We start from the raw sequence: 72,089 nt of genomic DNA on the forward strand, positions 1-72,089 counted from the left end.
CGTGACCTTGGCATAGGGTTAATTGTAAGATTTGTGTGGATTATGATGTGATTGTAGTTCCTCACACTAATGACCAGGGATGACACGACTCTTGGGTAAGTGATACTACAAGGACGGCGTGACCTTGGCATAGTGTGGGATGAGTGAGGCAATTAACCCGTATCACTTATGTCAGATGTGTCGTGGCCTTGGCATAGTGTTATTTATAAGATTTGTGTGGATTATGAATGTGAAAATGATAGTGTTAATTGCAAGATTTGTGATGGATTGGTGTGATTGTGAAATTGTGATGTGAAGTTGATGCATGATTGATAAAATTATGATATGTAGAAATGATTGTAAATATTTCATTATGTAATGAGTTATGAAGAGATTACATTGTGGTGTGTTTGTATGTGCTTTACATATAGATGTTTTCTTTTCTCACTGTATAATTTGTGGATGTTTTAGGTGAGGAAGATCTAGCTCTGAGTGGCATCTAGAATGCCAACAATTGAATTATGGGTGTGCTCTGGTATTGTGACATCGGGGCAGAGAATTCTAGGATATAAATTTTTATATTTATTTGGAGTTGTGCCTTTTCTTTTGAAAACAATTTGTAAACTCTTAAGTTTAACTTTCCAAGTTTATTTTCAATTATTTTGGATATTGAAGAACAATTATGAAGGTTTTATGTGAACCCTTTTACCGACGTTTAAAAATTTATTCTTTAGTTTATTTACATTGTTGCAATATATGTGTGTTGGGGTAGTAAGGGTGTCACAAAATACTTATTATAACAAACTATCATAAAGAATACATATTTCTCTAATAAATATTATACAAAATAATTTTCATAAATTAAAATATTCATAATTATTAAAATTTTCTATAATATTTTAAAAAACTTATTAATTAATTAAAATAATTATAAAACACTACAAAAAAAGCCAATTTAGCCACCAAATTTAGCGACCGATTTTTTTCTGTCGCTGATAGCGACATAATTAGCCACTGAATCTGATTTGGTTGCAATTTTTATTTAGGAACCAAATTAGCGACCAAATATTTTCAGTGGCAATTTAGCGGTTGCTAAGTTCGTCACTATTCAGTTTGTAAATTGCAAATTTTTTAGCAATCGAATAACCAACATTCGCGACCGAATTTGTTTTTACTGGCTAAATTAGAGACGAAACAAATTTGGTCGCTAAAAATAAGAAAAATATTATTATTTATAATAATGATAGTGACCAAATTAAATACAGTCGCTAAATATAAAATTTTTAAAAATTTGAGAATATTTTTTAAAAGAAAACAAATATAAAATATATATAATATTATTTTTATAATGGTAAGAAATAAAAATTGTGATCTTCCGAATAAAATTATTTTATTTTGTAAAATAATACAAATTTTATAATTTTAAATAGATAATATATCATGAAAAATTTATTTCTTTTTTATCATACTTAATATTTTATTTTATTAGATAACATGAAAATACATAATTTATTGTACTTTCCAATTTTTTTAAGGTAAATAAACTTCTTTTTGTAGATCTTATTTTATTCAAATTATTATTTTAAAAATTAGACTTAAATATTTAATTCAATTGATATAAACGTGTTAGTTCCATCAAATTAAAAATAATTGGCTTATATAATGATTAATAAGAATTTATCAAACAAATCTAAAATCGGTAAAAATATTAGATTTTTTTAAAAACAGTTATTGTATTAACTTAATAATAACCATCATAAAATTTTCAAATATATTTTAATTTATTTATTCATAAGAAAATACTTTTAAATTAAACATTCACCAAAAAAGATACTTTTAATTAAAATATATTTTTAAAATTTTATTAATTCATTGTCATTCTCTCAATTGATTAAAATATTATAAAATATAATTATTGTTCAAATAGTTTAATAAATAAAAATTATAAAATAAATTATATATATAAATATACACACCAATAATATGTGAGATCAATTACTTAAAATATGCTATTATCTATCTTCGATTATGCTTGTACTACTTTTAAGTAGATATTGTTCCTTTAAGGAGACATGATTCTACTATTATATATGAATATAATCCCACCAGAAACTGATTTAACAATAATCATATATTTTGAAATATTTTTATTTTGTTTAATGATAATTTTTTATTATAAAAATATTTATTTAAAATATATATAATATACTTATTTATTTTGAAATATTTTTATTTTGTTTAATGATAAATTTTTATTATAAAATTTTTTATTTAAAATATATCTAATATACATATTTATTTTAAAATTATATTAATTAAACATGTATATAATAGTTTATCTTAAAAATCAATTCATTTAGATATTATAAAATATTTTATTTTAAACATCAATTAAATAATATCACACTACTTATAATTTATTTAAATATTTATATAAAATATCATTAACTCCATTTAAGGCTGGGACCCCCTCTATAAGTCGAATAATTCTTCTCATCTCAAGAGTCTCTATTTATTGACCTTACATCACAATCTTAAAAGAGAAAACAAATCTCTAAAATAAATAAAATATATTTCCATTTTAAACAATATCCTAAAACAATCAATATCTTTTAAAATCTAAATACTATCTTAGAGATTTAAATTTGAAAATTTGAATTATTTTCTCAATATTAATATATCCTTCTCACGATCGACATCCGCATCAAACTTGACCATAAAGAAGCCATGGCCAATATCCAGGAGATCAAAATCTCCCACGGTTTCCAAAGGATTCGCAACCGCTCCTTCATTGAAACAAAGCCAAGCGTCTTTCCTAACAACTTTACGATGATCACGTCTTGCCATGGGGCTCTTAGTGATTGAACAACAGACTCCTTGGCTCATATATGATCATTACCTGTCAGTACGAGAGTGGACGCCAGATTTTGTAGCGTCGAAGGTTCAGATCGACAAGACTCTCGTCTGGATAAGATTTCCTTCTCTTGGTGTAGAGTATTACGATGAGAACGTGTTGCTTGCACTAGCCTCAGCTATTGGGAGACCCATCAAGGTGGACCTAACCACGCTTAACGTCACCCAAGGACGGTTTGCGCGGGTCTGTATTGAAATACCGTTGGATGAACCGGTAGTAGGGCGGCTTTGGTTCAGGAATGTTTGGTTTAAAATCGAGTACGAGGGGCTACACCTACTATGCTCAAAGTGTGGAAGGTATGGTCACTTAGCACACCAGTGCTCTAACCAACCAATGAATAAGGATGGTCTTCCCGGATCTAGCTAAGGGGGTGGTTCGGTTCCGGTGGCAGCAACGGAGAAGGAACCTCAGGTTGCATGCAACCCAAATCTGGTGGTTACTAAAAATCCCGAAGATCATGGCAATGAATTTTTGCATGGTGATTGGATGATAGTGCGAAAACAGAAACGGAATGGCAAGATGAGGGACCCAAATATTGTGCATGAGAAAGATTCTAAGGGTGGCGAAAAATTTGGAACAAATCGTAACAGTTTTGCTATGTTTAACGAGAGTTTAAATGACCAAAATCCTCTTAATTCAGTGAGGGCAGAAGTTAGAGTGAAGACTTATGAGCCGAAGTCGAATTCGAATTTGAACTCGAATCTTAAAAATTATGGTCATGCAAACATGTCAGCTACTAGTAGGGACAAATCCAACAAACATCCATGTCACGCCCCTTTACAATCTCCACGTGACATTGTGGCAGCGGCCATGGGTTTGGATATCCCTCCCGCCAATACTTTAAAAACATCCCTACCAATCCAAGCCATGGGTGGACCTCGCCTATTATATTTTGATGAATCCCAACCGCCTGATGTGGGCAAAGGGTCTCTCAACTCTCCTCAAGGTCAGGCTGACATGGACCTAATAGTGGATGAAGAAGAGAATGATATGGTGGAAGAGACTCTTGTCTGTGACAAGGCACCTGATGGTTGTTGAGAGCATAACATAGGGATACTATGTTCTGGTCCTTATAATATTTATTTTATGGGATCTACTGATATCAAAATTTTAGCATGGAATGTTCGCGGGGCAGCTGGTAAACGAAACCTTGCTCAACTCAAGGATACTTTGCGCAAACACAAGCCCGAGCTCGTCTTTCTTTTCGAGGTACATACCCAATTCTCTTTGGTGAAGAACTTTTGGGAGAGTATGAGCTATTCAGAAATAGAGATTCAAGAAGCACGAGGACACGCTAGAGGAATATGGGCACTTTGGAACAACACTTCGGGAGTCAGGTTTATGCTTATTGACTCACAACCTCAAATCATCTCTTTAAAAGTTTGTAGAGGCTCGCGTAGTTGGATTTGCTCTGGGATCTATGCTATTCCCATTCCCACGATTAGGACTCAGTGCTGGGAGGCTTTGCGCGAGCTTCGAACACGTTTTCTGGAACCTTGGTCCATTATTGGAGACTTCAACGAAGGTTTACATGCAACGAATCATAGGGGAGGCATCTTCTATCTTAATAGAGCATCTAAGTTTAGTAATATGTTGGATGAGTGTAATTTATTATCTCTTAACCAGGTGGGAGGGCATTTTACGTGGCACAGAGCAGCTGGGCAGCGTGGCCCCATGCATAAGCAGCTGGATAGGGCGGTGGGTGATGTGGAATGGCGCATGTGTTTCCCGGAGGCTATTGTGGAAGTTCTCCCTCGTCGTCATTCTGATCATAACCCGCTCCTTCTACATTCTAGGGGGTTCCAACAACGTCATGGAGTTCGACCGTTTCGTTTTGAAGCCACATGGTGCACACATGAGGCATACACGGAGGTGGTTCATACAGCATGGCATCGAGGGCATGGTAGTGTGGCTCAAGCTTTAGCTAATGTTCGTGAGGATTCGGTGGTGTTCAACAAGGATATTTTTGGCAACATTTTCACACGCAAAACTATCTTGGACCGTCGTCTTCGAGGGATTGAACATTCGTTAGAGAGGGTTGATTCCCTCCAACTCTTACATCTTTACCACCAATTACTTCGGGAGTACGAACTTACCCTCTTCCAGGAAGAGACTTTGTGGTTCCAGAAATCGAGAGAGAATTGGGCTAGGTTGGGTAACAAAAATACTCGATTTTTTCACATCCAAACAGTGATTCACTGGAAGAAGAGTCACATTTATGGGTTATTTCTAGCTCCGGGCGAATGGTGCACAGATGAAGATCAACTCCAGACAGCCACAGTGGATTTTTTCAAGCAGATCATTGGACAAAGTAATGGTAATATTGACCTTGCTATCACCCCTGGCTTGCCAAAGTTCCCTTCTGAAGCTGTTACCATGATAGGAGGTATCCTTTCTAGTGAAAAAGTGTTTACAGATTTGAAGAGTATGGCCTCCTTTAAAGCACCAGGACCAAATGGCTTCCAAGCAATTTTCTACAAAACATATTGGCACATTATTGGGGAGAAAGTAGTTCAGGTAGTGCAAGAGGTGTTCATGCGTGGTTCTTTTGATCCATCTTTGTCAAATATACTCATCACGCTCATTCCAAAAGTGGAAGACCCCAAAAGGCTTACGGAATTCCGTCCTATTAGCTTATGTAACGTAATTCATAAACTAATATCGCGAGTATTAGTGAATAGACTCAGACCATGGTTACAAGACATTGTGAGCCCTCTCCAGAGTAGTTTTATTCCAGGGCGAAGCACTTCAGATAATGCCATCATTCTCCAAGAGGTTCCTCATTCTATGAAAAAATCGAAAAAGAAGAAAGGGGATGTTATTCTTAAATTAGATATCGCTAAAGCTTATGACACGATTGAATGGGACTTCATTAAACAAGTTCTTGTAGAGTATGGTTTTCCTCAAAACGTTATCCAGCTCATTTTAAATATGTTGTCTTCTCCTTCGATCTTTATTCTTTGGAATGGGAAGCAAACACCGGCTTTTTCTCTAAAGCGGGGCCTTCTGCAAGGTGACCCTATTTCTCCCTATTTATTCGTGCTTTGTATGGAGAAACTAAGGGCAATGATCACTCAGGCAGTCCAACATGGGGAGTGGGGTGCATTTCAAGTCAGACAAGGTGGGATAAACATATCACATCTATTTTTTGCAGATGATGTTTTGTTTTTCATACAAGGAAAACCTGCGGAATTCAGGCATATGATTTCCCTGCTTGACAGGTTCGCCTTAGCATCTGGGTTGTGTGTCAAATCCTGCCAAATCAAGGGCATTTGCATCAAGTGGCATCCCACCTAGTCGTAGACGAAAATTATCACTCATTTCAGGTATAGCCTTTTCAAATGATATTGGGCCTTACTTGGGCTTTCGGTTGTCTGTGGGGAGGATCACAAACAACATGTTCTCACATGTGATTGGCAAGGTGCGAGATCGTCTAGCTTCATGGAAGGGAAGATTCCTGAATAGAGCGGGTCGTGTGACACTTGCTAATTCAGTATTGGCGTCACTACCATCTTACACCATGCAGGTCCAATGGCTCCCCCAACATGTTTGTGATACTTGTGAAAAAATGGTTCGTCAGTTTATTTGGAATGGAAACATGCAACGTGGGCTCCACTTGGCTACTTGGGATGTCATTACGCAACCACACAAATTTGGTGGTTTGGGTGTCTGCATGGCTCGCCTCTAGAATACAGCACTCCTAGGAAAGCTAATTTAGGAGTATTATAATAATGAAGGGAAGTTATGGGTGCAGCTAGTTAAAGCCAAGTATCCAGGTGACTCACTTCAGGAGTGTTTACAAGCAAAAGGATCTTTTTTCTGGTCCTCCTTATCTAAAGCCTTTGGAATTCTTCGGGAAGGTTTCCATCTGCAACTAGGACGAGGTGATGTTTCCTTTTGGTATGATAGATGGCTAGACGCTTCTCCTTTGTGCTTAGTTGTCCCGTATGTCCATTATCAAGATGTAATGTTGAAGGTGAAAGATGTCTTTGTTCAGGGGCAATGGTGCTTACAACAGCTTTACACGCCAATAACACCCACGTTAAGTGATAAGATACTCTCAAGTCACGTATCTCTACACGCCTCTTTACCCGACGTTGTGGTGTGGAAGGACTCACTATCAGGTGTCTATTATGCAAAATTGGGATATAGATGGATGTTGGCTCGTTCTGGTCGCGCCTCAAGGGAGTCTTGGACTTGGCTTTGGAGGTTGCAGGCGTCAGAAATGCTGAAGTTTTTTGCATGGCAACTAGCACATGGAATTATCCCCGCTCAACAGTTGCTATGGGCTAGGCACGTGGGCCCGGATACGGTTTGTTTTAACTGCCACTCTAGTCGTGAAGACTTATATCACCTGTTCTTTGAATGCAATTATGCAATGGCTGTTTGGGCTCGTATGGGTATCACAGTTTCGGTGACGAGAGCCACTTTGGCAGAATCTGGTTGGTTAACAAGTTGGTATAATGTACATGGTGTACTGGGACTGGTGGTATTATGGGAAATTTGGTTGGCAAGGAACTCTCTTCTGTTTAAAAATAACAAGATCCTAACGCATGTGATTGCTTCACGTACTTGGGGTTTATATGGTCTAATCTTGAGGACTTTTCGTCAATTGGCTGTACACCAGGAGGAAAGATGGGTACCTTGTCTCCTTCCTAGTTTGGCCCAGGTTGTGATTCACGTAGATGGGAGTGCATTGGGTTCTCCTGGTCTAGCAGGATACGGGGGATTATGCAGGGATAACTCTGGGAGGTGGCAATGTGGTTTCTATGGTGATGCGGGAATTACGGATAATCTTCATGCAAAATTGAGAGCTATTCAGAAGGGATTAATGATTGATTGGCAAAGAAACTTTAGGAACGTGATATGCGTGTCTGATTCCCTCAATGCTATCAACCTAGTTTTAGGATCAAGGGAGTCTTTTCACAGGTATGCGGTGTTGGTCGCAGAGATAAAAGATTTGTTGGGTCGTGAGTGGAGGACGTCGTTGGTGCACTACTTACGCGATACGCGAAGGTAACCAATACGCTGATTTTCTGTCCAAGTGGGGTCCAAATTGCGAAAACGAGCTAGTAATCATTGACAACATCCCTGTGGGGTTGTAGCCTCTGCTTCAAGCAGATAGTTCGGGTGTTTTGTTTAGGAGAGTTTAGTTTCTTTGTGTCTTTTTTGTTTTTTGCCTTGTATTACCAAAAAAAATATATTAATATATCACAATATGTTTCCTTGTTTTTTTCTCTATCAAACAGAGTATGTGGCCATTTTAACAAAAAAAATTTATTCGTACATTTATTTTAAAGTTTTGTGTTCAAATAAAATCCCAACCCAGATTAACATATTTTATTATCTTTTCATTTTAATTTATTTAAAAATGTTTAGAATATTTAAGTTAACATCATTAAAAAAAATAACCATTATAATATTTTAAAATTTATTTTTTGATTTAATTATTTATAAAAATACTATTAGCCACCGTATTCACCAAAATAATATTTTTAATTAAAATATATCTTAAAAATTTTGTTATTTCATTATCATTCACTCACTTTATTAAAAAGTGATAAAATATAATTAAGGCTTAAATATATTTTTATGTCAAATCTATTTTTCGTCCTACAAATTTAAAATTGTTGTTTTTAGTTCCTCTAATTTCAAAAAATCTTATTTTAGTCCTTATATTTAAATTTTGTTAAAAAGTTTATCAAACATTATTGCATAAAATCTACTTATTAGTATCTCTATTGGTGAAAATATCATATTAAATCTGATTGATATTGTATAATTGTCTTAATTAGTCTCTTTCAAATATTTTATTGGTAATGTAAGGGACTAAAACAAGATTTTGTAAAATTATAAGGAGTAAAAACAACAGTTTTAAAATTTGAGGGATCAAAAATAAATTTATTTTAAATTTGAGGGGCTAAAAACATATTTAAGCCTATAATTAATTTTCAATTAATTTAATAAAATTTTAAATTTTAAATAAATAAAAGATATATACATATATATACACTAATATATATATACCATTATATAATATAAATTTATATATATAGGTATTATATTTTGAAATAATTATTTTTTATTTAATAATAAATTTTTAATCTTCACAACATTCATTATTAAGATATCGTGTTTACCTACACAAAATTTAAAAGTTTTTATTACATTAACATAAAAAGATAACGTTATAAAAAAAATAAAAATTAAAAATAATTAAAAAGATAAACATAAAAACAAAAAAATATATGTTAAATTATAGACTAAAAATATTAATAAAAATGATTAGAGCTAATTATAATGAATGAAAATTTCTATTTTACCCTACATGAAGTGTGAAATTACAAGAATTAAAAAAAAAAAAAAAAAAAAAAAAAAAAAAAAAAAAAGACTTTCTTTTATATAACTGGTAACAAGCTTCTCAGTTAGATTGGGCTAAAATGGCAACCTGTTACGGGCAGCCCAAGAGGAGAAAAGCAAAAAGGAGCGTTGCCTCACATTGTTTCTTGCAATTTCCGGTGACACCATGAGTAGAGAGCGAGGCAGAGACAAATTTGTCAGCCACGGAGGCAGCGCCACCGTGTCCAACGGTGAAGCAACGAGACCAGTTGATGGTAGAATCGCAGGTGTTTCAGATTTACCAACTCTTCGCAACCATTCCTCCGTTTCCTAAAATTAGGGTTTGCGTGTGAAGCTGAACAAGTTTGTGTGGAGCCAGGGGATCTGGAGCGTCCCAAGGAGAATTAGGATGCTAATTAAATTACTTTATTAATTATATAAATTACTTTTTTTTACAATGATCATGAATCTTACCATTCATGATTAAAAAAAATAGGTTTTTTTTATACATGATTTTTATCTCTATTAAACTATTATGGCCTGGAGTGCTTTTATGTCTTGTATATTTCTATATATATTTATTGATCATGAAGCTTACTATTCACGATATGATTTGATTCACGATTCAAAAAAAAGGCTTGTTTACATTCTCCAAAATTACTTATGTAGTTATTATGTAATACACGTTTATAATCTAGTGCTTCTATGCAACTGTCAAACATATGAGGTGCAGGTGAGCTTGGTTATAAGGCTCATGGTGGGTATGTATCATCATACTCCCTCTTATTAAACATGATGTATAAAATTTTATGTTCACTCTAAAAGATGATTTGTAAAACATATTTAAATTTAAATATGCAGTCCAAGGAGTTTCAACCACCAACTGTATGGGAGGTAGTGGAGAGAACAAAAAAAGTTGAAGACTACCACTCTGGATGACCCTAAGCACCATGTTGAAGACGAGTAGGATGATCATGTTGACGATACACCCAAAGATTGTTAATTGTATGTCTATTTTTCTTTTATGATATCATATACTTGTTTTAGGTTTTACTATTAGTTATATGTTATATACTTCATTTTCGATGCTTTTAGTTAGTTGTGATTTTGAAGACTTGTTTTGGTTTTTACTGTTAGTAATATATGTCATGTACTTTTATTTTGGACGTTTTATATTAGTTGTGGTTTAGAATACTTTATTTGATTTTTACTATTAGTTATTAGTTATATGTCATTTTTATTTTGGATTCTTTTTATTAGTTGTGATTTTGAAGATTATATCATATATTATATATGTTAATTACTTTTATTGTGATATTAGGACTATATATGTTTTATCAATTTTACTGTTATTGTTTATGATTGTTCAATAGGTTCAAAATGGAAATTAAAATAAAATCAAATAATTAGTGCTTCAGGTATAAATTTAGCGACCTATTTTTTTGCCTCCAAAATTAAAATAAACTTAGCGACTGAATTTAGCGACCAATTTTTTTGTCTCTAAAAATAAAACAAACTTAGTGATTGAATTTGGGATGGAATAAAACTTAAAGAAACTGAAAAAACGTGTCACTAATAATTTAGTGACACTGTAACACCCCGGATTTTCTACTATTACAATATCACTTATTATCTATTTTTATATATTTATGAAGATTATTTTTATAGTTATTTTAGTTAATTAAAGAGGTTTTTATAGAATATTTTAGAGGCTTGTAACAATTTAAATTATTTGTGAAAGTTTTTATAAAATTCTATTTCTGTTTACGCCGGAACAGGCTGTTCCAAAAGTGGAACGGGCCGTTCCAAAGTAATGTAAAGGCCCATTTTGGTTTTCCTGGAACGGGCCGTTCCCAAAGCGAAACAGGCCGTTCTGAGATTTTGAATTTGCCTTAAAAGTTAAGTTAGAAACTGGGCATTCTACGTATGGTCAATGAGTGTTAAATGGAACCCCAGAACGGGCCGTTCTAGTTTTAAAACGGGCCGTTCTGCTTTTTTGAAACGGGCCGTTCCGATTTTAGAACGGGCCGTTCCAGTTGAAAATTTTGCGTATATTTGAAGGATCCGGAATGGGCCGTTCCGAATTCAGTACGGGCCGTTCCGGGTGCGCCATGATGCCTATAAATAGGGGCAAGGGGGGTGAAAAATTTATACTGAGTGAGAAAGTAAAATCTTAGAGAGAGAAAGAGAAAGAGAAAAGAGAAAGAGAGAGAAAGAGAAAGAAAGAGAGGGGAAGAAAGAGGGAATCCAGAGGAGGAGGTCCTGCCCAAGTTCCAGCTCCTTCTTATCCAGGTAAGGGGGGAGTGAGAGCCTCGCTCGGGGGTGTGGGGATAATTTTTGGATAGTTTGATTGTCGGATTGGCCCTCAATCCCTTGCCTATTGTTCTGTTTTATTTTCTATTTGCTCTACTTTGTTCCTTGTTACTTTGTTCTTTGTTGGAAGTAATAAATGAATAAGGAATTAATGCTAAAAACAAATAAGTTTAAATATGAATAAGTATGCTCTTTGTGAATTCCTATGCAGACCTTATGAGGAGTATTTATGACATGACCATGTGAAATATGGACAAATGACATAAGACCTAAGAATGGACTATTGAGACAAGCTGTGATTATGAGAACATGAAAAATGATGACATGATGTACTTAATGAAATTCTGTAATAAGTCAAATGTTGAGTTAATGAAATAATGAATGTATGACATGCATCATATGCATATATTATTCCAGGTGTGCCACTGAGGCCGCATACCAGTGATGTAACATGCTAACAAGGTGTACCTTAGGGTCACCAGTGATGTAACTTGCTAACAAGGTGTACCTTAGGGTTACCAATGATGTAACATGCTAACAAGGTGTACCTTAGGGTCACCAGTGATGTAACTTGCTAACAAGGTGTACCTTAGGGTCACCAGTGATGTAACCAGGTGTACCTTGGGGTCACCAGTGATGTAACCAGGTGTGCCTTAGGGTCACCAGTGATGATATGTGAAACTTCCTTATGGCGCCACATGCATGCATTTATGAGTCGAATACATGACATCATAGCATGATAAATGAATATATATGTGATATTGATTATTTATGTGTAATTATTATATTAGTATCGTATAATTTCATGATGCAAAATAGAGAAAAAGAGGGTGAGGATTATGTGGGAATTAGTTGAGTTTGATGCAATTACGTGACTCTAGACTGACAAGCATGACCATGGTTAAGGGAACATACCAGTGTACGAAGCACCACGACTTTGCTTAAGTAAGCATGCTTTTTCATGGCCAAACTTGAGGGAACCACATTTTGTCTTAATGAAGCATGCCCATGCATGCTTGATTTTAGTGAAACACACCTATGCTTAATTTGTGCATGCTCGTGCATCCTTTTAAAATGTGAATTAACTTTTGATATCCTCATAAGAAATGTAGCCTTGGATGTTAGCTTTCTAATGACACTAAAATCATCGAAAAGAAGGTATAGAACTTAAGTTATGATCAAATTAGTGACTAAAGGTCAAGCTATCATAATTGGACCTAAATACTACAATTTTGTAATTTTTAAAAATAGTAGATGGAAAAATAAACAGTTGAGGTCAACATAGAAGGTTTAGATAATTATCTTAACATTCTAATAAAATTAAGATCAACTTGATAGCATAGGTACAATTGTAAATATATCAAGTTTAGACTACAAGATATCATAAAAGCTTAAGATTAGAAGAGATAATTTTTTAGTTATACTGATGAGTTGTTTTATTCTTTTATTTCCTATATGTGATATGAGGTGGTTGTACATGATATGACATATAATGTTGATATTTGAATTGAGAATGTTGTGTGTAATATTTGACACATGTTGGTGAATGACAATATGTGAGATGATAATCATTGATGATGATAAGAGTATGAGTAATGGTAATATGCAATGTTATGATGTGAGATGATGTTATGATGATGATGTATAATGATAATGTGATGTATGAAATGATGATGATGGTGATGATATGATGAGATGTGTAAGACTATAGGCTACAAACAACAATGATGAAATCCAAATAGAGCTTTATATGTTGTAGAGAAGTCCAGACTTTTCAGTTTAGTGAAAAAATCTCCAAGTGCTCATTGTATTTGTTGGAATGTGGCATTGTTACGTATGGAGTCCATGCATTCATAACTTTTTGGTAAGGTAGTGTAAATCTATGTACAAGGATCTCTATAGTCACCTACTTAGACCTTGATGGTATTATGGTAATGAGCCTTTAACGGGAGGGGGGTGTGAGGTCACCATGGTCGACTATATTAATGCTTCAATTGGATTGAGGGGTCATCCAATGTGTGCACTATGCCAAATTCATTAATAGATAGTGCTTATTTTGCTAATTGATAACACTTTTTAAGCGCTATCTATGTGAGCGATGTCTATTAAAAGAAAGCGCTTCTCAATAAACACTATCTAATGACATTAAATAGACAGGGCTTATTGAAGCAAGCACTATGTATGTTAGATTCAGTACAAGGCGTTTTTCTCTTCAATTGTTGTGTATGTTGTCTCCAATAAACAAAGTTTTCTATAAAAAAATGTTTTCTATCTACCCTCCTATAGATGGCACATTCTAGAATAAGTGCTTTCTGTATATGTGTCCAATAGATAACACTTTCTTACACAAGCGCTCTATATTGGCAAACTTAATGTAAATCAAAAACAGGAAAAACTAGAACTAAGGACCAATAGCTCCATCAAGCCAAAACCAAAGTTGTTGTACCAAAATAGCTAATGTAACAAAACAAATCATAACTAGAAATAGTGTATAGGTAATGTATATATCAACCTAACATATTCTTAGAATACTCCATGTCTAATTAACCATGTAATAAAAAGAAAATTTACATGTCATCAACTATATACAATATAAAAACAAGTGTAAAGATTAAAATTAACATGAACAATGACAATTAGGCTGGCTCTCCCCTCTCTTCTTTTCAACGGCGACCGTCCCGGCAGCCACCGCCTTGCCGCGCGCCTTACCCTTGCCTTTAGCAGGCGTAGAGGGGGCGGCATCCTTGTTACCAGCCATCAAGAAAATCAAAAGATTTGAAAAGAAGGAGAAAAGATTTCAGAAGAGATCGAAGTACCTGGTACTCCTTTGATAAACAAAAAGACAGAAACGAGAGGAGGAAAACTCGGTTGCCGGAGAGGGCGACGGAGGAAAACGGAGATGGAAGAAGCAGGAAGACAAAGAAAATCGGCATGCTCAAGAAGCCAGAGGGGAAAGAGAATGCAAAGAGTAAAGTGAAAGGAGAAGAGGCGCGAGAGTGAGAAAAGGGGTTCCACAAAATTCAAACGGCCACAACACGTGTCAGCCAAGGGACAAAACTGGCGACGCATTTAATGAGCCCCATTATGACAAGCACGGCCATCATTGCTTAATCGTCACTCCCCATTAACACACCGCCTGCACGTTTTCGAGAACGATGCAACGGTTACGACACATGGCATCTTGACAAACAGGCGTACGCGAAAGGTCACGGCCCCTTGGAGAGCTCGGTCTTAACTCCTCGACCCACGACTTTCGGAGCTCGGGGGGCTAGTGTACTATCCGTACCGCTATGCCGAGCTCGAGCTCGGCATCACAGCGTAGGAAGACCTCGGACACGCGCTGGGAGACCTCGGCCAAGACGAGGTCCGCTATCTAAATAGGTCATAACTGATCTCAGGCCCAAGGCCCAACAAAACCCTAATCCACACAAAGGTACGTGCATTACTTATATGAGGCTCATACACCCACAAACACTAATTTTAGCATCCGAGTCTCTTTTGCAGGTACCACCCCCATCTTGGAGCAACCAGCGTACCCGTGAAAGAGGCTCACCGATCTTACCCAGCAGATCGTCCCCTACGATCGATCTCCGGTAAGAACAATAACCAAAAAGAAAAATATTAGTACACCAAGCATTGCATAAACTTAACAATTATACACTACACCGTCTAGTTGTAAGAAGATCATGAAAACATCAAACACTTTAGAAATTACATAAACTTAGTACACCAAGCATTGCATAAACTTAACAATTGAAACAAAACAAGATCAAATTGAAGAGACGGTGAGAAAATCCTGATATAGGTAGTGGCTCATGCAAAGTTCCAAAACAAATAAATTACATGTTCCAAATATTTGGACTATTTCCATAATCCTTAGCTATAAACCAACACTACGACTCCATTTTTTTGTCTATTTTGTTTTACTCTGCCAACCTTCACCAAATCCTACATGACATAACTAATCAGCAAAACTACAAGCACATGATAATCAATTACAGCAAGTCCCCTTATGGTACAAATCGAACTTCAAAGACAAATAGAAAAAAAAATTCCATAATTTTTTTTTATTTCCTTTCCATACCCGAAGCTGCCAAAGCTAGCATTAGCAACCATCTTCCATAGTATCCACAACCATGTTTTATTTAATAAGACAACAAAAACACAAACACGCCACTTAGTTATGGCATTCAAACTCCAGAATATTCAATAATAACAATTCAATAGAAAGATCAATAAAATAGGAAAAAGTGTAAATGTAGAAGTAAAATATCAAATCACCTGCAACTGTTCACGAATAGTAGGAACATATGAATAGAAATGCAATCTTTGTCCCAGCATGGAGACAAATAGATTTTGTGACCTGGTTATGAAGCAGGGGAAATTGTTTATCAGTGAAGTGAGATTAAAAGAAAAAAAGAAAAGAAATAGTTTGTAGAATGAAGGAGCAAGAAGAAAAAGGGGGAAAATGGTAAATGAGAATAAATAGGGAAAAGCATGAAAAGCGGGTACACCCCTATTCCCATTCCCATTCCGTTTTATTTATTCATCAAGCACCGCCAGAGAGGATGAAGCGTCCAGCGAGCGGTGAAGGTGAGGGTGAGATGAATAAGGCGAAGAGAGGATGAACAAACCTTATGTTCGAGATGCTGAAGCACATGGACGCGCAGACGCTGGGGATGGCGGGTTCGTGAGGCTTTTCGTGAACTAGAAATTGTTTTTTTTTATTTCTTTTAAATTGATTTTATAAGTTTTTTTTAACTTCATAAAAGAATTAAGGCACATATAATTAACTAAATAAAAAATTATTGAACGTTCTGGCGGTTTAAAACTACTAGAAAGTGCCAACATTGTAACGATTACCATTCTTGCGGTTTAAAACTGGCAGAAAGTGTCAATAATTTGTAGCATTTACCATCCTTTCCACAAATGTAATATTTTTTTGCGATTTATGGAAACCGCAAAAAAAAACTGCCAATAATTACTTATTTTTTTTAGTGATAATGAGAAAATAATTCCATTAATTATGCAGGAATCAAACTGATTTTTTTTTATAACTTTTCATTAATTCTCTTTTTCCAAACGAACAAATTACCATTATATAAGGTCAACCAAAAAAGCTTGTCCATCAATACTAGCAAACTACTAGACACTAGTGCAAAAATAAGCTTTTACGTCACCTAATTTACGTCGAAAATACGAAAACTCGACGTTATAAAAGTGCGGTGGCATGTAGCGTAATTTTGTTGAATTATTTACGTTGGCCCTAATTGGGTCCGACGTAAATTTTAATATCTACGTCGGTTAAGCATTGTGTCCGACGTAGATGTTAAAATTTACGTCGGACCCAATTAGGGCCGACGTAAATAACCCCCATATGCTGTTAAAAGGTGAGGCGCACTAGTTAAATTTCAAAATTTTCATGGTTGTTCCTTCTCCCGCGCCTCCTCCTCCTTCTTCTGTTTTTCTTCCTTCTCCCGCGCCTCCTCCTTCATGGCGTTCATCTGCACCTTCTTCTGTTTCTTCTTCGCGTGGTCATGAGCTTCTCCCGCACCTTCTCCTTCATGGCGTTCTATGAGGTAGCATCTTCCATCAAGATTGTGTTTTTTGTGATGTTTTTTTTCGTTATAATACGCATATTTTGTGGGTATAAGTTATTGTGATGTTTTTTTTCTGGGAGGTTCAAGTTTTTGAAGCTGTAGAAGGAGAAGGAAGTGATGAAGTCCAGTTTCGCAGAACGCACTCCTGGGATTATCAAGCAGAACGGGCCGTTCTGTTGCACTTGTTTTCTTTTTTTTTTTTAAATTTTGTATGACTTTTTACGTCGGACCTTGGCATGTTTGACGTAAATTTACGTCGATTTTCGCGCCCTGACGTAAAATTTACGTCTCCCGCTTCTACGTCGGAAGTTTTTCTGACGTAAAAACCCCTAAATAACTAACGTAAAATGCTTATTGTGTACTAGTGAGAGAAAGATATTATATAAAAAAAGCAATTGTAGAGAACATGGCCAAGTGTTTTTCCTCATCATATGTTCTTCACTTCTTCTCCTCATTTTATTCACATTGGGTAATTTTGCAACACATATTCATATTCTAGGATAGTGCTTGTGCTTGTGCTTATGTAGAAGAAGCTTGTTAATTATTATTTACATAATAATATTGTTGATATTATAATTACTTTATAAGTTCTAATCCTTTATGCATATATATTGAATGATGGTTTTTGTGACATAGGAACTGTGATGGCTAGAGAGGTTAGTGATGGCAAAGGAGGTAAAGGATTATGTGAGACAGCATTGCCCTATATAGGATGCGTTCTCAATCGATGCATTGCTGATTGTAAAGCCAAGTATCCACGCAAAAATCCTACTGGATTTTGTGTTGATTTTGGTCAGCCCAATAGTATATGTCACTGTCAGTACCGTTGTTAGACAATCTTTTGAGGATATATATGTATTTATTTGAGGATGATGATTTCAAATATAATAAAACTTGAGTTATTGTTAACTTATATTTATAGTTTCTGTTCTTTTTCTTCCTTTTTTTATCATATTAGTTAGCTTGTTTATTTATTTTTCTTTCTATCTCTTTCTTTCAATTATCCCAAAAATAAGAAAAATATTAAATAATTCTAAAGCACTATAAGATTGTATAACACATTATGTCAAGATTAATTAAAATCGTGGTTATCTTATACTATATAATAATTTATCCATATATATATATATATATATATATATATATATATATATATATATATATATATATATATATATATATATATATATATATATATATATATATATTGTGTGTCTTATGGAAATCATAGAAAGGAAAAAGAGAAAAGAGAAAGTGTATAGAAGACCAGTTGGTGTTAAAGTCTCGCATGTATCATTTTTATTGTAAAAATCTGATAAAGGATAAATAATTCAAACTCGTATTTAATTTTTATAAAATATAATCAATTGTTTTAATGGCTATTAAACTCACGCTGGCGCAAAACTTTTGACTTCTGCCAATGGTTGTTGGAAAAGAAAATTAGGTTGTCATTATTCAAATAATAATCTTACTAATTAATGACAATTAATTGAGTAAAAAAAAATAGAAATAACAATTCTTGGACAAAGAAAGAAATTTTGTACTTAAAAATATCCATTGAATTAACACATAATGATGTGAAGTAACACCTTAATGAATTAAAAATGAAATCCTTCTAGAAAAAACACTAATTCAAGTCGCATAAAATGAAATCTACTTAGCAATTAACCATTCCAAAAATTTTAAAAAAATTATAGCACCACTTTCTTTTTCTTAAGTTATAATTGTACGGCCATTTGTTTTTCTTGAGACTTAAGGTTAGTTTTTTACTAATATTTTATTTTAATATTTTTCCTATAAAAGATAACATACTTGATGATGTTTTCGTATGAATTTTGTATAGCCAAGTCAATCAAAGAAAATGAATTAGTGGTGCATCAATTGAGTGATTTAAAAAAAAAAAAAAAAAAAAAAAAAAAAAAAAAAAAACCTCTTCCTCCCTTCCCTCTTTCGATTCCATTGTTTGTGAGTGAATGATATTGTTATCCTACTATTAACAATTGGCATCGGAGTTTGAAAATCTGTGTTAGTGTGAGTGAAAAGAAAATATTTTGAGTGTGTGAGGAATAAGGTTTTCACTTTGTCAAAAGAAAAACAGAGTTGATTATATTTTTTTAGAGAGATATGGCCATCGGTTAATATTTTATTTGGTCTAGTCCCAAACTAGATGAAAAATTACATATATATAGTCCTTATGCTACCAACCAACGAGTAAATTAATTATTTAATATGGATAAATCTAGCTTAGTCCAATATATACAATAATATTAGACACTTTTAAGTTTTAGCAAGAGTTTTGCCTCATAGTATTATATATATATATATATATATATATATATATATATAGGTATCGATAGGTAATTTTTTTTTCTCTTGTTTACTTAAATATTAAGCATGTGTTATTGTGTTTGGTCAATTTTTTTTAAACTTAATTTCTCATTGAGTCTTCACAAATATTTATATCTTATGATTGAGGATGGGTTTGGGTATCGAACGGATCAAAGATCTTCCTTTGTGTGATATCATTTTGGAATCGGATAGCCTCTCAAGTCACGTATACAAATTTTTTAATGGAAGATAAGATCGTCGTCCTAGATTCTCTCATCAGTGTGTTTTGAATAATGTACATGTCTGAAGGACACACTAGTAATCTTCTCGTACTCTGAAGGTCGAACGAGAGCTCCGATCGAATATTTCGGTGAGAGGGGTGGTACCTGCAAAAGGCACTCCAACGCTCAAGTCAGGACAAGCACAAATATCGATGGTAATTAATGAACAGTGACGTTACCTCATGACGAGCTATTTATACTGACATTTATGGGCCTGATCCCCGTGGGCCTTGCAACATGCTTACCGTATTAGGTAATACGTCCTAATCGGTTTATCGGTGTAATTAACCCTTAATTATTGATTAAGGGTAATATTTGAGTACAGGCCGATCCTGGTGGCCGATTGGGTGTCGGCCACCAGGTTTGGCCATTCGGTGGCTGATAAGATTTCGACTATGCGGTGGCCGAACGCCTTTACCCGTACACTTGCCCCCAGCCTTGGAGAAGGGCGATCCTTCTTCAAGGGTATATGGAGGTTGTTGGCTAAGGGTAAGGCGAACAGTTTTCATAATCTGAACCGTTAGATCTAAAAAATCGGATGGTTACATTTTTTAAAATTTGAAATTTTCCGTGCTTTTCCTTGGCTATATATAGTCATGAGTGGTAGGGCCTTTCACGCGTATTTCTTTCAACCGAGGTGTGGCAGCCAAACCACCGTGAGACCGAATCAAGCGTGCCGAGCGACCTTGTGTAGATCTTTGAAAAATTTGGTAAGTGTTTAATATCATGGCTAACGCTTCTGACAGCTCTTCGGCTAGCAGTTCTCGGTCATCCTCGTCTGAAGGGTCGTCGTCCAGTGATTCCATTCGTCCAAGCACAGTTGAGTCCCTAGTGCATGCCGAAAGGCCTGATGGGAATGCATCGTCTTCGGGGGAGACTTCTACTAGCGGGAGTCCCGAGGTTCAGCCCAAAGCGAGGCGTGTGTCAAATCGACAACGGTATGGGCCGTCTGAGGTACTTGGCTACGAGTGGGTGAATGGGGAGGTGACATCATACTACTCGCGCTATCAAGACACGACCATGATCACCAACCTTCTGGAATATACCAATTGCCTAAACTTTGATGCTAAGGAGGAGCCGTACCCCATCGGTGTTCGGTCATGCCGAAACAACGTCTTTCCGAACCCTGACACAGTCTGCCTCGACCAGCATGGTGCAAAAATGGAGTCATTTTACATATATGATTGCCTCGTTCGGGATCTCATGGTGAAGTTGCCTTTTGACGAGTTCACGATGGGTGTGTTGAGGGTTTTGAATGTTGCCCCGACTCAGTTACATCTGAATAGCTAGGCCCAATTACAAGGTTTCAAGCACCTATGCCGATGCATTTGCATTAAGCCATCACCACTCCTTTTTCTCTACTATATAATAATTTATCCATATATATATATATATATATATATATATATATATATATATATATATATATATATATTGTGTGTCTTATGGAAATCATAAAAAGGAAAAAGAGAAAAGAGAAAGTGTATAGAAGACCAGTTGGTGTTAAAGTCTCGCATGTATCATTTTTATTGTAAAAATCTGATAAAGGATAAATAATTCAAACTCGTATTTAATTTTTATAAAATATAATCAATTGTTTTAATGGCTATTAAACTCACGCAGGCGCAAAACTTTTGACTTCTGCCAATGGTTGTTGGGAAAAGAAAATTAGGTTGTCATTATTCAAATAATAATCTTACTAATTAATGACAATTAATTGAGTAAAAAAAAATAGAAATAAAAATTCTTGGACAAAGAAAGAAATTTTGTACTTAAAAATATCCATTGAATTAACACATAATGATGTGAAGTAACACCTTAATGAATTAAAAATGAAATCCTTCTAGAAAAAACACTTATTCAAGTCGCATAAAATGAAACCTACTTAGCAATTAACCATTCCAAAAATTTTTAAAAAATTATAGCACCACTTTCTTTTTCTTAAGTTATAATTGTACGGCCATTTGTTTTTCTTGAGACTTAAGGTTAGTTTTTTACTAATATTTTATTTGAATATTTTTCCTATAAAAGATAACATACTTGATGATGTTTTCGTATGAATTTTGTATAGCCAAGTCAATCAAAGAAAATGAATTAGTGGTGCATCAATTGAGTGATTTAAAAAAAAAAACCTCTTCCTCCCTTCCCTCTTTCGATTCCATTGTTTGTGAGTGAATGATATTGTTATCCTACTATTAACAATTGGCATCGGAGTTTGAAAATCTGTGGTAGTGTGAGTGAAAAGAAAATATTTTGAGTGTGTGAGGAATAAGGTTTTCACTTTGTCAAAAGAAAAACAGAGTTGATTATATTTTTTTTTAGAGAGATATGGCCATCGGTTAATATTTTATTTGGTCTAGTCCCAAACTAGATGAAAAATTACATATATATATATATATATATATATAGTCCTTATGCTACCAACCAACGAGTAAATTAATTATCTAATATGGATAAATCTACCTTAGTCCAATATATACAATAATATTAGACACTTTTAAGTTTTAGCAAGAGTTTTGCCTCATAGTATTATATATATATATATATATATATATATATATATATATATATATATATATATATATAGGTATCGATACGTAATTTTTTTTTCTCTTGTTTACTTAAATATTAAGCCATCACCACTCCTTTTTCTCTACTTTTACTCGTCCAGGCCTTCCATATTGGCTAAGTGGTTGTCGTTAAGCCAAGTGGGAGATCGGCAGTTACTAGATAGTTTTACTTTCTCGTATTAGAATTTCAAGGCTGGATTTTTCCGAGTGACCATCCGCTTGAACGGGCGACGTTTTTTCTTTGGCGAGGACGATAGGAGCTTGTTTCCTTTGTACTGGACACGTGCCCCTCGGCCCTACGATGTGGTGCCGAAGAAGATTCTTTCGGCCGAAGAGCGGAAGGACTTAAAGTTACTACTCCGTCTGCCTTGGCATTTGCCAACAAGATCTTTGATTAACTTGGTTGAATCTCCCCAGTGGGAGAACGACCTGATAGGTATGCTATCTGTCTTGTTTCGGCTGTACGCAAAATTCCTATTGATGTTTACTTAATCATTTTTGCAAGAATCATGGTTTCCAGTGGTGTCGACGAGTTCAACATCCGAAACCTGTTTGCCGAACGAGTGAAGCAAGTCAAAGAGTCCGGAGGCGTTGGCACTTCAACCGTCGCACGCATCCCCGACCCAACCAAGATGACCGAGTGCCTCCTTCCCCGGAACGCAAGCAGCGAAGGGGAAAAAAGGGAAAGGAGGCCGAGAAAGGGGGTCAGAAAAGAAAAGGCCATGAGGAGTGTCAAGAGAATCCAAAAAAGTCGAAGCACGTGGCCGAGACATCATCACCAAATCGGACGGTGATTGTGGTGCCCCCCACTCTGATGTCCCGTGCCTTTCTGGGGGATGACGTATCGGCCGATACACTGATTCGGCCAGATGCTGTGTCAGCCCATGGGCAGGAGTTCTTGGACCATTTAGATACCGTAACCAAATGGAAGTATTTCTGCAAGGTGCAAGCACGTTCTTTGGCTCTCGCCCATCATCTGGTGATGGAGCCTATCAGCGAGCTGATGCATCTGAGACAAAGAGTTGAAGAAGCCGATAAAGCTACGGCTGAAGCCCTTTTGGCTACTCAAGATATTACTGCTAAGAATCGGGATCTTGCTGCCGAAATAGACACGCTTAGGAGGGAAAATGACACCCTTTGTCTGGACCTTCATAAGGCGGCTAATGAAGAGCGTCGCTGAATGGAGCAGACAGGTACAACTAACATAAATAAATAAAAGTTTTATCAAATTCAAACGGCATGGATAAAATATTTACTAATAATTATTTTATATGTACAGACATTTTTTTTACTAACATTTAATATTTATCATTATTATTATTTTATATCTATGGTACTTATAAGATGAAGATTGTCATCTATTTATATACTCTTTAATTGTCTTATTTTTAGTTGATATGAAACTTGAGTTTTTCCAATACACCGGTTTCAAGTTTAAGTCTATCACTATTGAGTTTGTTATGTGAATAAATGGTGAATGATGTGATATCATCTAAGAATAGTGAGTTATGAGTTAATTCAATCCTATAAAACTAAATTATAACTTATAAGGTAATGATTATCCTCTACTTACATATTCTTTAATTGTCTTATCTTAAGTGGATGTGAGACTTAAATTTTTCCAGTAAAATGAATTAAAAATAACTCTTACACTAGTACAAAAGACCCTTTTTACGTCGGTTATTTAGGAGTTTTTACGTCAGGGAAACGTCCAACGTAGAAGCGGGAGACGTAAAATTTACGTCGGGGGTCAAAAACCGACGTAAATTTACGTCGGACATACCCAGGTTCGACGTAAAAAATCGTAAAAATTTTTAAAAAAAAAAAGAAAAATGAATGCAGCAGAACGGCCCGTTCTGCTTGGAGAACGGCCCGTTCTCCTTGCAGAACGGGGCATTCTGTTTGGAGAACGGCCCATACTGCTTGGAGAACGGGCCGTTCTCCTTGCAGAACGGCCCGTTCTGCTTCCCAGAAATCGCTTTTCTTCTGCGTTTTCCTCCCAGAAATCGCTTTTCTTCCCAGAATCGCTTCTCTTCTCTGTTCTCCTCAGGCTTGGCTTCAGCCACTGGTTGTTCCTACTCAAAATATATAAAGAAACACACATAATAAGTTCAAAATACACATTTAGTCGTATGAACGCAAACTGCTTGTTTTTGTCGTATGAACGGAGACTGAATGATAGAAAAATTATAAGGAATGAAGGACCGAAGGAGTAGGAGGCGGAGGGATTTACACAACGAAGAGGAAGAGGGTTTACAGAGAAAAAAATGAAAAGTGAATGCGCGCGGTGTGCCTCGCGCTCTCTTATTCAAATTTGCGTCTTTTTTACGTCGGACCTGGTAGGGTGCGACGTAAATTGGACTTTTTACGTCGCACCTGGGAAGGTGCGACGTAGATTGGACTTTTTACGTCGGACCTTACCAGGTGCGACGTAAAAAAGTTCGCAAAAATTACAAAAATGCCACCGCATTTTTTTTACGTCGGATTTTCGTATTTCCGACGTAAAAGGGGTGACGTAATATACTTATTTTCTACTAGTGTTACTTTTACACTAGCCATTTTTAATAATTACTCTTATAAATATATTTTTTAGTGACGATTATTTATGAGTCATTAATGTTTTTATTAGATAATACAATATAGACAATTAATTTATTACCATTAAATAATTATAGATAATAGTAAATTTTGGTGTAGTGTAAATATATTTTTAGTGGCTATTATTTATTAGTCATTAATATTTTTATCAGATAATAAAATAGAAGCAATTAATTTATTATCATTAAATGATTATTGCTAATAATAAATTTGGTGTAGTGTTGTTTGTTTTTATGATCTCTAATGGAGATTAGTCACTACTTCTAATGATAAATACTTTATATTAATATCATGAATATGGAAGAGAATGCGTTGAAAGGGGAATATCCATATTATATACTCTCACAATCTCTGATGGTAATTAATTATTATTTCTGGTAGTGAATACTTTGTACTAATACAAAATAGACTATGTTAAAAGAAAAGTACTAACCTTGTATATATTCACGGTCCTTGATTAGTCGTTACTTCTGATGTTTATACTTTATACCAATTTAAAAAAACAAGTTTCTGTATCAATTCTTCTTTAATCGATATATAAATTATATTTTATATCTGTTAAAATAATAATTGATGTAGAAAGATGTTTTTTTTTTTAATTTAAAAAATGTTACTACATTTTTAATAAATTAATTATAATGTTACTACATTTGGAAAATATAAAAATATTCAATAATTTTGCGTAAGAATTAAAAATAGCCTTGTGATTCAAGTCTATGCTTTTTTGTTTTTTTTTTCTTTTGTTTACAAGTGTCACAAAATAAGCCTTACAATTAAATACTCTTGGCAATAGTTCATAAGCATGATCTACATGTTTGGTTGCCTGTGTTGACAATAGTTCTTTGAAAGAGAAATATACTATGTTAATAGTTTGTGAACGATACGCAATATTTCTGAACATTATTCACATGTAATTTTTATATGATGCGTAAAATGATACAGAGAATAATATTTTCATGACTAGGTAATGATATCTTGAGGATCCTCGAATCAAATCCTATCGTTTATTTAGTGATTAGTGAAAATTTAATAATATCAAATTTATATCATAGAAAACAAAAATTTATATTATAGAAAACAAAAATTTGGATCCGATTCTAATCATGTATGTTGAGTTAGGATGGTTGATTGATATGTAATTAAGTACGTAAGATGCGACTAATTCAATATTTGACTAAATACAAATATCCTGATTATTATTCATGTAGTTCACACAAATATGCAAAAAAGCTAATCATATAATTAAAGTTAATGGAGGTTTATCTGGTACTGTTATTATTTTTTAGAATAGCGAGGTCGCTTAAATAATAAAGTGAAACAAATTGAAGAGGAAATCATAAGAGGCCTTATATGAATATATTCACGATGAGTATTTCTCTCTTTTAGTACAAAAAATTAATAAATTAATTAATGACGAAAAATGACTTTACCTCGCTGCTCATGGGATTGCTAAATTTTAGTAACGGATTATTTTAAATTATATATATATATATATATATATATTCTTCACCAACTTTAATTTTTTTAGTAGTAATATTTTCTATTAGTTTATATTTTTAAACAATTTAATCGATATTTAAAAATCATTACGCACAAAATATTATATTATAAATTCATTGGTCTAAGTAATATTAAATTGTCTTTCTAAGTAAGATTAATTATGTTAAAAGTGATCAATTATATTTTCTAACAACTATTAATTATCAATAAAGTCGATAAATATTTTTAATTAATTATAATATTATAAAAAAATTATTATATTAAAAATTAAAGCAATCTCATGTAGAGTTACATTTTTTTTCTCTGATTTTAAAAGTTGTTTTCTATTTGAAAAAATGGTTAAAAAAAACTTTTCATTCCTTTAAAATTAGTCCAATTTAAAAAGGTGAAAAAGTGAAAAATGGAAATTGACGTAATATATACATTTTAAAATATATTAAAATATGAATACTTTGATTACTTTCAAGTTGTTGTTCAATTTTAACTAAATTTGACATATATGATCTAAGAGATATGAACTTTCAATCTAACAGTTGAATTTTCAAAATTCACATTTAATATAAAATTATTAAGCATTGTAACACTTAATAAAAATTACATCGGTGTCGTTTGAACTCTCTTCATATATATATATATATATATATGATTTATCTATTTAGTAGTAGTTGGATAGGGATTGTAGAAATTTATTTTTATAAAAAAAAATTGCATATATAAGTTATGCTACTTAATTAAGTTGAATTGTTGTAGGTGTTATAGTAGTATACATTAGTAAACAAGTTGTATTATCGAATATTTAATTAATCAAATAATTGCGAACTGTGACGTCACCCACGACAATCTAGACTTTGAAACAAATTAAAAAATTAATTAAAAATGCGATTTCAACCTTTAATTGATAGGATCAAACTCTCTTAATTAGTTCATAAGAAGGAGAGTTTGTGTTTTGATGAAACTGAACGACAAAAGCTCTTTGAAAAGTTAATGGCTTCTTTGCATCTTGGGTCTTTCCCTGTATCCTTTTCTGTTCCTGCTGGTAAGCCATGAAACTTGTTCCATTTTTTGTGTAATATTTCTGAAAATTCACTAGTACAAAAGAGGTGTACTACGTCGGATATTTTAGGCTTTTTACGTCAGAAAACGTACCGACGTAGAAGCGGGAGACGTAAATTTTACGTCGGGGCTTCAAATCCGACGTAAATTTACGTCGGAAATTACGAAACCCGACGTAAAAAAGTCGTAAAAAAACAAAAAAAAAAAAACTTAAGAACGCAGGCAGAACGGCCCGTTCTGCTTGGAGAACGGCCCGTTCTGCTTGGAGAACGGCCCGTTCTGCTTGGAGAACGGCCCGTTCTGCTTGGAGAACGGCCCGTTCTGCTTGGAGAACGGCCCGTTCTGCTTGGAGAACAGCCGTTCTGCTTGCAGAACAAGCCATTCTGCTTCGTAGAATAACAACAACAAAAACGTCCACTACCTACACAAATAAAACAACCAAAAAATCGAATAAAATAGATAACCAGAGTAGCAATGCTAAGTAGAAAAGTGCTAACGAAACCTTGTTTCATACCTGAGGAGCAGCAACAATGTGCAAATGAGTAACAAAGAGTTCATCCCTCTGCAAAAAACAAGAAAACGATTCAGTAACAAAGAAGAGGGAGAGGGTTTACAGAGAAAAAAATGAAAAGTGATGAAAAGTGAATGCGCGCGGTGTGCCTCGCGCTCTCTTATTCAAATTTGCGTCTTTTTTACGTCGGACCTGGTAGGGTGCGACGTAAATTGGACTTTTTACGTCAGACCTTCCCAGGTGCGACGTAGATTGGACTTTTTACGTCGGACCTTACCAGGTGCGACGTAAAAAAGTTCGCAAAAATTACAAAAATGCCACCGCATTTTTTTTACGTCGGATTTTCATATTTCCGACGTAAAAGGGGTGACGTAATATGCTTATTTTCTACTAGTGATTTAAGATGTTTGTTCATTTTCTGAAAAGAAATTTGCTGCGACTAACGTGAAGAGACATTATTTGCAGTTGGAAGTTATGGGAGGACTAAAAAATGCGCCAACAGTTACTATACAAGTATGTTTATTTATTTATTTCCATCTCTTTGGACAAAAAATTTATTGCAATGTTTCATTATGTTGATTTTGTTCACCAGTACCTTTAAGAATCCTTCAGTTTTTTTAAGAATGTGAAATAGAAGGGCTCTTGCTCTATCAGTTTTTCTATAAGGAGTAGACAGCCAATGAGCCAAAAAGGAAATTTTACACATGTAATTTGTTTTTGATTTGTTTTTTACTTTTTCACATACATAAGTGGTTATAGATTAGATAATATTACTGATTTAAATTATTTAACTTTTTAATTATCTTCCAATCAATTTAGTTTAAAATTTAAATATGGTCCAATCCAATATAATTTAATGCAATTTGGATTTTATTTTTTTTGGTTCTCTTCAAAATATTAAATAAATTGTAAGATGCACAATAAACATAATAAAAATAATTAAAAATATCACGTATATTATCTACAAGTCATTATATGTATAGATTTTTTTTTTCAAAACTTGTATGATATTTCTATTTAAAGTAATCAGAATTATAAACTCTCCTACTCATAAGCATAACTTTAAATAAGTCAGATAAATTTGTTCAATTTTTTTTTTATGGGGAGGGGGTGATTTTTATAATTTGCTAACTGTTTTTGTTACAACCTTAGCCCCCAAATGTAGTTTTTATAAAATATTAATTATAGTTATACTAAATAAAAATAGTTAAATTTAATTATTATGAAATAAAGGAAACTTTAATAATAATAAAAAAAATATAAATAGGCAAAAACTTTTACAAAAGTTCCCACTTCTAAAACTTAAACAATAATATAAGTATATAACCAGACATATAGATCAAAATAGCTAATCCTATTACAATGTCAGTCTAAAATAAGCTTTAATAATCAGTTATTTTTTTTAAAAAAAATCGCTTGCGAAATCAATTTTAAAATATTCGATGTTGTAGGAGTGACTATTTAAAATTGGGATATAATCAATTTTAAAATGTTAAAAGACAACATAAACCCATCGAAGCAATCTGCGGTGGCGCAATCGAACGCATTTTTTTTTTCACCAAACCTTGCCACACACACCATAATTTAAAAGTCACATAATTTTTTTTTAATGAAATGAAGCAACTCATGATGAAACTCGTCCTTATCATCGTTGCGAAGGCCACCAAAGCATCTCTAACATCCTTAATGTCTGCGATACTTGAAAAAATGGGAGTGAGATGGGGTTGGTGAAGAAACTATGATATCTTGATCCGTGGAGGATGGAAGAGACAAAGAACGTGGAAATCTACCAATTTTAAATCCCCTTCTTAATATATTAGTTCTGATTTAGAAAACAATTTTAAAATTGGGTATTAGTATACCTGATTTATATTAAAATCGGGTTTCCTTTATCAATTTTAATAGTATCTTCTAAATCGGTTATATCACAGCCGATTTAGAAAGTATTTGCTTTAATTTTAATTTTGTCACCGTGTTAGATATAAAATTGAAAATCTAGCTTTCTAGTAACCGATTTTATATTCATGATATTAATCTAATTTTCTACTATTGCAATCTAATCAAAGCAATCTCATAAAATAAAAGTGAAAGTTTAAACTTTTTCTCTATTAGATTTAAACTCATGTACCTAATTTACACCTGAAATGACATTTAGTCCAAATCAAGAACTTACACAAAAAACAGAGGAGTTAGAATGTCTCATACATGTTAAAAGCACATATAGAGAAAGTAAGGTAGATTTAAACACTCACAACCATCATAGCAATACACAAGCAACAACAATTCAAAAATACTTATGTGGACTTGTGCTCTTAACTCTGTATATATGTAGTGTCATTCTCTTCACATAAAACACTTGCAACTATGAGATTGTCCTAAGTACACAAACTAGATCACCACAATGGGTGATGATTTCAATCCACTCTCAACTAGGAAGAAGCAAGGTTAAATGAATCATTTGGTTACTTTCTTCGTTTTTCATGTTGTTTCCTTTTTCTTGTTATATTATTATTTCTCCTAGTTGTTCTTTTTATCTCTAGGTCGTAAACCGAGTCTTCAGCTAGAACCTTAACTCGTATAAACATGAATTATGTAAACTAGAATACACAAATCAGCACAAGATAATAAATACTAAAGAACTATACAAAGACAAAAAGTAAAACTTAATAAGCTATGAACATGAAAATGATAGATATTTGGACACAAGTCCCCAACAACAACACTTGAGACTTGTTGATCCTTTGCCAAATATATCAATATTAATTTATAATCATATCAATATTAATTTATAATTAGTAGTGAGTATGACTCATCTCCACGGGAACTTGGCATAGATTGACCAAATTTTAGATTCAAAACCAATTAAGCATAAATTACTATCCACATTTCTATTGACATATGACACAAATTTTTTTTTATAATTTATAATTCAAACTAAATAAGATGCAACAAGTATTAAAATTGGACTTAATTCAATTTATTTAGACGGTTGAGATAAAACCTTACCAACCAAGATTTAATGTACTCCTTAATCTAAGACACATGCTTTGCTCATATTTATTCCAAAAATTTAATTGATATATATTTCTAATCACCGATTCCTTGATATTTAGTTCTAAGCATCTTCATAGATCATCTATCCCTTGCATGACTAATGAAGAAAAGTTGCATGAATTTCATTAAGTTATATGACTAATGAGTTGAACTATATTCCTAGCAATTCATTAGGTGATTCAATTTAGTTATTGATCTAAAGACCTTCTTCCAATCAATCAAAGATCATAGATTATGATACAGACAATCAAGATGAGACAAGCATTAAGTGCATAAGAGAATCACTAATGAAAACTAAATAAAGGCTAAGCATAAATGTATTGATCAAGAGAAATACATATGAAGGTTGATTACATTTGATCCCAAGAAATAAGAAAGTTTGTTACTCATACTAAAGAGTGCCAACTCAAGGTTACAAAATGATCTCATCACTTGATTTAACTTCCACTCTTCAAGACTAGAAATGATGGGTATCAGTTCCCTCCTAGCACCAAGCTTCAATCCCAGAATGAGAGAGAGAGAGATAGAGAGAGAGAAAGAAAGAGTTAAAGTGTAGAGTGATATGCCTTTGAGGTCTGAATCTTTCTCCTTTTATAGCACAAGTAAGATGTCATACTTTAGGTCAAAAATCGCTTAGTTAAATAAATTCATTGGGTGAATTTGAGGTTTCTTCATCTTAGGGTAACAAATTCCCCAAACAAAAGAAATTTTGCTAACCATTTCATCTAAACAAAGAAAAAGGCTAGAGAATCAATTTAGATGTTTTATTTTAAATAGATAATTCATGTAAATTTGAAATTTGATTTTAATTTTATAAGTTAAGATAATTATCTACAACTTTTATTTTGATCTCAAGTGTTGGATTAACCATCATTTAAGTCTAAATTTGATAACTTAACCTTGGCTCACTAATTTGATTATATCTTGAGTTTTAAACCTCCTTTTTGAGTACTTCCAACTCTATTAGAAAACTCATATTCAAGACTACAATTATTATGAAGACCTCAAAAGCTATTTCAACAATTAAAATTGAGCAAAACCATGGTTAAACTTAGGATGGCTATGTTAAAAATTTTTAGAAACTACACAAGCTTGCTCCATTTAGCATGAGCATACTCCTTTAGCATAACCATGCTTAAATTAAGCATGGTCATGGTCACCCCCAACACAACCTTGGTACCTCCTAAGCATAATTGTGCGATAAAAAATAGAGCTCTAAAAGTGCAAACTCAATTTTGAAAAGACAAATTATTTTCTCCAATTCTTACTCTAACACTATGAATTTCACAAAGTGTACTAGATTAACACTTAAGAACCCTAAGAAGACAAATAATTTAAGTTTATCTCAATCAACAAACCAATTTATGAAATTATACAATTAAGCATGAAGATCTTGTTTTCAAAAAATTTTGGGGTGCTTAGAATCTCTTTAGTCATATAAAAAACCTAAAAAAGCTTAAGGATCACCGTGTACTATCCAAAATTCTTAACATATGCCCATATATGAGATAATTTTCATTCTCCCTCTTACCTTAGATGGTGATGTTTAAATCTATAGGGCGTGATCTTAAGAATCCAAAAGTTGCTCCTCAAGTTCTTTAGGCAAGTTCTCCTCTACAGTTCCTCTCAAGATTAGGAAGCAAAACACATAAGTCCTAAAGTGTAATATTTTGATCCCTCAATTTTAGTCTCTTAAAATACTAAATGTTGATTTAGGCTTTAAAATCCAAACTCAAACTTAACTTTATACTACCACAATCCAACCAACCCAAATATTTTATTATCTTTCTATAAACACTCTTATTTTATTAAAACCATCCTTAGTTTAATTTATAAGCCTATCTAAATATAAACAATCCAACTAATAAAATAAAATATATATTATTTAGTTATATTATTTTATTTTTGAAAAATGGGATGTTATAACTCTCCCTCCTTTATACAAAATTTGTCTATGAATTTTACGTGTAATGAACAACTCTAGGTAAGACTCCTTTATCTTGCTCTTAAGCTCCCATGTAACACTTTTAGTAGTAGGTCCTTCCAAAATAACCTTAAATAAGAGAATTTCCTTTTATATAAGTTGTTTAACCCTTCAATCTTTAACTCTCATTGGTAAGGTTTTAAAGGTTAAGTTCCTTTTTACCTTAAGATCATCCAACTCAATCACATGTGACAAACCATGGACATATTTACAGAGTTGAGTCACATGAAAGACATTATGGAGATTTAAGAGGTTTGGAAGCAAAGCAACTCGATATGCAATTCACCTACTCCTTTTAAGATTTGATTGGGACTAATGAAACAAGGTGTAAGTTTTTTAGATTTTAAGGCTCTACCAACCCAGTTCATGGAGGGACTCTCAAGAATACATGATCTTCTTGGAAGTTTGAGTCTTTTTTCTCTTATAAATATAACTTTTTTGCTTACTTCGAGCAATTTTCATCTTCTCTTAGATTATCTTGACCTATTTTGTAGTCTATTGCACTACATTAGGCCCTAGCTCAAGGTACTCACTAGGTTTACACAAACACAAGGGTGTCCTACACCTCCACCTATAAAGGTCTTGATAGCGTGTCATCCTAATACTATAATGGTAACCATTATTATAGGCAAGCTCTGCCAAAGGCATGGTACTATTCCAACTATTCCCTCAATGTAACACATATGCTCTCAATATGTCTTCTAAGGATTGGGTGATTCTCTTAATTTGGCTATCTATTTGAGCGTGATATGATGAATCAACCTAAGTTTGGTCCCCAGGGCTTAGTACAAACTTGAAGGTATTTGGTATTCCACCTTAGCTTTTTGGCACACAACACTAGTACACATAAACTCATTTATCTCATTTTTCATATTAGGTTACCAAAACATCTTCATAAGGATCATGATACATGTTAATGGTACTAGCTAGTGTGAAAACTAAGCTTACTCCAATGATCTTTCTATTAACTTCCCAAGCTTAGTATTTCTAGGCACACGAATCCTAACTTTAAACCTTAACACTCCATTTTTTCCAAAATTAAAATTACCCATTTCTCCTTACTCTATGGCTTCTAGCATATCTACCAAAAATTGATTAGTCTCCAGACCTTCACTAATCGTCTCATTTAATCACTAGTGGCCTTCAACATTCCAATCTCACATTGTTAGGGTAATTTCACAAGTTAAGCTCATATACCTAAAATCAGTTATCAAATCCATCTCTCTAATCATTAATGATGACACGTGTAAGGATTTTTTACTTAAGGCATCAACTATCACATTGACTATACCCAGGTGATATCTAGGCACAAAGTCATAATCCTTAACAAATTTTAATCACTTTCTCTACTTATGTTCAACTCTTTTTGATCAAACAAATACCTAAGACTCTTGTGATCAATTAAAACCTCAAATCTTAAACCATATAGGTAATGACTCCAAAGTTTCAAAATGAAAATTATAGCAACTAACTCAAAATCATATGTAAGGTAGTTTCTCTCATAGGTTTTCAATCACCCAAAAGTAATAGCTACAACTTTACTCTCTTGCATCAACCACTAGTGCAAAATCAGTCTTTTACGTCACCGTTTTCTCGTCAGTCATAAAAACACCTAACATAAAAAATACGCGGTGACATTTTTGAAATTAATCTAAATTTTTTTACTTCGGACCAAAGGGGGGTTCGACGTAAAAATTAAAATCTACGTTAGATATGAAGTAAAATCCAACGTAGATTTCAATTTTTATGTCTGACCCCTTTTGGTCCGACGTAAAAAAGTTATTTTATTCCCCCAGCACCTTCATCTTTTTCGTGCGTGCAAGTGTTTTTACATGTTTTCCTCTAGCGGTTTCCTCTGACAATTTCTGGCAACGACAACGATAGTGAGCGGTGACGACAATGACGGTGAGCGGTGACGACAACGGTAGCGAAACCCATTTTTGATTCTAAACTTATCTCTCAAATTGGGTTGAAGCATTTAGGCGTTTTCACGAATTGAGGTTAGTGCTTTCATGTGTGTGTTAATCTTTTTGTGTAAAAATGTTGTTTTACTCCTGCACGCGAGTGTTCATGACACTGTTTTCCTCTCCAACGATTTTCGGCAACAGTGGTGATAGACCTTTGGGTGTTTTTCGTTCACGGTGCACGGCGGCAAGACCCATTTTTTATTCTAGACCTATCTCTCTGATTGGATTGAAGCATTTGAGTATTTTTTGGACGTGTTTACGGATTTAGATTTATTTTTTATTTATCTATCAACCATTTTACGTTGAGCATGGAGATGTCTGACATAATTTTACGTCGGCTAAAACACTTGATGTAAATTTACGTCTCCCACATTAACGTCAGACTTTTTTCCAACGTAAAAAATCTAAAATAACAGACATAAAAGGTCTCTTTTGTGCTAATGAACATGTCTCCTAAACCTATTTTAAATGCTATAGGTCAAAGTGAATCAATTTTTGAAACCTTTTTTCCTATTTGAAAGATAATCAATATTGACTTGTTTACTTTTATTTTATTTTACCTTTTGATAGTAGTTTAACACATTAAAACTATAGTTCATTATGATTTATTAATGATAATCTAATTTTAAATGATATTGGTGTAGCATTTTATGATATTTTTATTATTTTTAATTTGGTTAAAACTCTTATTTGGTCCCTTATAATATTTTTGTTTTAATTTAGTCCCACTTTAATTTTTAGTTTCAATTTGGTCCCCAATAATTTAAATTATTGCAATTTGGGACTTCCGTCCAAATGATTTAAATGGAGTTAACTGTTGGCCACGTGGATGCCATGTGGATGCCACGTAGATGCATACGTGGATGCCAAATCTCATGAATACATCTGGAACCAGAACGGTCCGTTCTGAAACCAAAACGGCCCGTTCTGATTGAACAAGTTATGTGTTAATTTTGCAACTGGAACGGGCCGTTCCAAATGCAAATTTAACACACCATGTGTGCATCAGAACGGCCCATTCCAGAACGCCAACTTCATACATGTGTTGATCAAAATGCCGCAATGTGGTTCAAAAATTGAAAATAAAAATTCATAACATATCATAAATTCAAAGACAGAAACATGGTTAAGAAACTGAAAATAAAAATTCAGAACATAACATACACTACAAAAAAACGCGTTAATAATGGCAGTTATAATTATAAATAATGACATTTATGACAGTCAATATATACATGTGTGGCGGTTCCCTGTAGCGCCATAATTTATGCCGCCACAAAGTAAAAAACGATGGTTACAAGCGCACCGTCGCAACAGCCGCCATTTAATACATTGTGTAAAGCGACGGTTTAGAAGTGTAAATAATGACACTCTAAAATGTCGTAAGTTACAAAATAAAAAATAATTATATAGGTTAATAATGACAATTTTGAGCGCCATTATTTCCATAATAATATGGCATGATCAAACTGCCATTATTATAACAATTTGTACATAAAAATATGACGCTTCTAACTGTCGTAATTTTCAAATAAATATTTTTTTTCATCATAATTATTTATAAAAATTAAATTTTTAATTAAATATTTTTAATATTAAAAACACCTGTATATTTAAAATGTCATAATTGTGTGAAATCGAAGTAATCAACAACTCTTAAAACATTCAACCAACCAAGTTCATTCAATATACTTCAACTTGTAATAACAAAATACAAAACATAAAGTTGATTCATTCATTACTTGTACTAGGTAAAACATAAATAGTTATATCAAACAGAGTCAAAGTACTTCATAAGTTTTAAATTCATTACATAAACTAAAGTAGCATTTTCTAATATACTAATGTGCCTAACTAGCCTTCCTTTGGCTACCCTCATTATCAGCATTGCTTCCTCTTGAAGATCCTCTTATGTTGTTTGGTGATGGAGCACCACTTCCAACATCTGATACCTGAAATAATAAAAATAATTTTATATCAATTAATTTCAATCACGTAATATAATAAAACTAAGACAACATATGCACATTTCTTAACTCAATCATTTTCAACTATTTAATTATATACTTGATTAACAGAAGTATGAACTAAGCCACACTACAAAAAAATATGTATTTAACTGGGTTTTTTTAACGAGGGTTATGCTAACCCTCGGGAACATAAGTAATTAACTAGGGTTTCAATAACCCTCGTTAAGTATTATTAAATTACAGGGGTTAAAATTTAAAACCGTTGGTATATTTTAATAATATATTATTTTTTTAAATTTTTTTTATTTTTGTAATGATAATTTTTTTTTTTTCATTTCCCTCTCCCTTATCTTTTGGTTTCCCTCTCTCACCAAACCCTAAGCCCCCTCCTTCATTCCGCTTCGCAATGGCGAACTCCAACCCCCTTCTTCCTCCGCCACATCACCCAAACCCTCCCCTCCTTCTCTCCCTCCGACTCCCTCGCCTTCCTCCACCTCTTTCGTTCATACTCGGCGCAATGCAACTCGCGGAAGGCGAAGGAATCGAACCCGGCGTGCAAAGTGGAGGTGAAGCGCGGAATGGAAGAGCGTCTGCCGCAGATAACGGTGACCTTTGAGCAAGTCTTCGACGCCACCTCCACCCCCGCTCAAAGCATAAGAAGCCTCATTTTGAAAAAGGGTCAATACTTCGAGACCGAGCAGATGTTCCGCGAAGCAGGCGAATCCTGGCCCGTTATCATCCCCAACCAAGAGCTTTCCCAGACCGCACCCCCCACCAAAGTGCGTTTCCAATTTATTTTTTTATGACAAGCATTTACTAAATGGTAGGGGTAAACTGGATCAACATGGTTCCAATATCTTAGATCACAAATAAATTCAAAGTTTTTAATCTTCAAAACGCAGTAATCTTCCAACAATTTATCCTTGAAGGTGTTGTTCTCCGGCGAGTTGGAGGTTGCCACTGACGAAGACGAGCATGCAGGCGTTGACGCCGGAGGGCTGGCAGTCGACGGTGGAGATGGAGTGGTGGCACTGCTGGAAAGGGAGGGAAGTGAGTTTGGTGACGATGTAGGGGGCGCCTTGGATCTTCTGGCCCTCGAAGGTGAGCATGGAACCATCCTGATAGAGACCCACCAAGCCTGCTCTGTTGGTGTTGAAGGTGCTGTAGTAGTGCTCTACAAGGCTTGGAAGCAGGGATTGGAAACGGGGGTTAACGGGGGTTTATAACCCCTGGTAGACTATGTCGTTAACGGGGGTTACAAAATCGTGGTTATGCTATGCGCACTTCCGGGGGTTGTCAAAAACCGCTGGTAAATCGTTTGTCACGGATGCTTTCCCGGCGAAAATCACAACCGCAGGAAATACATTTTCTGGAGGTTTTAACCGCGGGTAATGCAAAAAATAACCCACGTTAACTCTATTTTTTCTTGTAGTGCCAGCAGCCATAGCAGCCAAATCTTCAGGTATGAAAACACATGGTATCACCCATTAAAACCCTGACCATACGAATTAAAACATCGCCCATTTTGGAAAATTGCTTAACTAAGCAATTATTCTTATTCTTTGTTCACAAGTTTAAATACAGGGTTTCTAAAAATATGCAAAAAAGAGTTTTATTAGAGTTTAATTTCCATGCATATAAATATCAACTAATTAGAAATCTGACAACTAAAAATAGTTATAGTAGTAAAAATTAACAAGCTTATTGTACATAGAAACTATAATTGGATGAGAATAGTATTTATAGTTTTATACTGTCCATCTATATACTATTTATTCATTTTTATTATTTGTATAAACCCGTCAAACCTAATGAAATAGGAGTATATAGTTAATAGAGTTTAATGTTAACAGGACCCATAGAGTTAAATGTTACAAGTCTAAGTTCAAATAAGCTTTTTCTTTTTCCGTTAACAAGAAGAGCACCATACAAAATCCGCAAACATTCAATGAATTTTATTAATACATCCATACGAACAATGCCTTCAAAACAAAGCCATTAACTAATTGAGAATTTTATTAATGGCATCTATAATTATTATTATAAGATAGAAGGCATAAACCTTAAGAACAATGACTAGCTTTTTGATATGATAAGCAAATTCTTTCACTTTGGTTAGATGATAGATACCTAAGCCCTTTTAACAAGACTTTACAAAGAATATGCGCTCAAAGATTAGCTAAACAACCAATTAGAATTTGGGGGCAAGGGAGAGATTGTAATTTATCAGTTTAGGCAAGCATATGCCTCTATCTAGAAGAAAAAAAAAATCCAAAGTCTGCATCACGTTTTACAAAAACATTCTCATAATTATTCGTGACATCAACCAAAGTGTCTATAAACCAACAGAATGTATATCCATTATAAATTGAAGAGAACATATTGAAGATCCACAAGAAGCTGAATCAAGAAACAACCACTATGTAAATCAAATCCATAACAAATTAGAGTTAGATTGGTTCCTTTCCCATCACAGGACCATCCTTTTACAGAGAAAGACAAATACCAAGCTCTCCACATTCCTTCTCAGTTCCCTAATTTGAAATCAAAGTTCAACACAACATAAATACCAATATTTTCAACTTAAGCTCCCAATTTCAAACATGAAACAGCAACCCAAGAACACTCGAAAAAACAGAAATAAAGAAAAAATCCAAACCACAAGATTCACAGGAAAAAAAAAAGATCGTGCTAACAGACACATAATAAGAAAAGATAGCGTTTAAAATAACATTCACAACGCACAAACCTTTAATAAATGAAACTCTAATTCTAATTGCAAACCAATACTATAAGCAGCCATGCAACCAAGTTTCAATTCCTTGGGTGATTTTGGCATTGTTGTTCATTCTTAATTGAAGTTTCTTCTCATTTACCTAAGTTGTTCTTGAATGCAGAGGCCCTTAGGGTTAGCAATAGTCTCAATCTTGTGGGCCAGGACCACCGCGATGCGGTCACACCAGAGACGGACGCCCTTCACCTCTGACCGGAAGGAGAGCTCATCGATGCACCGGGACTGGTGGTCGTCCCAGATCATCAACTTGTTCGGATCCGCCGCCCACGAAGGCGAGGATGTTGCATCGGAAGAGCATGTGGACCAGGCCCACGCCACCGTCGGGGCCGAAGTCGCAGCGGAAGATCTCGCGAAAGGGCTCGCAGTTGAAGATGTGGAAGCCGCGGTCGGTGGCGACAGCGAAGCAGCCAGAGTCCTGGTTGAAGGAGAGGTGGAGGAGGGTGGAGGAGTGGTAATCCGGGGTTTGGGTGGCGGTGGCGGTGGCGGTGGGAGGAGCTACCTCGTCTGAATCTAGGGTTTGTAGCGGTGTAGGAGTGGAGGAGGGTTTGGGGATTTGAAGAGAGGGGGAGGGGGTTGTTGATGAGTGAAAAGGCAGCGTGCACCCTGCGCGAAAAAATTAGAGTTTTAATTTTTTAAAATTTCTTAATGAATTTTTTAAATAATTAATAAAATGAATATCTACTTAATAAATAATAAAATATAAAAATGGGAATTCAAATTTCAAAATTCATTAAGTCAAATTTGAGAAAAAATAAAGTTTAGTTTAGAAGCAAATAATAATGACATCTTTAAAAATAGAACAATATCATATTTTACATACATTTTTGTCGTTAAAATAATGACACTTATAAATGCCATATTTTGAATGAAAATAATGGCAGTTTTATAACTATCGTATTATAAAGTAAATAGTGACAGTTTCTTGAAACTGCCATATTAAAACCGCCATATTTAATTAGTTTTTTTGTAGTGATATACTAAAAAAGTTCAAAGAAATTACTAAGAAAGGAAATCATCTGGGTAACGCTGAAGGAAAACCCTAAATCACAAAAATTCAGGTTGTACCTCCTCAAGAACAAGTTGTTATTGTTGGGGTACATCATCAATGACTTCAAGGGAAAACATCGTTTCGTTTCATCCTTGACTGTATAGTGTCAATTTGGTAGTAAGTGGTTCACTCCAGTTTGACTAACAATGAAATAAAACTTGCTACCATTGTCCTTAGTGATACACTGCATCGTCCTTAATAATATACTGTATAGCCCAAATGTTTAGCAATTGAAGTTATCAATCCCCATTGACAATATTGCCAAATCTAGTGATTGAAATGCTTTGTAAATTGGGTTTTTTTTTTCTTGCACGATTAACAGCATGGGTTCTAGAACTAGAACGACCTGTTCTGAAACCAGAACGGCCCGTTCTAGTTACACTATTGGTGTGTAAATTTTGCATCTGGAACGGCCCGTTCCAGGTACAAAATTTACACACCAAAAGTGCAATCAGAATAGGCCGTTCTGGTTCCAGGTGTATTCAAGAAATTTGGCATCCATCTACGTGGCATCCACCTGGCATCCACGTGGCCAACAGTTAACTTCGTTTAAATCATTTGGACGGAAGTACCAAATTGCAATAATTTAAATTATTGGGGATCAAATTGAAACAAAAAATTAAAGCGAGAGTAAATTGAAACAAAAAAATATTATCAAGACTAAATAAAGGTTTTAACCTTTTAATTTTAATGCAAATATTTTTAATCATGTTGTATATATGTAATGTTGTACATATGTAAGTTTGTATTTTTTAAAAATTTCTTTTTACCAATATGGTTATTATTATTTGGTGGGTCAACTTATTAAAACAAAATTTGGTAGATTAACCCACTACCATCAAGGAATGGTTAGGATTTTCAACCCACTTAATCAACTAAGTCAACTTGTCCCGTCTTTTTTGTGTCCACTACAAAAATTAAAAGCATAATTACAATTACTTGGATTGTTAAAATACTGAAGAGGATTTGTGATAAAACTAGTATTTATTTTTTTTACCATCATATTAATGAGAGTATCCTTAGACTTTGTCTGAGTTAGTCTCTATCTAAATTAAGATTATATTTTCAACGTCAATTTTTTTTTAAAGTAAATCAAAGATTTAAATTCCAGACTTTAAGACTTAAAGACTAATCACAAAATTTAGACCAAACTAACATTTTTTACAATGCTATTAGAGTTTGATTAGATAATTTTTTTAAAAAATAATTTGTATAAAAAGAAAATAAGAAAATAAGCAAGAAAAATGAAACTAGTTTTTGCATAAGTTAAAATATATAAGTTAAAAATATGTTTCTGAAAACACTAATATAAAAGAATTTTTAAAGATTAGTTTATCCATAAATTATGGAAAAAATTATTTTATTTTTTCTTCTCTTGTAAATGATTATAAAAATACTTATTGGAAAAATACTCTTAATTAATTGTGTCAATGTATTGCAGACAAGATTTGTATTCATAAAGAAGCAAGTAGTGATTTTGTGTGTGCTCTTTCCAAGAACATGAACAATGGAAATCATATATGTTATTATAATTTTCTTACTAAATTTTGCTACATGTGTTTATTTTTTTAATAAACTATTAAATTTTCCCAACAAATATTATTCTCTTTTCTAAATGGTTCTTAATATGAAGAAACTATAATTTTGATTCCTAACATAATGTAATTTGGAAAAAAAAAAAAATTAGAGATCAATTTGAAGACTTTTTTTCTTTCAATTTTTTTTAATAATTTGGAATTATTTAATATATGATTTCTGATAGTTCTAGAAATACTTAAATATATATATTTTAAAAAAAATTAGTTCAGAAATCATTTGGAAAATAGAATGATACTTCAAGAATGAAATTGATGGTTTACTCTTAATATTTATCCTAAAAGTAAAAAAAAAAAAAAAAAAAAAAAAATCTCTTTCCAATCTCACTGCTACTAACATTCAACATTTGATATTATAGGTTGTTACGTAACAAAAGCTTCATGGTGTAAAACTCAGAAAATCCATAATGAATATAACATTGAGAGGCGTCAACAACAACATCATATGAAGCATCATTATAGATGCATTGAGGTAGGATCCTCAAGTCAAGAATGTGCTAGAAGTTTTGTTGTGAATGCAGGAGAATCATTTGAATCTGAACCTCAAATTGCCAATCCTAAAAGCTTTTGGGGCTCTACCAAAGATTTCTTGTATGCTTTTTACAAATTTAGTAGGCCGTACGCAACGATTGTTACAGTTAAGTCAAACCTTTTTTCTTGCATTAATCTTTTATATAATATTAATCTAATTCTTTTGTATGAACCTATACCTAATTTTAGGGGGGAAAATTAGAACTATTTATACTTATTCCGATTTTAGGGAAAAAAAAGCTGTTACATTCTGAATCTTTTAGAATGATTTACTTAATTAGTTTTCGTGTGTACAGGCAATAAACATAACTTCTGTATCTCTCCTTGCAGTCGAGAAATTATCAGATATTTCTCCAATATTTTTTATTGGTTTGTTGAAGGTGGGGACTCAAATTTGTTGGTTATTTGAAAATGTCCAGCATATGCCATTTGACTCTAACTAACTTCATTAATTAATATTTCTGAATAATTAATTATATTTCAGGCCTTGGCAGTTTTCTTTCCCATGCACATATACAATGTAGGCGTGAATTACTTGGCTGACTTTGAAATAGACAAGGTATTAAACTTACTAGAAATGAATAACATGCTTATAGTTCATGAATTTGTTTTTCCTCTTTTGGACTTCTTTATATAGGTATACTCAACTCAGACCAATTTTGAGTTTTGAAAATTATACTTGGTGTATTTTTATATTGAAATTAGTTCACATTCAAAATTGAGCTTATGCTACTCACTTTTGCCTAATATTTTGAAACCTGTAATTTCTTTTATAAAGTTTGATATAAATAAATTAGAATATATTTTTATTAAAATTAATACGTGATAAACAAGCAGGAAAAATATCTTTATATGGGCAAGGATGAAGTTGTTGTTAAAGCAGTAGAGTTACTTTATCCAATCAATATATATATATATATATATATATATATATATATATATATATATATATATATCAATCTTTTAATAAATCGATTGTTAAATTAAATATTCTTATTAATGAAGTTTACAATTTTCAATAAAATTTTAAAACTATTTAATAATAAATAAATTTTATTTATTGTTTAATATTTTTAAAATATAAATGAGTCAATTATAGCATTACCTAACTACAAATCTTCAATTTATCTAATTTGTGTGTTTAGTTTTTGAAATAACATATAAAAAGATTAACCATTGGGTCATTAAACTTTAATACATTAAAAGAGTTGTTGAGACAAGTAATTTTTTTTTATATTGATATGATTTATTTTGAAAATATAAATTTCAAAATATTTTTGGTTTAATTTTTGAATACTAATTTCATTTGAATATTTTATCTAACTTTATGTTAAGTAAATCCCAACTTGGTCACCAGACGAACCTTGGGTGGGAAAAAAAAATGTTCATGTACAGATAAAATCCGTAATAGATTCGATTTAGATAGTTAAATAGGTAGCTATGAGTAATTTAAATGGATTTTCCTTGGTGATCACGATCATCCCCTGGTTCTTTCTTGTTGAAGCTAATGCTGCCCAACAAATTTCTTGGCCTTCATCGAGCATATGAGGATAAAATAGTAATTTATGAAAGATTACCCTTTGGGCATGAGGTGTTCTCAAAGCAGTAGAGTTACTTTAGTGGGTGTTGGAGTCAATGTGAATGACACTTCACTGCATCTACTGTGAGAACAGGCACAGAATAAGGATGAGTAACCAAAATTCACTTTGGTTCTATCTAAGTTTCAAGAAAAGAAGCTTAGGCTAACTAAAAATGCAGCGACAATAGCAGTTCCTCCACCCTAAACCCGTGATCGGACAGAAAAAAGCAGTTTTGCGTGTGATGAGCCAACTCATTTTTCTTATGCATATTTATGCCAAACTCAAACCTAACCTCTTGTTTATTGCATAGCCTTGGGTGAGTCAGAATGTTATCTCACCTCGTTTTAGAAGGTCTTTGGGATTCAAATTCTTTGCAACAAATGAAAGGGGAGACAAAGTTCCTAATATGTGGCCTTGTTGCGTGAATTCTCTTAAGAAGTTGGAATGCAAGTAAAGTTCTACATCATTCAAATAATAGGATAGACATGGGGATACAGACACTAGTACATAATACACATTTTACGTCGGTTAGTTTAGGGGTTTTTACGTCAGAAAAATGTCCGACGTAGAAGCGGGAGACGTAAATTTACGTCGGAGCGCGAAAACCGACGTAAATTTACGTCGAACATGCCAAGGTCCGACGTAAAAAGTCATAAAAAATTTAAAATAAAAAAAAAAGAAAACAAGTGCAGCAGAACGACCCGTGCTGCTTGGAGAACGGCCCGTTCTGCTTGAAGAACGACCCGTTCTCCATGGAGTACGGGCCGTTCTGCAAGCAGAACAAGACGTTCTCCAAGAAGAACGGCCCGTTCTGCTTGAGAGACCCAGGAGCGCGTTCTCAGGTAGACTTGGTCACTTCCTTCTCCTTCTCCACCTTCAAAAACTCGAAACAAACAGATGAAAAAAACATCATTTACGTCATAGAACCTCATAGAAAAGCCCAGAAACAGAAAAACACAAACTTGAAGATGCTACCTCATAGAAGAAGGAGGAGGCGTGGGAGAAGGAAGAAAAAAAGAAGAAGAAGGAGGAAGCGTGGGAGAAAGAAAACTAGAAGAAGGAGGCGCGGGATAAAATTTTGAAATTTAGCTAATGGGGATTTTGAAACTTACGTTGAGCGCGGGCACCATTTAACAGCTTATTTACGTCGGCCCTAATTGGGTCCGACGTAAATTTTAACATCTACGTCGGACACAATGCTTAGCTGACGTAGATGTTAAAATTTATGTCGGACCCAATTAAGACCGACGTAAATAATCTACTAAAATTACGGTGCATGCCACCGCGTTTTTATAACGTCGGTGGTGCCGTTTTCTGACGTCATTTAGGTGACGTAAAAGCCTCTATTTGCACTAGTGAGATTTATATACATGTAATTGTTTCCATTGGTAGCGAAGCTTTTTGAGTAGTATTCAAAAGCAAAACTAGGAGGGCTGAGTCCAAAACAGACAATATCTTACCAATGTGGAGATATGTGTATGTTTGTGGTAACCCCTGAACCACAACAAGTGGTATCAAAGCTGATGGTTTGAATAGGTGAACGACTCGACAAGTATAATGGTTGGTAAGTGGATCCAAGTTTGGGATCTCTTGTGTCAAAAGTCTTTCTAACAGTGGGTCCATATGGAAGAGAGTCTTCCTAGTAACATAAAGGGTTAGAAGGTGTGTCTCACTATCATGAGGTAATGATGGAGCGACGATGCAAACACTTAGAGCGCGAGTGAGCTTTATGGCACCATTAGATAATACTCGTTGATCAATAGTTTTCGCTGTTGGGGTTAAACTATGGTCCTTTGTTTGAGGGGAGGATTATTGGGATGCAAGCAAAGTCTCAAATCATTCAAACAATAGGATGCACATGGCACTACAAGAAAAATGATGAATTTCAATAGACAAATTGCGACGATTATCCTGAAACCATCGTCGCTTTAATATTGCGACCCTTCATACGGTGGTTTCTCCCAACCGTCTCAAAATTTTTCAACATTGCGACGGTTCGTGCGATGGGGTCAAATAACTGCCAAAAAATTTATCTATATTGAGGCAGTTTATAGTAAACCGTCGCAATCTATAAGATAAAAACTGAAATAAAAATTCACACAAAGTCATGTACACTCCAAAATTATATAATTTTACTTTCAATAAAAAATAGAAAAATAAAATCATAATGACATGTAATTACATTTAGAAATGTTAAAAAGGAAAAAATACTTTAATATACTATATTAATTTTATTTCTCTGTCTTTTAAATTATTTTAGAATAAAAAAGTTTTATGTTAATCCTAGGAAGCTAAAAATTAATATATATATATAAATATATATGTGTGTGTGTGTGTGTGTGTGTTACATTTTTTTATGTGTTAGTGAAATTAATAATACATCTTAATTGTGGATTAAATAAAAAATATTGAAAACTAATAAATAATTTATGAAATTTATTATTTTAATTGTTAATTAAATATGAGATATTTGATAAATTAAATTATTTTTTCACAAATATTAACTTAAAAATCACTTCTAGGTTTGAATATAATACACATATATATAATCCCTATTTAATTAGAATTTAAATGTTATTTTTAGTACAAACTAAATATTATTTTGTTCAAAAATTTCGGTAAAATTTGATAAAGTTTAGGATTAAAAACACATTTAATAGTAGACTAGACCAAAAGTAATATTTTTCTTTTGAAAGTTTTATATTATCTTAATAAACTTATATTTTATTAACAATTTTACATATATTTTTGTTTAATATGAGATACACAATTATCATCAACAAAATTATATATATATATATAGATATATATATATATATATATATATAGAGAGAGAGAGAGAGAGAGAGAGAGAGAGGAGGAATCAAATGACTCACAAAGTAACTCTTAATAAAGTTACTCCCCTCAATAACTCATGGTGTAAGTTGAATTTTATCGATCCAATTATTAAATTAAAAGTTATTAAATTTTACTAATAATTAATATAGAAAAAATTAATTAGAAATTAAAACACGGATAAATACATTTTTTTGAATTTTATATCTTAGATTTAAGATAATCAATAAATTAAGTTGATTAATAATTTATTTAAAATGTTAAAATTTAATTTATAAAAATAATATTTTAAAAGAGAAGGGTTATAATAATACCAGTGTAACTTTTACTAAGTATTACTCTTAGATCATATATACAAAAATTTATGTTAATTCAAGATGATTTGATACTTCATTCTTGTAAAACAAAATTGACGTAATATATACATTTCAAAATATACTAAAATATGAACACTTTGATTACCTTCAAGTTGTTCAATTTTAAAAAAAAAATTGATATAAATATATAAAGTGATATGAACTTTCAATCTAACGGTTGGATTTACAAAATTCACATTTAATATAAAATTATTAAGCGGTGTAATACTTAGTATAAGTGACGCCGGTATTATTATAACCTTTCTCATTTTAAAATATATAAGTTATTATTTAAACTTTTAAATTTATAATAAATAATTTAAATTGTATCATAATATTAATTTTAAATAGAAATAAGTAGATTGTTAATTATAAAAGTAAGTATATATATAAATAAAGATTAATTAAATATAATATAATTATTATTAGTAATATAATTATTATATATTTATAACGGTTCGGTCACTAGAATGAGAAGGATCCAAAGATAATATAAGTATGAGATTGTATAGTTGAGAATGACTTAAATGAATTAATTTGTACTACTTATACTGACAACATGTATCTGCTTTTTTGTAGCTTATCTCATCAGAACTCCATAGTTAAGTGTGTTTGACTTGGAGTAATATAGGGATGGGTGACCTTCTGGGAAGTTTCCCAGAAACTGTGTAAGTAAGAACAAGACATGTTAAAAAGTGAAGTATTGTGAAATAGAATCCTTGAGAAGATCATAGCGACAGAATTTGAGATGTCTATAAAATTTAATAAAATAAAAAATAAATATTTAGCGTCTGATTTAGAGGCAGTTATTGCGTTGGTTGCTGTAAGAGTCGCAATTCCAATTTTACTATGGTTTGTGCAACGATTTCAGTAACCATCGCAAAATTCACTCGTGACGGACATTTTTGCGACAATTGGTGAACCGTCACAATGGTGTCTTTGCGGTACTTCTAACCATCGCAATGTAAACCATATAACTGTCGCAAAATTGTCATTTTCTTGTAGTGTGGGGACATGAATTTATATACACACGATTGTCTCCATTAGTAGAGAGGTCTTTTGGGTGATATCCAAAAGTAAAACCGTGAGGACCAGGTCCAAAGTAAACAATATGTTATCAATGTAGAGACATGTATATGTGTGTGATAACCCCCAAACCACAACAAATTTGATATAAGGATGGGAAAAAGCGAACTAGGTTTGATTTCCCTTTCCATAAAAGGTGGAGCAGATTTGAGTTCGAATTTTAAATAGACAAATTTATATTTTTAAAATTAATCTCTATTTTCACTTGGTTTTTGTGGGGTTGGGTAAACCTATGAGGAACCAATCACATTTTTTTTATAAATTTAATATACTATATATTTTTTAAATGAATTAATTTTAGGTTAATAACTATATTATAACGTAAATTTATACTTATATATAAAAATGATTTCCTATTTTTTTTACATAATTTTTTAATTGTTTCATTCTTAAATTTTTAAATAATAAAAAATAATATTAAAAATTAACTATTCTTACAAATTCAAGACTTAAACTTGAAATCTCAAAGTTTTTGAAGGCTAAATATAACACTAATCGATTCAATAAAGATTGATAATTCCTAAATGTCTTTAAAAAAATATAAAGATACGGAATGTTTTGACCCCACGAGTAATATATAAAAAACTTAAATATATTTTTCGTTATTGTAAGATAAACATGTTTAATTTTGATTTTAGTTTCTATAAAATAAATTCTGTCTTTCAACCTTTAAAATTTTGAATGTTGTTTTTGGTCTTTAGAAAATGAAGAAATTTAGATTTTGATTCTTATAATTTCTTTTGACTTTCATCCTTCTAAAATCTGAAGTTATTATTTTTAATCTTAAAATAGATTTTAAAGTAGATAAATAACATTTATCTTAAAAATTTATAATCTTAAAGGTGTCGCATATTATTATATTGTTTGGTGGACATATGTTCCTTCCTTAGTTTCTCTAAAAGATATTGTCATGTTGTCTAATGTTCCTACTAAGGAAGAGGTTCAGTTGGCTGTTTCCAATAGGAATATGCAGATGGGATTATTGCCCCGGCCCGATGGATTTGGTGGATTTGTAATGGACAACCTATAATTTCCTACATTTTTTCCTCTACTTGTCTTAGAAAAATTGTTCTTCTCTATCACATGTTGATAACAATTCTATGTGGTAGCTTGGGGATGGTTCTTCTATTAATTTTAGGATCGACAAATGGTTCTCTTAGCCCATTTTTGACCTTATTGGCTTTTCTGTTCACTTTCATTCTAAGCTTCATGTGAGTGTTTTGGATCCTATAGTTATTTTGATGCCAGGTCTCTTCCCTCAATCTTGGGATTTTCCAAATGTTGCTCGTTTAATCCAAGATATTGTTATTGCTTTTTTATTAGAAAGAAGATGGTGCAGTTTGGCATCCATATGTTTTAAGTGATCTATCTTTTAGGGATGTTTAGGCTGAGATCCAATATTGTGGCTTGGCATAACCTATTTGGCCTTCTTGCATTCCTCTAGCTCGCTCTTTCTTGGTTTGGTGGCTTTTCTATGGATAATTTCTTTTTGATGACAATTTAGTGAACAATGATTGCATTTTTGTCTGAGTTTGTTCTCAGTGTGGGATGGCTTTGGGAGACTTTCACTCTATATAAAGTGCAATTTTGCGAGGACACTTTGGACTTGGCTTGAAGCCTTGTTAAAATGACAATTAAATTTTACATCTTTCCCTTTGTTGGTCCAGGCTTCTATTTCTGTCATAGCAAGCAGGTTCAGGATGTCATTGCCTCACTAATAGTTAATCTACTGTGGTTCATTTGGAAAAGTCAAAATAAAGCTAGATATAAAAAATGACCCTTTGACCATTCTCTCTGTTCGCCATAATATTTTGTTTGTTACTACTCTAGCCAGTAATCTTAGAAACAACACCATGTTCAATTCCATGAATGATTTTGATATTCTCCAAGTTTTTCATGTTCTTGGTCACCCATCTTGGGCTCCTAGGATTAAAGAAGTAATTTGGCATCCCCCTCTTTTGGGTTGAATCAAATGAAACACCGGTGGAGTTGCTTGGGGCTCTCCTAGTTTGGCTTCGTTTGTGCAAGTATCTTTATAAAAAAAACCTAGGTTTGTTAATTGGAAGCTTTACCTTACCTCTTGCTAATTTGCACTCTCTCAATTTGAAATTGTTGGTTGATATTACTACAATAGAGATCATTGCCCAAAAGGGTTGGACCACGATTTGGTTATTAGAAAGTGATTCTCTATTAATGGTTTGTGCTTTCAATTCCATGGTTGGCGTGCCCCAGTCCTTCAGAATAGGTTTGGTGTTCCTAACTATAGATTCTCAGAGTTTTCTTTTTCATGGCCTTCGATTTTGTCCTTCTCATGTTTTTGTTATTTGTTCTCCTTTTATTATATTTTTATCAATAATACTTTGTTGGATATGTATTAATTTTTGGGATGCTTTAAGTTACAAGGATGTTAAACTGATAACTTATATACATAGAAGAGAAATCTACTTATTCTAAGAGTAAATCTAATTAAAATTATTTTACTTAATGACTTATATTTTATAAAAAATTTTAATGATCCAACTATTAAATTAAAAATTTTGTGTATAGATTTAATTAAAAAATTTCTAATATATTTAAAAATTATTTGGTACATCATTTCATTAATTTAAATCAATATATAAAATATTTTTATGATTATCCGTCAATTTAAAATACTATTAAATAAGGCTTAAATAAGAATGTTTTGCAAAAGAAATAAAGTATATCTTAACTAAGTCTTTTAAGCTATTTATAGTAATTACTAAAAAGAAATGGATGTTTTGAGTTGAGTTGAGCTTCCTTCACCTGTATTCTTTATAGAGGTAAACTGGTTGTTGAGACATTTAATACAATATTTAATGTCTTTCAACTCATGAACTTGTTGAGAAAATTAAAAGGCTTAATTGCATTTTTGGTCCTCCTAATTTAATGTAGGAGTAATTTTGGTCCTCATAATTTAAATTGCTTAATTTTGATTCATAAATTTAAATAATGAACAATTTTAGTCCCACAAATAATTTATCATCCAAAATTTAACAAACGTTAATGATGTGAATTTTATGCTAAATAAATATTAATGATATATCATTTAATTTCTTATGTGTCAAATTATTTAATATTCAAATTTTACAAATTTTAAATTCAAATAACATTGAAAACAAAATGAAAAGGGTATTAATATTAATTGCAGTGAGAATTTTTCACTAAAATAGAATTTTTTTTAAAAAATTTACCAAAAAAGCACTTGTACCAATTTATTTATCCAAGAAGCACCTTTCACTGTTCACGTTCAAAATTCAGTTCTGGGGGAATCGAATTCTGAGCTGTTTAATTTTTTTTTTTTTTTTTTGCGTTTTGGATATGAGCATGGTGTAAAACTGGATCCAGAACGGTCCGTTCTCTTTCAGAACGACCCGTTCTTCTTGCAACCCTTGCAGAACGACCCGTTCTCATTTTAGAACTGGCCGTTCCGGATACAAAAATACACACATGACGAATGGATCAAAACGGGCCGTTCTGCTTGGACGTTCCAGTTTCAAAATTAACAGACTATGCGTGCAAGCAGAACATCCCTTTCTGCTTGGAGAACGGGTCATTCCAGTTGCAATATTAACACACAACCTGAACTAAAAACAGAAAAGAAATTAAATAATATATAATTAATGTTTATTTAGCATAAAATTCATATCATTAACGTCTGTTAAATTTTGGAATTAAATTATTTGTGGGACTAAAATTGCCTATTATTTGAATTTATAGACCAAAATTAAGCAATTCAAATTATGAGGACCAAAATTGCTCCTACACTAAATTAGGAGGACCAAAAGTGTAATTAAGCCAAATTAAAATATAAAATTGACATAAAATTACTGATAAATCTTATTTAAAATACAATACTATTATATTACTTGGTGTATCAAGCATACCCAAAAGATCCTGCCATGTAATATATATAATAAAATAAAACAAGTAACTTTGTATTTTTATTTTTATTGTGTACTAATCTATTTGTTGAGGAAATAATATATTTATTTGTGCCTCATGTACTAATTGCAGATAAACAAGCCGCATCTTCCAATGGCATCAGGGGAGTATTCTTTTCGAACTGTTTCTATTATTGCTGCATCAAGTTTGATTTTGGTAATATATTTATATTTGTCCTTTCTACAAACTTTGATGTAATTCATGTTTCATTCTTGATTTTCATTGTTGTTAACATAAATTATTTTATACTAATTTTAAGAAATCAATTCGCTATTCTATTGTTGCCCAATCACTTGGTATAAGTTTAGACATGCAAATATGAATAACTATTTACATTTATTTCTTTTAAATTCATTTTAATATCTGAAATTGTATGTGAATTTAAAATTTGTCATAACAAAATATTGTTTCTTTCTCTATGTTTAGGCTTTGGTGATATTACAAGAGTTTCCCTAGCTAGAGCTCGCTACAAACTAAGAATTCAAAGCAATTTCATTTAATCATCTTCCTTATTTTTAGAAAAGACTACCATTTTTTATAGTTGACTAATATAATGACTATCAAATCATCTAATATCTTTACAGGGAATCTTGTCCCAAAAACATTCCATCAAAATAATAATTTTCTTATTTCAATGTCCAAGAAATTAAACTAGCACAACATGGTTTGAGTGGTGAATAATAATTAATGACAAAGTATGATAGTAGTAATTTTAGTTTTTATGTACTTTTTCAAGTTATATATTGTTCAAGATAAGCTTCATTAACAAGGTTTATGATTTTATTCTCCTTATCAGAGTTATGCGCTTGGATGGATTGTAGGCTCACCACCATTAATTTGGATTATTTCCTCTCATTTTATTTTTTCAACTGCTTATTCAATGAATGTAAGTTCATTTTGATGGTATTTAAACCTTTTTCCCTTAATATAATTTAAGGCATGATTATTAGGAATCATTATACAATTTTGTTCATTTCAATATCAAAAGAGTTACGTTGGGCATTATCAAAGTAAGGGAACATTATGCAGTAAAATTCTAATCAAAATACTAGGCAATAAATGTAATAATATAATATTTATTTTTTATCCAATTTTTTTTTAAATGTATAAAACCCTAGAAGGACTTTACACTGCCTCTATAAATAATTTCTCAATAAATTAAAACTTAATTAAAGACCTCAAATTTATTGAATTAAAGTAGTAAAATAAATAAATAAAAAAAGAGCAACCAATGTACCCTACAAATCTCAAATAACTATAACAATAATCTTTGGACAAGATGTATCAAGTTAGAAGACTAAGAATCTATAAAGGTTCCAAGATATAAACATGTCTGGTTCCTCTTCTATTATTTTCTCACTCTATTTAGTTTGAAACATGATACAATAAACTAAATTAATGAGACAAATGTCTCGGTGAATTTCTTCCAGACACTAATTTAACACATGATATACAAATAGGCATGTTCATATTTTAATCATTAACCATAAGCAATATATATGACGTAAAACATGACATGAGGATATATTTAATAAGGCATTAAAACTTCATTTAAACATCTTTTTTTTTTCTTTTTTTTTTTTTCTTGTGACAATTTTGAACTCATAATCTCATGGAGTAACTCCCTTATGTTGTCATACAACTTTCCTTTACTGAAAGTTGACATTATCCTTTGAAGTTTAATTAATAACTTAACAAATGTGAGATAAAAATATGAGTACTTACTCTTAGTTTTCATTTTTTGAAGAAAATTGTGTATGTTAGAGGAAGGGTTAAAGAATTCAAACTACGTGACACTAGTTTTCTTTTTCAAATATTTGACTTGAATTTTAACTTTTTGGATTTCTTAGTTTTGAAATGTTATTTGATAATGATTACATTTATTTGTGTTTATGAAATTTCTCAGTTGCCTCTATTAAGATGGAAGAGATCTTCAATACTTACCGCCATGAACTTTGTAATTGATCGAGGAATAATATTTCCCCTTGGATTATTTATTCACATGCAGGTGATATTATCTATAAATTATAGTTGGAATACATAATTGCAATTAACAACAAATCTTTCATCCAAGTTTATTCAAACTATGTGACACTAGTTTTCTTTTTCAAATATTTGACTTGAATTTTAACTTTCTTAGTTTTGACATGTTATTTGATAATGATTATATTTATTTGTGCCTATGAAATTTCTCAGTTGCCTCTATTAAGATGGAAGAGATCTTCAATTCTTACAATCATGAACTACGTAACTAATCGAGGAATAATATTTCACCTTGGATTATTTATTCACATGCAGGTGGTATTATCTATATATTATAGTTGAAATACATAATTGCAACAACAAATCTTTCATCCAAGTTTATTCATGGAATTTTAGGCTTTTGGCTAAAGTGTACTCCTCAATTTCGAATAAACGTTTGTTGGTCTCAAATAAAAAATAAAAAAAAAAGTCTCAATTAATTTCACTCAATTTAATGCTACCATCTCCAAAATATCACTTCATTTATTTGATATTGTATTTTCAATTACTTTTTTATTCTTAATACCAAGTTCTAAAGGATTTTAGAAAATAGGCTATTTTTTAATTGATATTGTTGGACATTAAGTGATGATAACTAATATTCTTAGTTAGTGTGAATTAATTTAGTTTTTTTCTTTGCTCATATTCAAAACGAAAGGAAGTATTTGCATAACATATTTCCTAGAAGATATATCTTAGTATTCTATATAATAGAGTAACCTTGACTATTAAGTCAAAAAAAAAATTTCTAATATATATATATATGCGTAAAATTAAATATGCAGAGCTATGTATTCAAGAGGCCAACTACGTATCCAAAATCATTGATCTTTACTATAGTATCTATGAGCATCTTCGCTATAGTTATAGCACTATCCAAGGTAAAGAGAATAAAATCTTATGTTTTCTAAAAATAAGCATGTGTCCAAGTTGTGAAAGTAAAATATACTTTTTGTTGACTTTCATCAAGGATATACCTGATATCGAAGGAGATGAAAAGTTTGGCATTCGAACTTTAGCAGTACTTTTGGGTCAAAAGCAGGTATGTTCTTCTCATATAGCATTTTTTAGGATTTAGTTGTGACCTCCTATATCTAGGTTTCCCCTAAATATGTTTATTTTTCAGGTATTATGGATTTGTGTTTCACTTCTTGAAATGAGTTATGGAGCTGCCATTTTATTTGTGGCAACAACATCTTTTTGCTTCTGGAGCAAACTTATAACGGTGGTGTTTTAATTACTTTTATAGATTATCCATATTATGGTGTTGGAATATTCTTTGTAGTATGTTACCAATTTCTATAAGTGTAATGTTTAAAGGACTTGAATGTGATTTTGATTAAGTTTATGAAATCTTGAGTTCAATTATATAGGTCAATTATCAAAATTTAGAAATTGTCTACTTTTATGCAATTGTCATTTAAAGTCTAAAAGTGTACTCATTCACTAATGCACATATAATATGTAGTGTAATATAATAAGAAATTTGTCAACCTTTGTTGCATATAGTATCTTGCCGTTATATCAATATGGTCATGACAATTAGTGTCAAATTTGTTGTTTGAAGGTGGCATTATTTGAGGAGAAAGCTTGAGCAACTCCATAAAATTTCAAATTATATTGTATTGTTACATATATGGATATATAGTGAATGTGACATGTTTGGTTATTTCAATAAAATTTAAAATTTATTCTCATTTTCAATGTGTTAGGGTTTGGGACATGTTTTTATGGCATCAATCCTTTGGTATCATGCCAAGTCCGTAGATGTCAAAAACAAAGCAGACACACAATCCTTTTATATGCTTATTTGGAAGGTAATAATTAACCTTATAAGTTCTTTATCCTTATATATGAGGAATGAATTTTCAAATCTAATATATTTAGCTTGATAAAGAACATTATATGATAATTCTTGAAAGTGAATAATCATCTCATTACTTTGGCTTTCTATTGAGAATCTATATATATATATATATATGATGAGAGATTTGTTTACACTAGAAGTAAGTTTATTTAGACTTATTTTGTTCAATAACTTATGTTTTGCATCAAATTTCAATAATTTAACCGTTGAATTTAAAGTTTTTAAAGTATAAGTCAAGTTTGCAAATTTTAGAAACATTTAAAAACTATTTGATAATTCATTTCATTAACTCAAATCAATGTATAAAATGATTTTATGATTATCCGTTAATTTAAATTAATGAATTGATGTACTAAATTATTTTCATTTTTTTAAAATTTAGAAACTTAATCTATGCATTAAAAACTTTAAATTTAATAGTTCAATTCTTGAAATTTAACGTAAAACATGAAATATTGAACGAAATAAGTATATGTAGACTTACCTTTGAAGTAAATGAATCCCAATTTATATATATATATCTATATATATATATATATATATATATATATATATATATATTTATATAGAAATTAACTATAAATGTCACTTCTGTAGTCAATTTTTTTTTTGGTACTTTACCCACACATCTGTGTGGCCTATTTCTCCTCAATATGTCATGTTACTACCTTCATCTAAAGTTTCTGGTACAAAAATTAAGAATGTAGTTAATATTTTAAATTTATATAATATATCATTTAAGGATATAATCGAAAAACTATTTAATACATTATTAATATTTTTAAATAACAATATCAAATTGGGTCAATTTGTTTTAGTAAAATGTTAAACAAAATGGGACCAAGAGAGATTCTCCGTCTTATTGAGAAGCAAGATAAAAAGGCAAGATGATAGAATTGCTACTTTATCTTGGTATATTAAAGTTCTTGGGACACTTAAATTATATTACCTTCCTCTGTAGTTTGAAAATTACATGTTCTTTCTCTAAAAGATGAAAATGTGTACACTTAATTTTGTTTTAATGAAAGTTAATCTATAATGGTGAGTGTTGAGCAACTTTGAATGGGCTTCATAGGGCATTTTCTTTTCTTTAGACTGCCAATGTTATCAATGTACAACTAATTTTGAATATCATATCACTAATAAAATATCCTATTACTGATTTTAGGACTTTATAGAATGAAATATATTGGGTTTGGAACTTCCCTCAAAGTCTTCATCACGTCAAATAAGGTTCTTAAAAAATTGTAGGAGTTCAAAATTGGCTAATGACAATAATAAAAGTTAAGGAGATGGAATAAAAAAAAACTACACTTTAAAGTACTGTTCATATAGAAGTGGATTATTTGTCCATATTAAGAGATAAATAACTTTCATTAGCTATAGTGAAATTTATTTTAGTAGAAAACCAACTCATTTCCTTTGGACATGCTCCACTTGGGTGCTAGACTGATTAAAAGTAAAATATTTGGTGGACATGGAGTGAAGGAAAAGAAGATAGAGGAGTGTGAAAATCTATATCAATTATTACTTTTAGAATTTTGATCATTAAAATAAGAGTTAAGAACCACTGAGATTAACGATTAGGACAAAACCTATAGTCACTTACTGACCTCTTCACAATAGTCATTTAAAAGAAAATATTTTATGGTAAAATTAAGTTAATTTTTAATTTACTTCCTTAATTAGCTTTTGTTAACTATTGATGCTTTGTTTACATTGTTTTCTTCTTCCAGTTATTTTGCGCGGAGTGCTTCATCGTACCTCTAATTAGATAAGTAGCGGTGACATTTTATACTCCCTTTGTCAGATGTCTGACCTATTACTTTAATATTCATGATTGTAAATAAAGAACTATGAATATTGAATCACAGTTTGTTTGTTATTAATTATTGATGTTATAATATCAGAGTTGTGTCAATTTCTCCTTTTTAATAATAAGAGATTAATAAATTTCAATGGCAGGTTGGGTGTGGCCAGTGGGATGAGTAGACTCCACTATATAATAAGAGACTAATCACTTATGATATCACGAAACATATCATAAAATTATTTCTTAATATTATAGTTTTCAATATTAAGGAACTTTAATAAAAAATTTCATGCAAAAAAATTGGGTTTATTGTAGTTAGAAAAACACGTTACTTCTTAAATACTAAAAATCATTAAATTTAAAAATGATTTTTTTGAAGACGAGATTATTTTTTATCGATAGACTTCTTAATAATGACATGTTTGAGATGTATTCTCATTTTTCTTTATATGTTGTTCTTTTCTTTTTTGTTGGACTAAACACGACTTTCAAGTATAAATTAGGTAGATAGTTTCAAGTCAACGGACTGGGTGACGAATCTTAGGCTTTGAATTTTATATTTTGATGAGATTGTGCTGATTAGTGTGACATTAGAGTTAGTGGATTAATTTATGTTTTCTTTTATCTATCTTTTATCTAGATAACCTTGTTTTAGATCTTGAGTTTCTTTTACCATGTTTAGCTTTTTATTTCTTTTGAAAACTTGTAAAGGAAGACAATTTGTACTTATTTGTGATCTTATTTATATTTTTGTATTCTAAAATATAATTTGGGTTTTATACTGTAAAGTCAACGATTGTTTTTATTACTAATTATGTCATATTAAAATGTTTTGGGGTTGAAGGAAGTCATAGGATTTGAGTCATGAATTTGGTTATGGAGTAGTTATGTAAGAAGGAAAATACCCACCTTATATGCACATATAATTCTCAAAACAAAGATTAGTCATTGTTCTTGATTGTGGATATATATTTTGTACCATTACCATAGTTACAATTTATATATTTAATTACATGTACATTATAAAATAAATTAACAATTTTTATGTACATAGTTATTTTATAATTTATTTATATTATTTAATTTAGGATTAAATTTTTCTATAATAGTAAATTAATTTTTCATTGTGAAAATTAACAAAATTTATATGTTTAGAGTTGTTTTTTTGTTAAGGTTGAAATTGACTAAGAATGGGGAAAGGTATATAAAGTTTTTTGAGAACTTGAACTTCATAAGTTCATTTCTCAAAAAGTTTAGAGAGAAGTTTTTAGATAGATAAGCTCTAAATTAAAAAAAAAAAAAAGACCCTTTTTTTTTCCTTCTTCTACTTTTGGCTTCATAGGAGCATTTTAGATCCTTTCCCTAAAGTAGTGTTGTGTTATGTCCGAAGGATTTTCTTCAAATGCATCTATTTTGTATGCTCTAATTTTGTGTGTGTTGTATGCTTACTACTACAAAAACACTATTTGACATCGCCGTATTTACATCGGTTCTAGCAGAACCGATGTAAATCATAAACGCAGTGGCAAACTTGTAAATAAATAGAAAATACAAACATATTTACATCGGTTGAGAGGAGAAACGATGTAAATATATGAAATTCTACATCGGTTTTGCTTATGACCGATGTAGAAATGACACCCTAATATTACCCTACGAAGGCACTTCTCATTCACTCATGAGCAACATAAACCCAGCCGTCGCAAGCAACGACGAAGACCTCACCACGACGCAATGGGAACCTCTCTTCTTCGCTCCCACGATTGTCTTCAAGGCCACGACGCAATGCCCCTCTATTCATCTTCCATTAGATCACAAAGAAACCCTAACCCTAGCCCCAATCCTTCTCACGCTCGCCGGCGGAAGGCCTACGACGACGATCGCTCCGGCATGGTGGTGAAGGGCCCCGGCGCAAACCTCGTCATGGGCCAAGTCAAGATCCTCAAGAGAGGCGAGAAGTTAAGCCCCGGCGCGAACCTCACCCTGCGTAACCCTAACCTCCTCTTCTCGGTCCATTACGAGAGCCTCCGCATCGCGCTATGGTTCGACCACCGTGCCATCTCCTCTGCCCTCATCGAGCCCTTTCAGTGAGTGTTAGCTATTGGCTATGTTAGCAATCAGAATTTACAGGCCCAGAAATACCTAGTGTATGTGAATAAAAGATAGTGATTTTGTTGAGACATTTATATGATTATATTTTTGTTTGGCCGCTCTTTTGGAAATTTTAACTTTGATATTCTTGTTTCTGGAAGTGGAATCTATTTCTAATTATGTATATAACACAATTTAATCTGAATATATGCAATATTTAAGTGGAAAAATGAAATTATTATTAGCTACTGGCTATCCTGAACTGAGTTATAATTGCAACTTTCAAGGGTAGATATTGTGGTCAATTAAATAGAAAGTAGTGATTCTGGGAGGGAGATGTTATTCCTTGTATTCAAACTCTTCCCAAAGTGAAAGTTACCTATGCTTGGAAAGTTGGCATTTATTGTATTCAGCTCAGGTCTTATGTGCTTTAACTTTGTCACTTGGTGTAATTAGAAGCACAAGATTGGAAATTTAAGCTTATGTTTTATGCTTACAGTTCTAGTAATTTCAATTTGAGGGCCTAGATCATATATTGTTATGGAAGAACATGATATATTATCTGACCCTGCATCTTATTTTGTGAAGACAATTTTCCTTTAGAGGGGTACAATATTATTAAGATGAATTTATTCATTCTGATTAGTTAGTTACTCAGAAGTCATGAATTTGTGTAAATGGCAGGGTTTTCCACCATGAAAGGTGTTGGTAACTATGGTGGGGTGAATGGCAGTAATGGTGAACTTAGTCCATGCATTAACAGATTGAAGAATCAGATTAGCTTTTCACCAAGAAATGCCACTTCCCTTGGAATTTTGTCACAGATCTCAGAAATAGAGAGTGAAGACATTGATGCAACAAGCCCTGATGATGATAGGAGGCATGGAGGTAGTGATACTCAACATTATGGCCCTGGATTCCCCTATGGTTCTTGGAATGGCACTCCACAACTCTTAGAAAATCCCAGTGGCTTGAAAAGAGGGGGAAGTGGCAATGAAAAGTTATTTTCTGATGTTCAGGTATATATAGGATGCTTAGTTGCTCACTTTTCTTATTTTTCTTTTCCACTTTCATTTCAATTTCTTAACACAAATAAATTGTACTCAGAATGGAGAGCTAGGAAACCAAGTTAGTATGTTATCACATCACTTGAGTTTGCCAAAAACTTCAGCAGAGATGATTACTATGGAGAAGTTTCTTCAGTTCCCTAATTCTGTTCTATGTAAAATCAGAGCAAAGAGAGGTTGTTCTACTCATCCACGAAGTATTGCTGAAAGGGTAGGATCATTTTGTCTATATAATTTGATTTAATTAGAATGCACCAACAGTTGGAAGGTGTTTTGTCATGTTTTCCAATCATGAATTGCCTCATAAGACTATTGACTTTTATAAAAATTATTTTAAAACATATATATAAGATAATTTTTAATTGATTGACAGTGAGTTACAATATATCAGACTTTAACTCATTGTTTTTTATTGATGGAATGTAGCAATTATGAGTCACTTACCATGCCAAAACAATAAAGAAGATATTATCTAGAGCATGTTGAATTAATGAAGTAATTTGCAAAAGATGATTCTAAGATGTGATGTCCTTTTTCAGATGAGAAGAACACGGATCAGTGAAAGAATGAGAAAATTACAAGAGCTTGTCCCAAACATGGACAAGGTAAGATAGTTTTACTGATCTGTTGGACTTTATAACTGTGGGGTAATTTATTTTTTGTTAAGATGCTATTTGACAAATAATATTTGCAAACATGTTGGACTTGGCGCTTCGTTTTGGGTTTATTGCAGGTTCAGGTGCCTAGCTCGGGTTCAGAGACCATTGAGTGTGGAGTTTGCCAGAAACCATTTCTTGTGAGTGTTCATTGAGTTCAGATAACAATAATACGGATGAAGGTGTCTGTCTATATGTTTCACAAGTTTAAATTTCAATTGTTTTACTGATCTGTCTCTTGCACGTTAATAATTAATGATTGTGATTGCCTTTTTTTTTTTTTTATCTCTGGGCTTGTTTCATGACATTTTTATCCGCATCCTTTTATTTTTATTCTTTTTGTGCTTTGAGCTTGGTGGAATGATGTGCTTTGTTAGTTGTTTATTCTCTTGGAACGGTACAATCATAAATCTTGCCCACTTGTATAAAGTAGACACGGAACATATATATATGTATACATGTATAGCTATGTTGAATTTACATTCCAAATTCCAAGTATTTCATTTTAATTTTCATTCTTCTCTTTATTCTTCTTAAACTTTCTTTTAATTTGGATTGCTTTTAATTTCCTTACAAAAATTTACGGTTTTATCATTGTAATTGCCTGAAATTTGATTGCTTTTCTTTAGATTTTTACATTTACTTTTCAAAGTTCATTTACATTTACGAGTATATGATTTATTTTCATTTTATCATTTAATTTCAATTGCATTTTTAAGTTTCACTTTCGATTACAGCAAACAGTTTATCTTACCAATTTTTGTCAATTACTGTTGTCAATTTGACATGTAATTCAATTATATCAAAGTTAAATTGAATAAATGCTTTGTTAACAAGTATTTATATTTATTCAAAACAACAGAACAGAGTTAAGTCTACAATTGAAAATGACTTCTCAATAATCAAATCAAATTTGATTATTTATTCTTATTTGTGAATCTAAAGTCATGGTCAAAATATTGAATTAAGTTTTGGACTCATACTCGTATGACTCACACAAGTCTTCGAACAAATGTCAATGTGAACACTTGAACTCCTTGCACTCATTGGTAAGTCTCCCACTGGCATGCACATTTTGCTTTTTGAACACATGATTATCATTGTTGACAAACATGTATAGATAGGATTATGCATATTATTTTCCCTTCAAATCTTCAATTTATTAATAACTATGCAGGTTTATGGTGTGTTTGGTTTTGCAGAACATGTTCAATTATCAGTTCCTTAAATTTGTATTCATTTAAAATTTGTGTTGTGAACCAGGCTTATTGTCAAGCCTTTCTATTAGCCATGTGTGATTAGTGCTTATTCAATGTAGTAGAGAAGTGAACTTCTCTCTGCATTGTCAGTAATTATTTGCAGGGTAATTTCTTCTATAAAATGAGGAAAATGTCACACACTTAGCTAATAGTTATTTGCAGCTAATTTCTTCTATGATAAAATGAAGAAAATGTGACACTTCATGTGAAACTTACTTAGCATTCTGTCGACATGGCTGCTGTTGGGAGAATAATGCAACATGAAATTTTATAAAATATGACATATTTTATGTAACACCCCAGCAACCCGCATGTGGATATTGTCCGCTTTGGCCGCAGCCCTCACGGTTTTGCTTCTGGCAATGGCACGCATGCCACCCGAAAACGCGTCCACACAAGGAAGGTATCCACACCCATATATATGGCATGCTTCGTTCTCCTTCCTAACCGATGTGGGACTTCACAATCCACCCCCCTCAAGGGAGTCCAGCGCCCTCGCTGGCACACCGGCCCGGGTCCCGGCTCTGATACCAAATGTAACACCCCAGCAACCCGCATGTGGATATTGTTCACTTTGGCCGCAGCCCTCACGGTTTTGCTTCTGGCAATGGCACGCATGCCACCCCCAAAACGCGTCCACACAAGGAAGGTATCCACACCCATATATATGGCATGCTTCGTTCTCCTTCCTAACCGATGTGGGACTTCACAATCCACCCCCTACATGGGTTAGGAAGGAGAACGAAGCATGCCATATATATGGGTGTGGATACCTTCCTTGTGTGGACGCGTTTTGGGGTGGCATGCGTGCCATTAACAGAAACAAAACCGTGAGGGCTGCGGCCAAAGCGGACAATATCCACATGCGGGTTGCTGGGCTGTTACATTTGGTATCAGAGCCTGGACCCGAGCCGGTGTGCCAGCGAGGGCGCTGGACTCCCTTGAGGGGGGTGGATTGTGAAGTCCCACATCGGTTAGGAAGGAGAACGAAGCATGCCATATATATGGGTGTGGATACCTTCCTTGTGTGGACGCGTTTTGGGGTGGCATGCGTGCCATTGCCAGAAGCAAAACCATGAGGGCTGCGGCCAAAGCGGACAATATCCACATGCGGGTTGCTGGGCTGTTACATTTGGTATCAGAGCCGGGACCCGGGCCGGTGTGCCAGCGAGGGCGCTGGACTCCCTTGAGGGGGGTGGATTGTGAAGTCCCACATCAGTTAGGAAGGAGAACGAAGCATGCCATATATATGGGTGTGGATACCTTCCTTGTGTGGACGCGTTTTGGGGTGGCATGCGTGCCATTGCCAGAAGCAAAACCGTGAGGGCTGCGGCCAAAGCGGACAATATCCACATGCGGGTTGCTGGGGTGTTACATTTTACATCAGTTCTATCAATAACTAATGTAAAATATGTCATATTTTACATCGGTTCTGGGTGGAACCGATGTAAAATATATCATATATTTTACATCGGTTTCAGCCAGAACCGATGTAAAATATGGCATATTTTACATCAGTTATGTCAATAACCGATGTAGAAATGATACTTTTTACATCAGTTTTGAAAACCGATGTAAAATGTCTTGCACTTTTTACATCGCTTGAATCTACATCGTTTTCAAAACCGATGTAAAATGTCTAAAAAAACCGATGTAAAATGTGCCTTTTGTAGTAGTGTTATGTATGAAACATTTTCTCCAAATGCGTTTGTTTTGTCTCCTATTCTTCTTGCACATTCCTAATGACATGAATTCTTTGAATGTATGATCAATTATTGTTTTGGATTGTAATTGTATGATCCAAGGTTCCTATGGGAAACCCTAAGGGAACTTGTGATAGTTGGTGAATATATTAATTGATGTGTAAATTGAGTGATTTGAAATATTAATTGTATGTTATAGAGCATTTTTACCAATTATATATGTGTTTATACGTGTAACTAAATGTGGGTAGCTTATAATCGTTGAGGATACATGATTTCCGAGGAGAAAGGTTGTGTTCTCGTTCAACGAGAAGCCCTAAAGAGCTCAACTCACTTAGCTAGATGTTGGTCGCTTAGTGAGAAGCGCTAGAGGGTTCAACTCACTCAGCTAGATGTTGGTGGTTCAACTAGATGTTAGTTTCTTAGTGAGAGGCTTTAGAGAGCTTAGCTCGTTCAATGAAGTAATATTGCTCAATGACTGTTAGTTGAATATTTTACCTTTGTGATCTTGATACTACATTTTTACTAAGATGTATTTGAGAATGTACATGGGATATATGAGGTAATATGAGGAATATGTGATATGTGAAGTGAGATCAGGTGTATGTTATTGCATCGAGTCTGTTTGACATGAATCAATTGCATAAAATATGTTTTTGGGTATAATATGGAATACACCGTTGGAGAAAGTCCTTTGTGTAAAAGCTTGGGAACCAACCTTGGGGATAGCTTGGTTTGGGAAGTCCTGGTCTTGCCCTTATTTGTATAGGATGTACCTTACGCGACTTAGCTATCATGACTAGATCCTGGTAGTATGTCCTCTTAGTGAGAGTGCATAGAGGGTGTGACCTGACATGTACTCCTTGGCTACTTTACATGTATTGCTAGCGACAATGCACAAATGTGATGTTTTTACTGGTTCCATATGCATGAACATGTAGACCATGTCCATTGCATATGTATTATAATTTTAATTGTTAGTGTTTATTAAGCTATGAATGAACCAAACGTGATATGATTTTATCTATGTATGTTATTTTGTATGTCATGTTTGTGTTTGGCTATCTAATTTGCATTCCTACATTGTGAGCTAGAGTGAGATGTTTTTCACTCCTTTTGTCTTTGTTATTTCTTTTATGTTGATTATGCAGGTGATGATCAACATGATACTAAAGATGTTGGTGATGAAGCTTAGGCTTTAGGGTTGGGTTTTTCTTTGATAGGATATGTGACATCGGGACATAACTAGGACTAGTTTAAATTTGTTTATGTTGGTTCATTTGGAAAACATTAGTTTTTAGTTTCCTAGTAATTCTTTTAGTTGCATTATGTTACTTATTTAAGATACAATGTGATTCTCTCTATTGTAAGGATCTTGAGTTATTTATTATATTTATGTTATTTAGTTTTTATATTTTTATGTGTTATTGCATGTGGGATAGAGAGTGTCACATTTAGTGATATCAGAGCTAGGTTGATTTAGACCGAATATGTGCGTTAAACGTCTTAACTACATTTTTTGTGTATTCAAATTTGTGATTTGTTGTGTGTTGTAGTATGATTGCTTGTGTGTTTTGATACTTCTTGCTTATGTTAAGGAGTAATGGTTGTGGGTGGTATCACTCGTGTTGCAAGCGTAAATGCAAGTAGAGGTGGATAGAACTTTATGCTAATCAACTAGAAACTGTTGGAAATCCTTCGTGTGGAGTTGAACCCTTTAGTTGTACACTTTGATTTTTATGCAACTTATTCTTTCTTGATATCCATTCATTTGTCAAAATTTAATTGTTTTTCTTCTATAAATTTTATCATATGATTGTTGCAATTCTAGCTCATAGTCTTACTTATATCCATATTGTCTATTTATAATGTCCCTTACAAGTTCTTGTTGAAATTTTGGTTGATCTTATTTGTGTGAGTACTCTTGGTCTACTAGATAACATTCTTAGAATGGACTGGTTATCTTTCAATTATGTCCTTTTAAACTACTTTTAAAAATCCATATCTTTTAGTGAAAGTAAGAGTGTTAAGTTTTAAAGTGCTAGTAAAAACTTGTTTAAAATAAAATGATAGGGTATACATGATCCTTGCTTGTTTGAAACTTGAGAAAGACAATGAGCTTAGTGAGATCCCTTTAGTGATTGAGTTTCTTAAGGTTTCCCTAGGAGATGTCTAACATAAAAATTGAGAGAGAGACTAAGCTTTCCATGGACTTAATACCTAGTTCTACACGCATATCTATAGCATTGTATAGGATGTCCCCTAGGGAGTTAACTGAACTTAAGAAACAGATAGAAGAGCTTTAGGAAAAATAGTTCATTATCAGTCTGGGGAGCACCTGTGTTGTTAGTAAAGAAAAAAGGATGAGAGCACAAGGTTGTGTGTACACTGCCACCAACTTAACAAAGTTACCATTAATAATACATATCCTTTACCTATGATAGACTTGGTTGGTTGTTGGTTTTCTATAGGTCATATTTTTAGGCTAGCAACGTAGCATTTGCATTTTGGCTTCTGATTGACGTGGACTGTGATCACCTTTCCTGATCTAGATGGGAACACTATATCAAATGTGGTGTAGAGATGATTGCTCCTAAGGCATTGATTGATAGACATCCTAATAAAACATTGTACAAAGTGTTGGCATGCACAACGATGTATCAAATTTTCACTACTCGTGACTTTGTTTAATTGTCAAAATGTGTGTGGAGGTTTATACATTCCCCAATGGCTACTTGTTCCCTTGAAAATCTTACAAAAGGCTCATCAAAGGGCAAAAGATTGGACTCTAGAATGTCAAGTTTTCTAAACCTGTTATAGTACAAGATATTAGTCGAGCTACGCTGATCAACCAACATCATGTAGTTTTCGATCTTTTCACTAATCACCATGAGGTTGTCTTGATGAAGGCCTACTCCTTAAAAGTCTTCATCTATAAATGTTATGTCCGACAGTTTGGGTAGTCAGTTAACTTCAATTGCATGTACAACTCTCACTGCTCTTGAATGTCTTTTTTAAGCCAATGAGGTGGAGTTGCACCCTACGAACTCTCCCACTATAGTGTTAATGACCTTCCTTGGCAGGTCGCATTCTTTCTCCCACCTATTTTCCTTTTGTTCTCGAGAATGGTTATGTTCTCATCGCACCCTTTTTAATCAATCAATCATTCTCATGTCTTCCTCTTGACAATTGTTCCCCCGAAAAGCTTGGTATTACACAAATCACTTGAGGTGTTCCTGGTTGATTAGGTCCTCAATCTTATCATTCAAGGTTATGCATTCTTTAATTGAGCACCCCTTGTTGTGATGATATTAGCAAGTTTTTGATGTATCAATTTGGGGAAGTGTATTCACGCACTTCAACATGGTTAGGACCAAAAGGCCAATGCTTATTCCAAAATTTTGCACGGTGCACATTCAATGATGTATAATGTGCGTATTAGGGACCTCGAGGTGGTCGCTTTCCTGATAGTTCAAAAGCTTTGCTCCATATGACAAATTCTTTCTTTTTCCTTGATGAGGTTTTTTTGATTTCTTCTCAACCTTGCCTAATTGCAACTTTCTACAAGTTCTTCTATCTACATGTACTTCTTGGGTTTTCATCTCAACTCAGTCATGTCTTGTGGGGACTTTTTGCATAGACTATCAACAAATAGACCTTCCTTTAGGGTTGCGTTAAGACGATCCATGTCCATAGTCTTTCTTGATTTCCATGACAATCTTGTTAAATTGATCCATGATTGACCAAAAAGACTCATTTTTCTCTTGCCATAAGTTGGCGAAAACGAGTGAAGTTATTTGGTATAATTTGTTGGTTGCAAATTGAATGGTGAACATGAAGGATAGATCACTAAAGGATATATATGAAGGTTTAAATAGGTATTCTAATATGATTTGATATGCATGTATGTTGATATGAGGATAGATGACCTTATGGATCAATTAGCGGGTGTTCAGTAAGGTTGACCTTAAGGTGTGCTATCATCAAATTGGAATTGAGAGTGAGGATTTATCCAAGATAGCTTTAGGCTAAGTTATCTAAGTATGAATCACTACTAGAAAGTGAGTATTCTACATCGTTAATTCTACATCGGTTTAGGTAGAACCGATGTAAAAATTGCATGCAGTGGCATATTCGTAAATATGAAAGCAAATTTACATCGGTTATGTACAAAACCGATGTAAATTTAAATGCGCGGTGGCAGTTTTGTAAATATTTAAAGTATATCTACATCGGTTTTCAATATAACCGATGTAGTATAGCACCCCGTGAAAACCCTAATCCTCTCCCTTTCCTTCCTCAACTTCCTTGTTCCCTTCAACTTCCTCTGCGGCGTCTGCGACCCAGATTGTGTTTGGGCTAGGGAGGGAGGTGTGGCGGATGGTGTAACACGCACGTGAAACTCCTCGCCTTCGATCTCCTCTCTCTCACCCAATCTCCCTCCTTCTCCCGCAGAGGAATCCCTCTCTCACGCGTCGAAACCCTCGGCTCCGTTACCCTCCGCGACCTCAAGCCCGGCCTCTTTCTCTGCTTCGCTATCGACGACGGCACCGGCTGCGTCCCCTGCCTGCTCTGGCTCAACAACCGCCACTCCCCCTCCGTCACCCGCCGCCACCGCCACGACCTCGCCGAGCACTTCGCCGCCCTCCTCACGCTCGGCTTCGTGGGTCGAGTCAGAGGCAGGCTCGGCTGCTACAAGGGCGCCGTGCAGGTCACCGTCTCCGACGTCATGCTCGAGAGAGACCCCAACGCTGAGATCCTGCACCGCGTCAATTGCATCTTCTTGGCTCGCAACTGTTACAATCTTTTGCCTTCGCTGTCTTCTTCTTCTGCGCCGCCACCACCACCACCACAGATGGCGAGGTCGTAGTTGGATGGGCCTGGGGATGGGGATAGGGAGAAGGTGAAGAGGCCCAATTGGAAGGTGTTGTTGGGGCTTTGGAGAGTGGTGTTGGCTTGGAGGATGATGGTGGTGGATCCGAAGGCGAAGCAGATAGCGGGGCAATTGGAAGGTGTTGTTGGGGCTTTGGAGAGTGGTGTTGGCTTGGAGGATGATGGTGGAGGTGGATCCGAAGGCGGAGCAGATAGAGGGACAATTGGAAGGCGGTGACGGCGACGACGCAGTTCTCGGTGGCAGCTAGAGGGGTATAGATTTACATCGGTTATAATATAACCGATGTAGATTTATATACATTTACTACGTCTCCCTCTTCTACATCGGTTTTATAACCGATGTAGATGATGTTAAAGAACCGATGTAGATAGCGTGTTTTGTAGTAGTGAATTTTGGTTGTATAAGAAGAGTTTTCTAAGCCATGTAATTTCTTGTGGAGGTAAAACGTAGATCTATCTAAGATAGAAGTTGTGCTTAAGTGAGAGATACTTGAGTCTATTAGCGAGGTTATGAGTGTCTTGGATTAGCTCATTGTTGTTGGATATTGATTGAGTAACTTTCTAAGATAGCACTACCTTTGAACAGATTGAGTAAGAAGAGTGTTATTTTTGTGTGAGATAGTAAGTGTGAGAGTAGTTTCCAAATTCTTAAGAAAAGATTGACTAGTGCACTAGTGTGAGCATTGGCCAATCTTAGTAAGCCTTTTGTGGTATGGGTTGATGTTTCTAAGATAGGTTTGGGTGGAGTGTTGATGCAAGAAAGAAAGGTAGTAGCTTGTGATTCTAGGCAATTGAAAACTCATTAGAGGAATTACCTTACCTATGATTTTTTAAGTTAGCAGTTGTAATATTTAGACTACAAGAAAAATGCTGATTTCCGACAGAAATTTCTGACGGAAATAGGTAAATTTCCGACGAATTTTGCTTTTTCTGACGGATTTTAATCCGTCAAAAAAAGTGGCGTCGAAAAAAAAAATCTGTCGAAAATAATTTTTCCGATGGAATTTTTCGACAGAAAGTTCTGTCAGAAATTTCTGACAGAAAAATCCGTCAGAAATTGCTGTCAAAATTTTTGACGGAAAAATCCGTCAGAAATTGCTGTCAAAATTTCTGACAGAAAAATCCGTCGGAAATTATAATTTTTTTTTAATTTTAAAAAATTTATTAATGTAACAACTCTCATATTTGGCCTCTCAAGGGTTCTATTTCACAATATTTCACTGTTTAGCGTGTTTTATCCTTACTTGTGCAATTTCTGGGAGACTTCCCAGAAGGTCACCCATCCCAGTACTACTCCAGGTCAAACACGCTTAACTGTGAAGTTCTGATGAGTAATAATATATAATAATTTTATATTACGAATAATAATAATAATAATAATAATAATAATATATTTAATTATTCTTTATTTATATGTACTTACTTTTGTAATTAACATCTACTTATTTTTATTTAAAATTATAATTTAAATTATTTAATTTTATAATTTATAATGATAATATAATTTATAAAATTATAAATATTTATTTATTACACACATATAAATTAAATTTTAATATTTTAAATAAATTATTAATTAATTTAATATATTTATTTACCTTAAATCAAACATATAAAATTTAAAAAATGTATTTATCCTTATTTTTTTTCTAATTATCAACTATTAATAAAATACTAACTTAAAATCTTATCTAATTATATATAATATTTTCATATCAAATTTAAAACCAGATATTAGTTATACAAAAATATTAAGATCATATAGTAAATTTTCAACAAGATTTTAGTTAAATAATTTAAAATAATTAATATTTCAATTATATTGTTAATTAGCAAATAATTTATTCCAAAACTAATTAATTTTTTATATTAATTATTAGTAAAATTTAATAACTTTTAATTTAACAATTAATTGGATCGATGAAATTCAACACACCATGAGTTATTGAGGGGAATAACTTTACCAAGA

At 33.0% G+C, this 72,089-nt stretch overlaps 1 protein-coding gene and 2 long non-coding RNA genes across 5 annotated transcripts; 2 read left to right on the forward strand and 1 right to left on the reverse strand.

Moving 5' to 3' along the window:
* Positions 1-9,222: 9,222 nt before the first annotated feature.
* On the forward strand, positions 9,223-18,136 carry LOC145956853 (uncharacterized). Its single transcript, XR_014433153.1, has 3 exons — positions 9,223-9,993; positions 10,094-10,237; positions 17,782-18,136. It is a non-coding gene; the product is annotated as an uncharacterized LOC145956853 (long non-coding RNA).
* A 9,211-nt stretch (positions 18,137-27,347) lies between these two features.
* On the forward strand, positions 27,348-58,559 carry LOC109794840 (naringenin 8-dimethylallyltransferase 2, chloroplastic-like). 3 transcript variants are annotated; one of them, XM_083072626.1, is made up of 13 exons: positions 27,348-27,458; positions 28,452-28,499; positions 42,758-43,035; positions 43,226-43,309; positions 43,414-43,488; positions 52,822-52,905; positions 53,546-53,635; positions 54,946-55,047; positions 55,557-55,652; positions 55,742-55,813; positions 55,898-55,996; positions 56,484-56,588; positions 58,375-58,559. In XM_083072626.1, exons 1-13 carry the CDS (start codon positions 27,407-27,409, stop codon positions 58,414-58,416), a joined length of 1,227 nt encoding a protein of 408 aa, XP_082928752.1. In that variant the 5' UTR covers positions 27,348-27,406; the 3' UTR covers positions 58,417-58,559. The 3 variants fall into 3 exon arrangements, with proteins under 3 accessions (XP_082928752.1, XP_082928753.1, XP_082928754.1); XM_083072627.1 differs by lacking the exon at positions 55,898-55,996; XM_083072628.1 differs by lacking the exon at positions 42,758-43,035 and having other exon boundaries at positions 27,363-27,458.
* Positions 36,704-41,860, reverse strand: LOC145956854 (uncharacterized). Its single transcript, XR_014433154.1, has 2 exons — positions 39,838-41,860; positions 36,704-36,943 (listed from the first exon to the last, which is right to left on the reverse strand). It is a non-coding gene; the product is annotated as an uncharacterized LOC145956854 (long non-coding RNA).
* Positions 58,560-72,089: the final 13,530 nt, after the last annotated feature.

This window comes from Cajanus cajan, chromosome 4 (genome assembly GCF_000230855.2).
Source record: "Cajanus cajan strain Asha chromosome 4, NIPB_CcT2T_4, whole genome shotgun sequence".
Taxonomy (NCBI): domain Eukaryota; kingdom Viridiplantae; phylum Streptophyta; class Magnoliopsida; order Fabales; family Fabaceae; genus Cajanus; species Cajanus cajan.

What these genes read in the sequence shown, in the direction of transcription:
- LOC109794840 (XM_083072626.1), top strand. Translation starts at nt 27,407, where the DNA reads ATGGCTTCTTTGCATCTTGGGTCTTTCCCTGTATCCTTTTCTGTTCCT. An exon ending in ATCCTTTTCTGTTCCTGCTG is followed by an intron (nt 27,459 to 28,451) that starts GTAAGCCATGAA and finishes CATTATTTGCAG; the next exon opens with TTGGAAGTTATGGGAGGACT. An exon ending in TTTATATGCTTATTTGGAAG is followed by an intron (nt 56,589 to 58,374) that starts GTAATAATTAAC and finishes TTCTTCTTCCAG; the next exon opens with TTATTTTGCGCGGAGTGCTT.